Genomic DNA, 65,849 nt, shown 5'->3' with positions numbered 1-65,849 from the left:
GCGGCCAAAGGTCAAGGGGTCACACACCAAGCGAACGGACGCTGATGTGGGTTCGTGGGGATCGTGAACTTGTGTGTGGTAGGTGCGTCTTGCGATGCACGGGTGATACGCCATGGGTCTAAGCCAAATGATTCGGGGGAGAGCTGAAGAAAAATACCTGGTCAACTACGGCGAATAATGGTGCTAAAAAATGGAAAGTATGGGTCAATGCAAGCCTTCATGACTATAAACTTTTCTGAGGGTGCAAAGGCAAGCATTGAATAACGACATCCGGATCGAAATTAGCAATGATTTATAATAGCATGCCGAAGTAATAGCGCTGCAAAACCCGCCTAGTAAATTGTCAAGTCGGATTCATACCGACTTAAATTAAACTATCCTAAATTAACCCTCGCCCGTAAACGGTGTTTTGCCACCTTCGCCCATGCAGGGGGGGGGGGGGGGGGTTGGTGCGACCCCCCTGGCGTTTGAAAACGGAGCGTCGTAGAGCTTAGCGGAAAAGACCAACGGATTGCTCTCAACGAGATCTCGCGATTGGTGGTATATTTTTTGGTCCTAGGTCAACATTTGACCTACTTATGACCAGTCAAAGGTCAAATTTTCGGAAAAATCTAACTTTTTCAGATTTCCGCGCCGATTGCGGCAAAGCGGTAAGAGATATCGACTTGAAACCTTCACTATCGTGATCCTTGATCAATTCTCTATCGTTTGGTGTGTATTTCGATGTCATAACTCTAAAAATGATGCGTTGGGAGCATCGGAAGTCTGCAAGGTCATTTGTGCATTGGGTCACGTCAGGCGTGTGACGTCACTGACCTGACCCTGACCCAAAATGAACTACAAGAAACAACCGGCGATGCCTGAAATGGATAGCAAATTCGAATTCAGGGCATCAAAATACCCCGAAAAGGCATACAAGTGCAAGAAGTCATTACAGGTCAACCGAGGTCACTGACCTTACCTTGACCTTTAGTGACCTTCAAAAGGTCAACGGACATTGTGCCAATGTCAAATCAGCCAGTTATGATTCTAAAACAATCCATCAGTGTGTCAGGTCAGTCGGCATTTATACCAATGTGAAGCAATCTCCAATTTAGCGTAAATCTGGTCGGAGGTTGTTCCCTTTATGACGCCATAACTCCGTGACCTGACATGACCTTGACAAAAAATACCAAAAGTTGCGCAAAGGATGCCCCATAGAGTACTGAAAATTTGAGCAGGCTACCTGAAACGGTTCGGCGTGTAGCTAAGAAAAACCTCAGGGGGGGGTTGCACCCCCCCCCCTACATGGGCGAGGGTTAAATTGTGTATAAGATCTCTATGCTTTGACCAGCTTCGTGACCTGACGGGCTTTGACCTGACCTTGACCCGAGGTTAACACCTTAACTTGATCTCACCCGAAGAAAAAGTATACCATTCGACACGCCTGAGCTAGACAAACACGATGCTGCTAAAATCGCGGATCTGCGATCATGTTTAGCGAAGTTATTTACCAAAAACCGAACCTGTGCCTTGGGCCACTTGACCTAACCTCAGAAGTCATCGGCTGATCCTAGTCCTTAACCCTATTCCTGGCGGGCTCCGCCGGGACAAGAAACTGGCGGGGGGGCCGATTCGGCCCCCCCCTGAGATCTCGAGAACGAAGCAAGATAGCGACAAGCGGTAAACGGCATCGGATACGCATGGACAAGGTCTACAATTTTTACAAAGGTCATTTTCAGGTCAGGTCAAAGATGACGTCACAGGGGTCGAAAAAGTCAAAATGGCGGCGCTAGATATGGAGAGAGTTTTTCTCGAATAACTTTCGAATTAGTCAAGATAGGAACAAACTAAGGGCATCATCGTGATCCTCTCGTCAATCCGCATCGAATGATATATATGTTGACCTCGAAAGGTCAAGGTCAAAGGTTGACCTCAGGTCACGTGACCTCGAGGTCATCTTGTATATCATTCGATGCGTCTTGACGAGCTGAACACAATGAGACCATCCACGCGTCTGTATCTTGTTCCTGTACGGAGTTATTGGCCAAAAACCTTTGGGGTGACCTTTGATGACGTCACATGACCTCACAGCTGCCCAACAGCAAAACAGACCTCAAGGTAGTGAAGGTTGATCGTATATGAAGTCATGTATGGTATATGGGGCCATTCCGACCCGTTTTAGTGGTAAAAACAGGGAGTTGATTTTTCCCCCATTGACTTATAATGGGGAGGTCGCGAAACTGACCTGACCTTAGGTCACCGATATCAAAATTCCGAGATATACAAATTGAACATACTGGTACCCTAACTAAAGCCTGAAGAGAAGAAATTGATCGGTCAAAAACTCTAGCTCTGGCGTGATTGCAAACTTTTCTGAGGTAGGGTCACCAAACCACCTCTGGTGACCTGACCTGAGGTCAGATCAACTCAAAATTTTCAGACATGTTGCGTAGAAGCCTTTTAGGAAAAGTCAGAAAATTTGAGCTTCCTAGCTCAACGCGTTTGGGAGAAATAACCAAAAAACCTCAGGGGGGCTCCTGAGGCCCCCCCCCCCGCCAGGAATAGGGTTAAAATCGGAGACCAATCGCTGCATTTCGTAACGACGCGCACGATCGTTTCTTTCGTGAGGCTCTAGCTCATTAAGGGGCGAATCGGCAAAGGGGGTTGTTCGGGTTGTTCCCTCACTTCTAACCCCCCAACGCCCCCTCGGTATTCAGAAAACCTGAAGGTCCGGTGAGGGTTAAAACGTTACTCCTGAACGAGGAAGAAATGTAAAAGTCAAAGCTCTATAGACGTCCTGTAAAAGTGGCCATAATAAATAAATTGGTTAGAGATAAGATGCTTTTTAAACGACTTCCTCATATAAAATCGGGTGCTGGGACCAATCTTATAAACGCTTTAGAATGGACAGGGTGTCACTGGCTAAAGTTTGGGTGCAGGAAACGGCTATTAAATGCAAAATGGTTTTCATGCATTTCAGTCAATTGCATATTGACGGTCCCAGTGGCCGAGCTAAAAAAGTTTGGTAGTGTTTTGCTTCTTTTACGCCCTAAGAAACTACACCATCTATTGAAGTGGGCGGGCTTATTTGAATGGGAGGGCGCATTATGCGTCAATCGTGTGCTTTCGTTTGTTTTGGGCTGTATTTTACGACATCCACTGCTGGTATCACTATTAATATTATCTAATGCCGTGAATACGACAGCATTCCATTTATAAGATTGGGCCAATGGAGTCGCGCCCTGCGAGCTCGGTTTTCCGCTCGGCCGCTACGGGCCGAGGAAGTCGGTCTTCGCCTGAGGGCAGGACGGAGGTCAGCGAGGGAGCGCGGGGTCAGCCAGGTATCGCCCAGTGCCGAGCGGATGCCGCTCCCTCCCCTCTCTTCCCCTCTTCTCCCCTCCCCACCTCTGTATAGATGGGGAGGGACCGAACTGCCAATGACATGCGAGCGGTCAAGGCCGCTTGCGCGGCAGCGACCCTGGCGGCCGGGTGCCGCAACTGGGATTCAGCCAAGTTACCGATTCGCCTCCTGTGGGAGAGCCAAACCAGGGGACATACTTTTTAGACATACTGTACCAGCTTCACCGTCGTCACGGCCATAATTCCGGTAAGGCCTTAGGCCTTTATACCGAAGGCCGATTGCGAAGGCCAGGACCACGCGTACCTATAACCGCAAAGTTTTGTTATCATTTCTCCTACCCACAAGCAGCTCTGAACGACCTCCGTGGTGTATCAGCCTCGCACAGGGCTGTCCAAAGACAAACACCGCTCCAATTGAGGGACTTCAAGCCACGGCCGCGCGCTGCCTCTGGGAACGAGCCCTCATATTGGGCCGTCATCGAACAATTGACTTGGCGCTTTCGGAGGAGCCGCCATAGCCCCGGGGTTTGGCGTCCAATCAGCCACAGACGCAGAACGGGGCTGGTGTGCGCTGGGGTGTTTGAGATGGGGATCAGTTTTGGATCGTCCGGGACGGTCGAGGGCAGATGATGGTGCGCAATGATGAGGCCAGTCTCGTATCCTGTATTGTCGATGTGTCGCAATTACATAGCTTACATAACGTCCCATTGTTATCCGTGTCCATGTGTCAGTTATCGATCGTATATACCGATCACACATCGCCCAATTCTAGAGCGGATCATGCCGTCTCGTTTAACATTTCTAAGCTGTGATATGCTGATTGTTGAACCCAGCACTAGCGCATATAAGGCGTCTATTTTTGCCGTTCTGGAGCGTCGAGTTGTGTCATACGTTCCCATAATGCTGGATCGTATGTGTCGCTTATTCCCACAATTGTGAAACGTCTAGGTAGCATGTGGCCGCCATTTCCCACAGTGTTGAGAACCGCCTACGTGCCGTTTATTCCCACAGTTCTGGAGCGTGTACGTGCCGTGCGGTGCCCAGCACTTGGACGCTGTGCCGATTGCGCTGGAGCAGCTGGACACCATACTACGGATGGTGGGACGGTACCCCGATCATACCGAGATGGCCACCACTGCCGACGGTGAGGACGGGACGGAACCGACAGACACGGGGGGGGGGGGGTTATTACTTATTAGGCCAGTGTTTTAGTGGTTGCTGCCAGGATAGCCTTCAACTGTTACGCTAGCTCAAGTACTTTCTTTAAATATTATGTGCGGAAATATTACACACATATGAAATTTTATTTAACTACCCTTTGGTTACATGGGCTCAAATACTCTTAGCCCCAATTAACCCTCGCCCATGTAGGGGGGGGGGGGTGGTGCAACCCCCCCCCCCTGAGGTTTTTCTTAGCTACACGCCGAACCGTTTCAGATAGCCTGCTCAAATTTTCAGTACCCTTTGGGGCATCCTTTGCGCAACTTTTGGTAAAAAAAATTGTCAAGGTCATGTCAGGTCACGGAGTTATGACGTCATAAAGGGAACAACCTCCGGCCAGATTTACGCTAAATTGGAGATTGCTTCACATTGGTATAAATGCCGACTGACCTGACACACTGATGGATTGTTTTAGAATCATAACTGGCTGATTTGACATTGGCACAATGTCCGTTGACCTTTTCAAGGTTACTAAAGGTCAAGGTCAGGTCAGTGACCTCGGTTGACCTGTAATGACTTCTTGCACTTGTATGCCTTTTCGGGGTATTTTGATGCCCTGAATTCGAATTTGCTATCCATTTCAGGCATGGTCGGTTGTTTCTTGTAGTCCATTTTGGGTCAGGGCCAGGTCAGTGACGTCACACGCCTGACGTGACCCAATGCACAAATGACCTTGCAGACTTCCGATGCTCCCAACGCATCATTTTTAGAGTTATGACATCGAAATATACACCAAACGATAGATAATTGATCAAGGATCACGATAGTGAAGGTTTCAAGTCGATATCTCTTACCGTTTTGCCGCAATCGGCGCGGAAATCTGAAAAACTTAGATTTTTCCGAAAATTTGACCTTTGACCGGTCATAAGTAGGTCAAATGTTGACCTAGGACCAAAAAATATACCACCAATCGCGAGATCTCGTTGAGAGCAATCCGTTGGTCTTTTCCGCTAAGCTCTACGACGCTCCATTTTCAAACGCCAGGGGGGGTCGCACCAACCCCCCCCCCCCCCCCCTGCATGGGCGAAGGTGGCAAAACACCGTTTACGGGCGAGGGTTAACTTTCAAGCCTCTCGATGTCTGCCGTGAAATTCGGAGTAAGTCTGGCCGATTCTGTCTCCAATATTCGTAGGTCTGAATTTTAACCGACTCTCTCTCTCTCTCTCTCTCTCTCTCTCTCTCTCTCTCTCTCTCTCTCTCTCTCTCTCTCTCTCTCTCTCTCTCTCTCTCTCTCTCTCTCTCTCTCTCTCTCTCTCTCCAGAGGTGGTGGCGATCCACGCCCGAGGTAGGATGGCCAGCCTTCTGGGTGTGGAGGGAGGCCACGCTATCGGAGACAGCCTGCCGGTGCTTCGGAGTCTCTACTCTCTGGGTGCCCGCTACCTGACCCTCACACACACCTGCAGTACCCCGTGGTCAGTAGTCAGTTCATTGGGCGTCCGGTGCATGTCATCTGAACCCGCGCGGCGACATCAGACCATTGATTTTCCTTTGCTTGGCGAAACATTTTTTTATTGTATCCTTGCTATTTTCATATGCCTGTTGTCGATAGTAACGAATCATTTTATTACTTTCACAGTCAAATGTCATGATGATGAAGAAAGTCCAGTTGTTCGGCAATAAAACAGCAGAACTGTAACTCTTATTTTCCAAGATGTCTGAAACGAGGACCTTTGACAAATGGTCACCATTCTTCAAGTTTTGACAGGTTCGAAGCGTTCTCTTTTGCCGCCTGCTACCACAGTACGTGATGGAAATGTGGATCCACTTTGTGTAGATTGGCGAAGTGTTTTAATCTCTATCCGTCATGTCAGACGGCGCCTTTCCTGTGTAAACTTACTCAAAACTGACTGAACAAATCACCGACCTGATTGACTGACTCACCCAACTGACTTACCCAACTTACGGATCGACATACCCAACTTACGGATAGACCCACCCATTCTGAAAGATTGACTTACCCAACTGACGAATCGACTTACCCAACTTACGGATAGACTCACCCGTTCTGAATGATTGACTTACTCAACTGACGGATTGACCTACCCAACTGAAAGATTGACTTACTCAACTGACGTACTGACTTATGCAGGCCTAAACTGATTGCGCAGCCCTCCAACTAACGGATTAGCCCGACCAAACTGACGAACCGAGTCGCGTAAACAGACGACAGGGTCACAGATACCTCTTCAGCTGTCCCGAACTGATGTAGGCCTAATTTCCTAAACCCAAATATTTTCCCATCCAAAATAAGTCAAACTGACATTTTGACAACAACAACAAAAAACTGATGATCCGAATGACGGACAGACTTGCAGCTCAACTGTAACAGAACAAAGTCATCATAAGATGAATTTCATATGACATTGCCCCCCCCCCCCCTAACGCTGATGAACTCATTGATAGTTGCGGTGTTTTGCAGGTCAGAGCATTCCGAGGTTCCACCGATGGACCAGAAGGGACTTGCAGGCATTGGAAAGGTGAGAGTTCCGTAACAATGCGTCGAATGATGTTAAATGTGCAATGGTATGCATCAATTTCTTAGCAATGATATGCATAGTGCATACTTATTTAGCGCACTCTTGTTCCTTCACCTCTCTCTCTCTCCTCTCTCTCTCTCTCTCTCTCTCTCTCTCTCTCTCTCTCTCTCTCTCTCTCTCTCTCTCTCTCTCTCTCTCTCTCCTCTCTCTCTCTTTCTCTCTCTCTCTCTCTCTCTCTCTCTCTCTCTCTCTCTCTCTCTCTCTCTCTCTCTCTCTCTCTCTCTCTCTCTCTCTCTCTCTCTCTCTCTCTCTCTTATCCTCCCTCAGTCTCTCTACTTTGCTGTGCTTTTTGATTTTTTTTTATAAGACCGGAAATTAACAAAAAAGAGATTTAAGGGACTCATGAGCTGAATTAATACATTTATTGTAATTCAGTTTTAAATGTCATGCCTATTTATATGATCCACGTCACTTGTTCAGTTCTGAAGGAGCCGATCCACATTGTTTGGTAGTTTCTGTTATTTCTGAAAGTGCCAATCAATTATCCTTATGAGGAGGATCCGTGCAGATTTCACATGAAATCCAACAATGATGGAAAATTATGAAAAATGTAGAACAGTCTGGGTGAATGATGGATGATGTGAAAACGAGGTGAATTTGTATCGACACTTGGCTAATAGTTTTACGAATTTCGAATACAGTCATTTAAAGTAACTGGCCCCTTTTACGATACCCGGCAAGAACAATCGTTAAAATGTTATTGACGTAACATTATGGTCCTCCGGGCCGGATAGAGTACCGTAAAATAACTGTAACCAGTTAAGAAATTGATTGACTGCGATTTGATAGGTAACGTAACTATGAGTGTACGATCGGCTTGCGGTGATAGGTCTGCATCTGCAAGTCTCAAAACCCGAAGTGAGGCTGAAATGAGCTCTACGTCCACCACTCGCAGTTCGGTAAGGAGGCGAGCGCTCGTATCACAGCTCAAAGCCGAACAGGCGAAGCGAGTGGCAGACGAGAAGATTAAGGCAGCTGAGGTTCGTGCGAGGCTAGCAAGAGATGAGGCTTTAGCTGAAGCACGACAGGCAGCTGACCAAGCGGAGGTAGACGCGCTGGAGCTTCAAATAATGGAAGAAGAGGTTGGATTGCGAAATTCGGTCGGCACCGCAGATGAAGATGGAATGCGACCGGTGTCCATGCACCACCAGCCGCCGCCCATGGACCGCGCTGTTGACAAGTTGAGCCCTGTGCCGCCGACCCCGATGGCTCGCGCTCAGAACGAGCAGTCTGATCAGCGGGTCCAGTGTCAACTGCTTGGTGACACGCCAGCTGCAGCGTGTCAAAGTATTGCCGGAGCGCAGTCTGGAAATGCGGGAGGGAGTAACCCGACTCGTCCACCCGATCAAGAGAACAACCCGGCAAACAGATCGCCCGATCGAAGCCATCGCACAAGACGATGGGTTGAAGCCAACACAAACTTCGCTCCAGTTCATGCCTCGCTGCCCAAGATACAGCTTGGGATGTTTGATGGGTCTCCGTTAGAGTGGCCCCGGTGGATCTCGCTCTTTCGAGCCCTGGTTCATGATAATGCGTCACTGACTGACACAGAGCGCATGATTCACCTCCAGTCTTTCCTGACGGGAGACGCTCGTGAAGCCGTGCGTGGTCTGCTCTGTGACATGTCACTCTATGAAGTGGCGCTGAGCGAGCTGGAGACTCAATTTGGAAACCCGACTGCTGTCGTCCAGAGCACACTCAGCAGCATTCTTCAGCACCCGGTAGTGAAGCACAACGATATCGCTGGCCTGACAAGTCTGTCGCGAGCCCTGCACACGGCCGTGTGCGTACTAAAGAGCATGGGCTACCAAGCGGATTTGGCCGCGACCTCTTCAATGCAGCAGGTGATAGCCAAGCTACCAAGCACGCTGGCCTGGCAGTGGGGCCAGTTAGAAGTGGAAATGATGCCACACGTACCCACTCTGGAGGACATTGATTCTTGGCTTGGGAAAGTAGTGCTGGCGGGCCGCCGCGTTCAGCCTGCGCTCTGCTCAAGGGTACAGGACAGTGTCGCCAGATCAGCGCATACACCGGCACCGCTGAACAGGCGCCGTGGCGACACAAGAGGGAACACAAGTTCAGCTCAGCGCACAACTTTAGCGACTGCTTCAGGAGCGGCTGTCAGTGCTGAATGTGTTGTGTGCCAAAGGGGCGCCCACGCACTCGCCGAATGCCCATCTTTTCTGGAGAAAACACCGGAGGAGCGCGGTCACATCGTGCGCAGTGGCCGTCGCTGTTTCCGATGTCTCAGTACTGGCCACTGGCTGAGCAAATGTTCGAGCAGGACAGTCTGTGGAGAGCGGGGCTGCAAGGGGAGACACCATCGCCTTCTCCATATACCGTCGGCGCAATCTCCTCATCCCGCACAAACAAGACCGACGGCGACAACAGACGCCCGTGACGTAATGGCAATGACGCAGACGGAGACGCATACAAGTCAGCGCACCTTGCTACAAATTGTTCCAATCCGGATTCATGGAACTGAAGGACGCTGCAAGGATACCCTCGCACTGTTGGACTCCGGTGCCGATACGAGTCTGTGCGAGGAGCACGTGCTAAAGGAACTGGGGATTGACGGAGACAGGAGGGAGCTACAACTGGCCAATGTTGAAGGAAGCGGAGACAACAGACTCGCGATCAGAACGAGTCTACAAGTGTCCTCCTTGTCCCCAGGAAGTAACGCCAAGACGGTCACAGTACCAGAGGTGTTCTCCGTCGTCCGACTCAATGTGCGTCCTCAAAGCGTGGACTGGAAGCAAAGGAAGGCCTGGAAGCATCTGGATGACATAGTGATTCCAGACAACAATGGAAAGGCCGTTGAACTGCTGCTGGGGGCCAATGTTCTGGAGGCCATGCTGCAGCAGGAGGTCAGAGTCGGCAAGCCAGGACAACCAGTGGCAGTACGAACCCACTTTGGCTGGTGTCTGACCGGAAATGTGGCTCAGCTGGTGACCCATGGCCAGCGAGAAGTGATGCACATTTCCAAGCACCGCTCAGCTGATGACGAGCTGGTGACTATGCTGAAGGACTGGTGGTCAACGGAGGCATTTGGTACTGCGTACAACATGAAAGAGCCGACATCGCAGGAAGACCGGCGAGCTGAAGACATCATGGCAAGGACTACCACGTGGCGCGGCGATCGCTACGAGACAGGGCTGCTGTGGTGTGATGAAAACGTCAAGCTGCCTGACAACTACCCCATGGCCATGCGCCGGCTGGAAAACACAGAGAGGACTCTGCGCCGAGCTCCTGAGAAGGCGACAGCGTACCAACAGAGTATGGAGGAAAATGTGAAGAAAGGATATGCGCGGAAGCTTGATGATGAGGAACTGCTGGTACAACATGACCGCACCTGGTATTTGCCTCATCACGCAGTCACCAGCAAGCCAGGCAAATTCCGCGTGGTCTTCGACGCAGCGAGCAGCTATGGAGGTAGCTCCCTTAATGGGCATCTGCTGTCTGGACCGGACCTCCTAAGATCACTCCCAGGGGTGCTGCTACGTTTCCGTCTAGGGTCTGTTGGTCTCTGCGCCGACATAGAGAAGATGTTCATGCAGGTGGCTGTGAGAGCTGAGGACCAGGCCTCACTCCGCTATCTCTGGCGTGATCTGGATAGCACCCGTCCGCCAGATATATACCAAATGGACAGGGTAATATTCGGCGCTCGGAGCTCTCCAGCATCAGCCAGCTATGTACTACGCCGAACAGCCCAGGAGAAAAGTGATGACACTGTAGCTGGACGCAGAGCACGGGAAATTGTCGAAAGAGACTTCTATATGGACGATTTGGCCACCTCTGAACCAGACAACGATACAGCACAAGAGACGGCGGCAGAGGTGATGGCACTGCTCTCCTGGGCCCAATCTTATAAACGCCGTGAAATGGATATGGCAGCACTCTAAGGCTGGATATATAGTACGCAATCTTATAAAGCTCTGTGAAATCGAAAACACGGCACGCTCTTTACGGTTTTGGTAACCGCCAGTTTTGGATGTGCCGTAGAATGATTACAGCCGTGAGCAGCTGTGCACATATCAAAACACAAACAATAATCAGCTGATTGCGGCATCGTCGGCACCTATTTCACGCCAGAATTTGTGGCGTACTTTGACGAGCTTCTCAGACAGTTTAATTCATTTAAGATAAATTCAATGTTTTTATGATATAAGTATGCAATATTTTACGTTATGATATTTTTAAGATTAAAACATCCTCCACATATTAACTCAGGTTCATTATAATGATGCTTATTATACAGACAACGATCAATTTCAAAACACGTATTTTCAGGAACTAAATGCACACTAAAACACATAAAAACGAGTGTTCATCGTTATATGGATTTATTTTTCAAATTAAAAGGGGATTTTTAAGAGGATTTTAGCACCAGTAACCATCATATATTTTCGGATTTATAGAATCGGTATGGGTCTTTAGCCTATTCTCACGTCTCACGTATGACACAAATAACGGGCACTTCATGGCTTCTGATTAGATATTTAAATTAATGATGATATACCTTAGTTTGTCAAAAAATTGTTAATTCCTACTCACTATTCGTATCTCCTCACTTTTTGTCTGGCACAGTTACAGATCAATGTGTTGTTTCTTCTCTTCCTGCATCTCGATCTGACTTCTGAGCCGAGTATTTTTCTTGATATCAGGGCTGCGGAGTCGGAGTCGGAGTCGGAGTCGGTCGGAGTCGGTCGGAGTCGACAGTTGTGACCGGAGTCGGAGTCGGAGTCGGAGTCGATTTTAGAAACTCGAGCCGGAGTCGGAGTCGGAGTCACCGAAAATCTGTCGACTCCGCAGCCCTGCTAGTTCTGCGGAGTCGGAGTCGGGAGTTGGAGTCGGTCGGAGTCGACAATTCTGCCCGGAGTCGGAGTCGGAGTCGGAGCTGGTATTTGAAGGCCGGAGTCGGAGTCGGAGTCGGAGTCGCCGAAAATCCATCGACTCCGCAGCCCTGCAGTTGATATGCTTTGATATGTAGACTGGGTTCTTCAATCTTTTGAGAAATTGCTTTTTAGCTTTAGGTTAGGTAACAGGTACCTAATGCTTGAATAAGAAGGAAAATAAGCTGTAACTTGACCTAATTCAGTTCATGTACATAGTCTTCGAATCTTAGTAGTTTATCTTCAAGAAGGAAAATGTCAAGAGCTTATGACAAGAAGGAAAATAAGCTATATCTTGAATTGATCCAGTTAATGTAGGTACGTATCCTGATGCTCAAACTGGAGGAGCTTCATTGTCAACGGCATTACTTAAATTACTGAAACAGTAGCCGAGCTATAATTAAATGACTATTTAAATAATTCTTTAACAAATTTATTGCAATGCCTTAACAGCAAATAAATGCAAATGATAAGTAGAAGAAACACTTTATTCACTCGAATTTCTGAGCGCGAGAATGCCCTCGCTGAGATTTATTTGGTCGGCAATCCACTTTTCAGGAGAATTCTTCAAGCATGTTTGTGTTTTCCATAGTTTGCTATCACGTTTTCCATAAATAACTTATTCATTACACATATGTGTGTCTCTAAAAGAAATAAATGCCCCATAAAAATTAAAACACATAACTTTTGCTGTTCGCAAACAGTACGCATAATTTCCAATAGCGACGGCGACAAGACATTGACCAATCACGTTGGGTGTTTCCTGCTGGCGTTGATTTGTACTGTGGGCAAAATGGCGTGAATAGAATTACCATACTATTCTCTTTATAAGATTGCGTGAATAGGGTGCCGTAAATAGAGTGGGGTGGAATGATAGTACGCCATTTGGTAGCACAACCTTTATAAGATTGGGCCCAGGGGAGGCTTCAGACTCTGCAAATGGAACAGCAACTCCAGGGAGGTGCTTGCGAGAATTCCGATGGAAGACAGAATAGTTGGTGCCGCAGATCTAAGCGCGTCACTCCCGACACAGAAGGTCCTGGGTGTGCAGTGGGATGCAGAGCTAGATGAGCTGAGTCCCAGTGCTCCGTCAGTCACGAATGTCGGGCCGACAACACCAACTACAAGGCGCGAGATCCTACGGGTTATCGCTGGAATTTTTGATCCACTGGGGCTGGCGAGCCCTTTCCTGGTCATGGGGAAGATGATACTGCAGACACTCTGGTCGACTGAACACACCTGGGACAGCCCTCTCTCTGACGAGGAGTGCAGCGAAGTGGCAGCTTGGATCTCAGATTTGCAGTCAATAGAGAAGATTCGAGTCCCAAGATGCTATGCGTATCAGCAACACGCCAAGAAAGCAGTCACGAAGACGTTACACGTCTTCTGTGACGCCTCTGAGCGAGCCTTTGGGGCAGTCGCTTACCTCAGGCACGAATATGCAGACGGTGCTATCCACTGCTCCTTGATTATGAGCCGATGTAGGGTGGCGCCGCTAAAAAGGTTGACGATCGTCCGCCTAGAGATGCAAGCGGCGGTGCTGGCTGTGCGCTTGGCGGCCCAAGTAGCTCAGGAGCTGAACTTGAATGAAAGTGACACGGTCTTTTGGAGCGACAGCAAGGTCGTCCTCAGCTACATCGAGAACAACAGCAGGCGCTTCCACACGTTCGTTGCTAATCGTGTGGCCGAGATCCGTGACGTGTCTGAGCCCAGACAGTGGCGTCATGTGCCGTCCGAGCTCAACCCAGCAGACGACTGCTCGCGGGGATCGAAAGCCTCCGACCTGAAGAGAGACAGCCGATGGATAAGGGGACCCGACTTCTTGTGGCAGTCAGAAGGTGCCTGGCCACCAGACCAGCAGCTGTCACTGGAAGATGAGGATCCAGAGCTTAAGACCGTGATGGTCACACAACACAGCGCCCGGCAGACCATCCTTACCCTGCCTGACCCACAACGGTTCTCTAAATGGGTCCGCTACCAAAGAACTGTCGCCTGGATTCTGCGATTCACGAGGAACATGTTGAGAGTGCTGAAGTCTCAGGTCGCACAGCCAAACGCCCTCGAGCGGGAGCCACTATCTGCCGAGGAGCTACATGAAGCAGAAAACATGGCGGTGCGATGTGCCCAACGGCAGGCATTCGCCCAAGAGATTGAGGCACTGAACGAAGGTAAGGAGCTCCCTTCGTCAAGCAGTCTTCTGCAGCTGACTCCAATGCTAGACTCAGAGGGGCTGTTACGAGTCGGCGGACGGCTATCTAATGCTCCTGTGCCAGAAGAGACCCGCCACCCTGTGATCCTCCCGAGAAGTAGCTGCATCTCGAGGCTCATCATCGACGCAGTTCATCGACGACTGATGCACGCGGGAACCGAACATGTCCTAAATGAGCTCCGTCAGGCCTACTGGGTGCCGCGCGCCCGGCAAGAAGTCAAGAAGGTAGTGGCTGACTGCCCTCTTTGCCGACGACGCCGAGCTAAGCCGTGTCAGCCCCGCATGGCCGACTTGCCGACCGCACGTTTCGACACGAAGTACGCCTTCAGTTCAATTGGGCTCGACTTCTTCGGTCCTCTAAAGATCAAGGTGCATGGAGGACGAATCGAGAAGAAGTGGTGTATGCTGGTCACGTGCCTCTCCACGCGCGGGGTCCATCTGGAGCTGACATCCTCCCTGAGTACCGACAGCTTCCTGATGGCCTTCCGCAGGTATATCGCACGACGTGGACCGCCATCAGACGTCTTCTGTGACAACGGATCGTGTCTGCGGGCTGGAGAGAAAGAGCTACGCCAGCTGCTGCGACAATGGAACCAGCACACTATCAGCGATGAGCTCACTCAACGCGATATCCGGTGGCATTTTAACCCACCGGCTGCCTGTGATATGGGCGGAGCCTGGGAACGGATGGTGGGGACTGTCAAACGCGCGCTGAGAGCTGTCCTCGGGCGGCTGCTTGTCTCCGAGGAAGTACTGCACACTGTTCTGACTGAAGTGGAAGCAGTCGTCAACAGCCGCCCACTCACGCACGTGTCGACAGACCCGAACAGTTTGGAGGCACTGACGCCCAATCATCTGCTGTTGGGGCGTCCGGTCAGGCGTCTGCCTCCAGGATTGTTCCGAGACGAAGAGAGCTGCTCTACACGAGTTTGGCGGCAGAGCCAGGCGCTAACAGACCAGTTCTGGCGGAGATGGCTTCGAGAGTATCTACCAGGACTGGCATGCCGACCGAAGTGGAGATCGGAAAGTCGCAGCCTGGCAGTGGGGGATCTCGTCCTCATCGTGGAGAACGGCAGCCCGCGCGGCCAGTGGCCCCTGGGACGCGTGACCGAGACAGTTCCTGGGCCTGATGGCCGCGTCCGGTCGGCGCGCGTACTGGTCCGTGGAGGAGAAGTGCACCGCCCCGCCCGGCGGCTCTGCCTGCTGGAGGAGGCACTCGGGTCATGAGCTGGTGTGCGCCTGGTCCGCTCCGTTGGCGGGGGGAGGGTGTTATTTCTGAAAGTGCCAATCAATTATCCTTATGAGGAGGATCCGTGCAGATTTCACATGAAATCCAACAATGATGGAAAATTATGAAAAATGTAGAACAGTCTGGGTGAATGATGGATGATGTGAAAACGAGGTGAATTTGTATCGACACTTGGCTAATAGTTTTACGAATTTCGAATACAGTCATTTAAAGTAACTGGCCCCTTTTACGATACCCGGCAAGAACAATCGTTAAAATGTTATTGACGTAACAGTTTCCGCGCAGTGGGTCCCTATTCCCGGCATGCTTTTAGAGCCGAAGAGCACTCATCGCTGTCCGCTTTGGTTAAATGGCAATAATTTGGGTTAAGTGCTGCAGCCATGTTGAACTGAGAATCAGGGCTATCAACCAACTCCAATAGTTATATGCAACAGACTGGTGTGTTTTGCTTCCTGAATTCACCCATTGATATCCAATTTTTAAAGAAATCGTTATAATGATCTTGGAATGTTGGTGATGTGATGTGTTGCACTGATCACCCGCAACCTGATCAATTGATCATCATGTTGCAAATGATCAGGAAGAAACATGCAGTCACTCAAGGGCAAATCGGTCATGATGACTGGGAAGATCCTATATAATTTCAGTAACGCTTCAATGTGCGTACAACAGCGCATTTAATGTCTAACTTGCGAGGCATCTTCGGCAGCTGACTCTGAGACGTTGGGCCCAGTGTCGACTCAGTCCGACAGCTGATAAATTACTGCAATCAAAGTCTAATTAGGAGCCGCGTCTCTATGCGCCGTTGTGCGCGCCTGCGCCACTCCTCGCTCCTCTACCACCGGAAACCCCTCCGAAACGCAGGGGGAACAGACCACTGACGGTCTCTGAACTATCTTCTCGACACGTCACTACAAATGAACCATCCCCACAAGTCACCGCCCCTCCTCAAGAAACACAAATCAGCACATATTAGTCCTCCTCTTCATATACATAAGCCATGCACCGCCCTAACACTCCTCACTAGTCAATACAAACAACTAGCCCTAGCCCCTAACCCTCCACTCCACCGACAATTCATCTCTCATCCCTTTCTGCTCTTCTACAGCAGGTGGTTCGCGAGATGAACCGTCTGGGGATGATGGTGGACCTCAGCCACACCAGTCTGCAGACTATGCGGGACGTACTGGCGGTGAGCAGGGCACCAGTGATATTCTCTCATTCGGCCGCCCAGTCGCTCTGCAACATCTCGCGAAACGTGCCCGATGTCATCTTACGACAACTGGTGAGAGGATGGATGGTGCAGGGAGAGGCTGTATGTGAGATTTAACTTAGATGGGATTTGTGGGATGTGGTGGCCGGTGGGACGTTTTAGAACGCAGATGTTGGTGAGATGCGTCGGGACATACTGGGATGAAACATCGTGAAATGCTGTAAGGGTTGGTGAGACCTGATGGAACGTAACTGGGACGTGGGATAATGAATATTATGCGGCGAGGTGGTCTGGACTGGCACGTAGGTACTGGCACGTCGTGGTATGCTGGGATTTGATGGACCGTGGAAATGTGTATTGAGGGGAGTGGTGGGGTGAGACTTCGCATGCGCTGGTCATCGATCAATATAGCAAGATATGCATGGGGTCATGCAGATCATTAGCCTAACGTTTGATTTAGACAGGCCACATCTGACAGCGGTATGCTACACTCAAAGTTAATAATCTAGCGGCGAGCTTATTTATCCGATCCTAATGAGCGGTGGGCTCAGATATGATTCGTCGCTATCACTATGCGTGGTTTATTACATCTATGACTAGCCATGGACACCGCGAGTATGCACTTACGTCTGGCTCGAAGACCGGCTAACTTGCGTCACTGCTACGTCCATGACGTCATGTAAATGATAAAACCGACGGCAGCTCACTAAGAGTCATGTATTGCATGCAGCCATGCAACCATGCAACCAGTCACGTAGTCACGATTCGCCCAACGGCCGCTGTGCATGTTTCGACCGCTCCCTTTGCCCTGCCGCTTCCCGTGGGTGTAATCTGACACGCTCGCCGACAGCGCCATGGTGGCTGTGCCGACGGCCTGCCGACTGGCCCGCTAACTGATGCTGATTGTAATGGATGGCCCCCGTGCGCTACTGATCAATGCTGCCGGTCTGACGATACACAGGCCCACCTATTGGCATGGGGTGGCGCCTTGTGTACCAACGTAACAACTCAGTTGTTTACAAGGGTTGGTTGACTTGAGATATAGTGGTGGAGCAGGAACGGTTGGATTTCAATATTTGCACCCTATAAATATGCGATTTTATGTGTCATTATATGAGTTGATCTGCAAAAGGTCTTGACCCTGGTCCCTGGCCTTAAATGCTGTGCTCACTTTTCATATTGAATTGCGAATAAATAAACCAATATACCGACGGCTGTGTGGCCCTGCTGCACCCCGCAGGCGTTGCAGGGCGGCCTGGTGATGGTCAGCTTCTACAGTCGCTTCCTCACGTGCTCCGACACTGCCACCGTGGACGATGTGATCGGTAAGTTTCCATCGACTGATGTTTGGTTTGAAACAACCAATGCATGCACGTTTTATAAGTAATTTATGAATATTAATCTGATTATGAAGCTATGGCCACTAAGACCCGCGCCCAGGTTTATTTTTGCACGCTAAATGACGGCAGCATTGACGTTAGCAATGCTCACTCGGCGTCGATCGAATGTCTCTGTTGCTATGACAATGACTAACCCCCTTTTTCCGTATGCGTCCCGATTCTCTTTATCATTCCTGTCTCCTCTACCTCTGTCCGTTTTGTTTATATCTGCACATCGGTTGTCATATCAAAGTGTATGCCCCCCCCCCCCGTGTGCGCATCGGTTCCACCCAATTTCCATTTCCCGATTTGTATTTACAACCGACTCTGGCTTCCCGTTTTGCCGCCGGACCCGGCGTTCCCGTTCCATTATGTCTGACTCCCTCGCTCCCCGTTTCATTACACCCGACCCTCGTTTTCCCGTTCCATTTCACCCAAACCCCGTTTTTTTTCCGTTCCGTTTCTGTCTACAGCCCACATTGAGCACATCCGGTCGGTGGCCGGACCTCAGCACGTCGGTCTCGGGGCCGGCTACGACGGTATCAACCGGTGGGTGCACTGAAACCATCAAACCAGAACAAACCAGAGCAAACCAGACCGTGGCCATGTGGAACAAGGCTGGCAGGAGGAGAACTGTGTGTAATTGCAGAGCGCCATAAAACATGTGCTCGAACGTGCAAATGTAGGAATCTCAAGCGATCATGTTTGCTGATGATCTTTGCAATCCGTGCGCCGAAACCCCAAATATTTTATAATCATATCTCAAGCAATACATAATAGTCGTTTTCACGACGGCCATCTGGTACACATTTGGTGCACATCTGGTGCAGATTAGGTGCAGATTTGCCATTTGGTCAAATTAGGTGCACTCGCCGGATAGCCCGTCGTAAAAAAGGCTATTGTCGGTGACTGGTCAAGAGTCACTGTCAAGTGTCCTCACTGCCAAGTGAGGACACTTGACAGTCCTCACTTGGCAGTGAGGACTGTCCTCTAAAACGTCCTCTAGAACCTGTCCTCCTCTAAAACGTCTCTGTTTTCTATCAGTGTGACCCGCCAACTAACGGTCCCTCTGTTCGCTGTGACAGGGTACCTCTCGGCCTTCCGGACTCCTCCTCCTATCCGGTGCTAGTGACTCGGCTGTTGGCCAGACCGGGCTGGTCAGAACAGGACGTCAAGGCACTGGTTGGCCTCAACTTCCTCAGGGTCTTCAGGAAGGTGGAAAAGGTGAGCCGGGATCTGAGGGAGGTTCGAATAATCGAACCGGGTCTCAGGAGGCTAGAGCAGATTTGACCCATAGAGGGCCTTAGTATATCAAAATTCGTCGTCAGAAGTGTCTGCAGTCAACCAACAATCGAGATGAGCTTGATCGAGAAGCTCGAGAAAAGCAAATGTAAGCGTTGCAGCTTAATTTCAATATTTATTGGTCCTATCCTATAATTAACTGTATATACGTCTTAAGATGAGGTAAGGTTAAAAGTGGGCCTATGTTTCCACCTAAAATTAAAGGAAACTGCCTTTTCTAGCTTGTTCGTTTAAATCGTTTTGTCATGAGCAGCAGATGTTTTTGCTTTCCCGTGTATTGCTAAATGTCTCGTCCGTTAGACGTCACATCGTGACCGATTATCCGATGATATTAAACTTTTTTAGCAGGCTTTAGTTTTCTTGACCTCGTCTGTCAGTCGGGCATGTTCCTGTTGGTGATTAGCGCAAAAAATAAACATTAATAAACAGGCAACCTCTGTAATCATTTTAATTAACTGCTGTGGTTACTGAAACACGTCCGATACATTACACACACGACGAGACTAAGAAGCGTGCTTCTAACATGAGTTACATCCCGCCCTCTGCAAACATTGTTTTCCGTCATGCTGTCACTTCAGTTATCTTTGCTCGGCCTGTGTAGTGCACAGTGACCCCTTTGCGGGTGTCTCTGTACCAGATCCACCGTGTGTTTGTATGATGCAACTGCCAGTGTAACCGGTTCCTGTCGGCAGGTGCGGGACCGCCTGTCTGCTGAAGAGCCGCTGCCGCTGGACAGGGTGACCCCGGAGATACCGGCCCACCTCACCAGCGCGTGTTCTTATCGAGTGCCGCTTCACACGCACTGAGACGGAGCTGATACGTTTGGAGGTTATGAGGGCGAGAATGTATCCTTTAGAACGCGCTGCTTTGATATAGACTCGAACTTCGAAGTGTGCTGAGAACTGTGAGACCACAGACCACTACATTTACGACATGTATACTTCTAAGTGGTATATGGTGATCTGAATGGGTGCCATTATTTGATATACCTCAAGATAGCGTGATTCTTTATTTATTTTCAACCCACAATAAGTTGAGTGAAAGAGGCAGCGAGCTGGGATGTTTATTTGAGCTGGCCTGCTCTGTTATTTCAAAGCAAACGTATATGGTTTGGATATAGCTTCGTGAGTGATGGCTGATTTATGTCCTTTACAGTGTCTGTATTAGCAGTAGTAACTAGGAGAGGCTGTTTGTCCGTTGTCGACGGATGGTGCTTATCATAAATGACTGGTGATTTATTTGAGAATCTCTATTTGGTCCCAATAAACATTGCTTGGAATGGTTTGGCTGCCCCATGTTTCACTATAAGGTAGGTGAGCATTGATAAACATAACAAGCTACATTGATGGATGGATCTGATCATTGATCGATCGTTGATTATGGTTGCTAATTAGCTTGTCGTTTCCACGGTGGTTGTTGCTTTTTTGCGACTCTAACAATAATGGCCTTTGACTTTTGAGGACACCTCCCCCCTCCCCAGTATACTACCCCCCCCCCCCGCTCGAGGTATGCGCCCTGTCTGTGGCGTCTTTGTGTGGGTTCGCACTTCGCCCAGCTGCCATCGCTGGCAGCTCGCCAACCGGGGGGGGGGGGGGGAGGAGGAGGGGGATGACGTGGCTCGGATCGCCCAGCTGAGGCGCCGCCCGCCTGCTCGCCTATATAGCGGGCGGGCCGCGCGCGCCGATCAGCTCAGTCAGCCGCCGACGGCAGCGACGCATGCGCACGGGTGCCAGCGACGTCAACCGACGACCCATCGTCGCAGTGGATCGCGTCACTTGCATGGGTGAGTACAGGAGCACGACGCCTTTGGGGATTGGTTGCTATGGGCTGGCGTAGCTGTGTGGAATTCGGGGTATTTGTGGGAAAATCTATTGAATCAATTAGTGAATAAAAAGATATCGATATATTTGTTCACACAGTACGTAAAAAACTACGTTTCGTTGTGTGGTTTCAGTTTCTTTGTTCTTTGCTCACATATGCTGTGCAGGGAACGGTGTTGGTGCCTTTTACAATGCGCTGTGTTCGAGTGTTTTTATCGATTGTGTCTTCTGTCGTCTCCGACCCACTTTACTGCATGGTGGTTATTGACATAATGTTTTAGCATTTGGCATTCCAATATGGATTAGTAGGTAAAGCTTTACTCGCGGAAAGTCTATCTCCATAAACACTTACTTTTACACATTTACACTTACGTTACAACGCATATGTAAGACCTCAATGTCAATTTAGCGACTCATTTTTACGTGCGCTTTCATTGCATTTTCATGGCACGCTGCATGAGTAACGTGCCAATGCACAAATCCAACTCTCCACCATCATCTGAAGCGAATTTGCCAAAGTTCGATTGTGCGTCTGGATGCAACAGGTTGGACCAGCCCTCGTACACTAGAACGCAATATTATTCCGTCTGTTGCATGCTCGGTCAGGGACTCAGTGACGACATTGTCCGGAACTGACCTAGATAAGTCTGCCCAGGCCTCTCCGCAGGCCAGGGCCGGGCCGGGCGTGGGCCGCCGAACTGGCAGGGACCGGTCCGTCGCTACACGTCACACTTCTCCGAACCCCGCCCCCCCCCCCCCCCGTGGCGTCGACCGCCCGGTGACCTGGCTTCCTGCCAAATTTCGCTCGGTGGTGCAATCATTGGCCACTGTGATGCAATGTGTGACCGGTTCTCCAGCGAGTAACGTAAGCTGTCATACGGGGAAAACCTGACATACGCGCAAACACGGTGACGGATGAGGTTCCGTGGCCGGTCGGTTTGCTCCGGCTAAATCTGGTTCAGTTCGATCCGGTATTGACCGGTTTTCGCTGGAGTCGACCGGCGCATACCACCTGACCAGGGTCAGCAGGTACACGGTAATGGGACCTGGGTACCCCAAACGCGCGACCTTCCCAGATCGGGGCGCAACAGCCCGTGCTCACGTCTATAATTGGATACGTCTGAGGATTGTCAGGTCTGGTGCGAGCCTGAAATATCTGGTAAACTTTATCTTCGCGGATTTTCCCATATCACACTACTTTGAGTAGGCACTTGAGTATCATCGTATTAAAATCTGAAGCTCGGCATTCATGCCAGGAGGAACTAAGATAGCTGGTATGACAGCTGCATGTGTTCTCACCGATTTAGACGCAAAGTTTGCGAGGTCACAAAGGACAAAATCTAAATATGGGTAAACGGATACGTCATATTTTTTGCCAAGCGATCTAAATTATACTTTCATGCGCTTCGTTTCAAGAAGACGTCGATCCTAATGCAACATTGTATTGTATTCAGCTTTCATTTTTAATGGGATAATGCAAAAGCGAGGCAACGCTTAAAGGGACCCTCCCACCTTCGAAAAAAGTTAATGAATTGGCATGAAAGTGATGTCCCTTGGTTCAGAAAGAGCGAAAACGAATATCTACCAAATTTCACCGAAAAATATTCACCGGTTTTCAAGATATTAGGCTTTTACTTTTGTTTACTTTTTGGGATCTCCCCTGTTACTAGCGACTTTATTTGTAAAGCAATAATTTGGCAGCCTTAAAGTGCGGCAGACGTTGCGCGCAAAGCAGCGTATACCACCACGTGTTAACGATGGTTTTAGTCTAAGATTTAAAAATCGTTAGATCTCCGCTGACGTCACAAATTCTAAGGGGGCATTCCAATGCATTAGCTCCTTAGAATCCGAAAACTGCAAGTTTGGAATTCCATATCTTCGAATTAAAGCATTTTTCGATGTTGTGAGTGCCCAAACCGGTATTTGCAGGCCATGGCCACCAATTTGGCTATCTCAAAGCAAAACTAATGTTAAGGTGGGAGTGTCCCTTTAACATTTGTTGGCATCAAGTGGACTTGTTTCTCGCAACTAGCAACTGTTTTGCTTCATCCCGGCGCTCTCATTCGATCCCCGGCTGTGGATGTGCAGAGGTAAATATCTGATCCGATCGAGATATAGAGGATCCGGTTGCATTGTACCTAATGCAATCGCTTCATAACATTCCTAAACTGTCCGAAATAGACCGCGAATAAAGCATCGAATTTCTGTCATTTACCGAAATAGCTTGATGATGAGCTTATCCGACACACTGCATTAGATAAACATATAACAAAAATAAATATGACCTGATGGAAATCCTGCTGTACTATATGATCAATGTCACACTAGTCCAACTGAATAATTTCGTCTGACCATTCATGCATGCCTGCGTTTCAGAGCGTCAGAAGCCGTCTGACAACACATTATGGGCGAGCGAGACAGGGGTTGGCGGCGCTGGGGCCAGCCCGGAGGGCGGCTGCTGCGAGCAGACAGACGCGCTGGCCTCTGCGCGCCTGCTGGGCCGCTGGGCCAGCACCTGGCCCAGTTGACTCAGCCAGGAGCGGGAGAACCAGCTGGCGGCGGCCACCGCCGCGGACCCGGCCAAACAGTCGGCCTCTGACGAAGAGGACCTTCATTGGCCCGACTCGGACTACTTCTCCGCGTCGTCGTCTGACGATGACGAGAGGTGAGAGGAACCGACTGACCTCACATCCCTCCTCCCCACCCCTCCCTCCTCCATGGGAACGGGCACGTCGGAGGGACGAAACGCGGCGAATCGATTCCGGAATTGACCGGACTGCGACGCAGGCGGAAAGTCCGCTGAGTCAGACGGGTAGGAGCTAACTACCATGGGTTCCTGCAGAATAGCGGTAATTGGTGTCGTTATTGTGCTGCATCGCATTCGCGGAAGCTTCCAGGCTGACTGCTGTGACTGGAAACGAGAGAAGCGACGCAGTTTCTCGATGACTAATGGTGTTTCCGATTTCGGACTTCTAAAATCTGTTGACAAAAGATTGAACACAATAACAAGCACGAGTATTTGTGACCAATTTTCTAGCTGGCAACTCGCAAACTAGAAAAATTACTTGCGTTTCTTGCGTTTCATTCACTTCGTCCGTTCAAAATTCCCGTCCGCATTTAATTCGTCTTAAGCGCGGATAAATATCCCGTCTGTTTCCCACATCTCCTCAGCATTGTGTACTGCCTTGTGTCTCCGTCATTGTCTAAAATAAAAATAGGGCGTCTCTCTCACCCGGTCGGCCTGTGTCGGCAGCGACGGTGACTCCGAGTCCAGCTGCTGTGAGCCGGTCGGCTGCGGCTGGCCGCCGGGCTGGCCGCTGCCGGCGCCGCGCTGGTCGCCCCCGCCGCCGGCCATCACCTTCGGCAGCAGCGCGGCGTTGACGGCCTTCTGCGCCGAGCTGGACCGCCTGCTGGCCCACCATCTGGCGCAGCATGACTACGACTGCGTGGACGTGTTCCTGCGCTTCCACAGCGCGCACCAGCGCTGGCAGCAGGCGGGCGCGCCGGGCTCGTTCGAGCGCTGGCGCCAGCAGTTCGAGGTCAGCCCCGAGCCGAACCATCTGACCTGCGTCGGACTCACTAAGGACATGCTCGCCAGGGTGGCGGCGCGCGGTGGCACGGTGGCCTCGCATTTCTACGTGGCCTCGGCTGAGGAGGTGAGATTAGAAGGACCCTCAGATAAGGACCCACTGTGGCGCAGTCCAACAGGATGTGCGTAGTTGGCTGGCCGGGCAGTGTCACGACCCCCGGAACGTGACCGGGCGTTGCCCGGCCCCGGGGACACGTGTCTGAGCCCGTGCCAGGGCAGTATTGATAAACAATCTGAACTCAATGTGAGCTCTGTGTCGCAGTCGTAGACGTTGAACCGAGTTCATTGGTATATTTAACCCTCTAGCTTTGGTTACATGACCATTAATCGTGCCTCCATGAGGGAATGCTGCGCAGTTTAGGTTACGATCTTACAAATATTTACGGTGATCCTGATGCCCGATGCTATTTAAGTAATGACTTTGCTGACTTCACGGGTGTTTAACGGTTTGCCTGTTCATAGTTTTGTCCTTAAATTCAGCATCATATTCCAAAGTTCTCAGTAGCTAAATAAAGCTTGTGTTTCTATGTAGAACCGATGATTTCCTTAGTGACGATACCCATGGCTCATTTTGCGGCTCTCTCGCTGTTCCTCTTCTTACCTCATACCCTCTGTCCTAATATCTGCATTCCCGTTTTCCATGGACAGCTGACAACTCGTCGTCTCAGACTACCTGACCTCCCTTCCCTCCCTCAGGAGGTAGACGATGTGGAAGAGTACGTCATTAGATGCCGGCCTCCGGAGAGGAACGAGAACGACCACTGCCTGATGGCGTGTCAGGTGCGCGTCAGCGGACGTCGCGGAGTGCTGCTGATCGACTCGGGCTACCACGTGCCGCGCACTGTGTGCGTCATGGCTGACAGACTGCCACCGCACACTGGTGAGTAGAGAGAGATAAAGGGGTCCCACGCTGGTGAGTTGTAGAGGTCGAAAGGAGGGACATGGGTCGTAACTGGTGGGTGGAGGAGGGGGGACACCGGTCCCACAAAGATGGATTTGTAGAGGTGAGGTTACTTTAGGTGCATACTTATTAGTAGATGAAGGAATGCATGCCACATAGATTTTGGAACAAGGCCCATATCGCAATGCAGCATCGACTGATAACAAGGGTACGTTTAACAACAAAAACGCAGCGTATGGAACATTATGACGAACTAGTGGCACTGTATGGCATAAAAAGTCGGTGATTATCCCATCTAACCAGAGGTGCTCCTGTCCTCAGGTGAACTGCCGATGGACTGCCTCTCGGGCCAGCTCACCCACGGCTACGAGCTCTCGCCCAACCACAAGTTCGCCATCTGCTCCATCAACCGCACGACAGCCGCCGGCACCACCAGCACCGACCGCACGTGCATCTTCATCGGCGGCCACTTCGAGAACCCGTACGCGTTCGCCGAGTACCGGAACATCTTCCACACGCTGCGCTCGCGGGTGCGCCGCTCGCCGGAGGGCCGGCTGCTGAGCGGGTTCTACTTCTCTCTGCGGCCGGCCGGTCACGGCGCGCCGGCGCTGACCGTGTTCTGGCACGGCACGGACGGCCAGCGGCGCCGCTGTCGGCTGCCGCTCTCGGAGCTGTCGCAGCCCGAGCTGCTGACGGAGCCGCAGCTGGAGGCCCTGCAGGCGGCCGGCAGACAGCTGCGCCTGTCGCCCGACCAGTGGCAGCAACTGCTGCAGCGGTCGGTGGACGCCCTCAGCGACCGCAAGTTCATCGACCGTGTGCTGCAGGTCAACGAGCGCATTCTGTACGAGCTGGGAACGGATGACCCTCCGTCCGGCTGGCAGCGACCGGACGTCTAGGTGGCGACTGACGACACCGCTCTCCTCGAGTGGCGGAGCTGCTCGCCGAACTGTATGGGCGACGCTAAGGCTCGACCCGACGTCTGGAAGCTGTCGTTGCACGGCCTGGCGTCAGGTGGCGTCGGGACTGAGGCTGCTGCGACCTGCGGCGGGGGGGGGGGGCACCACCGAGACGCCTATTCGTACCTTCCAGACAAGTGGACTGACCAAGACAGCCGACCATTGCCAGAAACTTCATATATCTGACGACTACATCGGACAAATGATCGTGCTTGATGTGGATTGATAAGAGCGAGCGTTCTACAATCTAAGCGTTACGCGATGGAACCGATCTGAGAGAAGCACACCGACACACCACCTAGATCCGTCCTGAAATTCGACTTTCATTTGAAACATATGGTGAATGGGATGCGTGGAATGCTTGAAGTATACTTTAATTCTGCTTGTTACGTCGCAGATTTATACGCATCATGCTCTTTACACATTAAAACACTGATCGCGCCCTATGCATGCATTACTGCTTTTGTTTAGATATCGCTGTTCATATCAGCTTTGGGCAATGAGTCGTATTAAAAATCTCAGTGTCAGAAAAGTATCTCAAATTTGCGAAACTATGCCCGCCCGTTAACGACACAACTACGTATTCGAATGTATTATTGCCAATACAGCGAAGTATATTATAAATGCGAATGTTGATTCTCGCAATATATTTTTCCTACGTAAGATATTTATATACTTTGGTATATTTATAGAACTTTGAGCGCGTGAAGCCTATTTAGATGATTAGTACCTATATGTTTCCGCTTATCCAATAAATACTTTTACGCAAACCATCCTAATGCACGTGATTTTTACGAAATAAATGACGTATTCAGGCAAAGTCTACTGCTGAAGTTTGTTCAACTAAGCTTTCCAACCCAGTATTATCTAGCACGCGCACTGCTGGGGAACATCAGTGAGGGGCGGAGTACCGAGCGCCCTCCAAATGGTTTTGCGAATGCATTGCAAAAAAAAAAAAAATGACAGTGGCGCTAGCTTCTCGTGTTTAGGTACTTCATTTCATGTTAAAGGAAATAGTTCACAGTTTCGTAAATCGTTCAGAGCTGTTGCGAAGAGCATGATGAATGTATGTAGGAAGCATCATTCATTAGAATACCTACCGGGTGGCCCAGAAAAAACGTTCCGAACTTTGGAGGCCTATATATCAAATACGAGTACAAATAACGAGCCAAAATTTTCATCAAGTTTGCGTCATTTCTTTGCGGATTGGAATGCCAAATTATAACATTATACCATCATTTTCAAGCTGGCAATGTTGAGTTGAATTTAGCAAGACGTTTTTGCTTTTTTTGAAACGAAAGTGATGATTGAGTTAGACGTCTCATGTTATAAAAAAGAATAAAAAATAGAGCACGTGAATGAAACCAACACGTATGTTCTCATTTTAAATATTTTTGTCTCACTTATGTGCCAAATATTCAAATACTGAGCCAAAATGGTGCTCATGGATGCCATTCGTTTCAACACCAAATCATGTTTCGAGTGGCACGGTGCATGGATTATTGCTGATTACCCTCCTTTCAGTAGATCAAACAGTAAATCGACCGGATAAGGAAAACAAACTAAAGCAGACTGGTTCCTGTGCCAGAAGACCACAGAATAGCTTATGTAAAACAACACGGCCAGCAGATGACAAAAAAAAAAACTGGTTGAAAAGCTACCTTTTCCCAGGAATGTCAACCAGCAAAGCATTTGAGCCACAAGATGGTTAGAAAACTGGAAACTTCTTCCAATGCCGCTGGCACAGAGCCATCGTGGTTGCCTGAGGGAATGTGTCATCCTGAGACCCGAACCAGGCATCGGTAAAATCCTTTTTGAAAGGATTGCATTCCCAATCCACATTCCTAGTGCCGAAGTGGATTGCATTCCTACCCACAATCCCCTTTTTTCACTTGGATTGTGATCAAATCCGCAATCCTTTTTTGCAATCCTGTTGTATTATTATATGCACTAGTGGATCTGGAGGAGGGAGGGGGCATAGGGCCGTGCCTCCATCCCCATATCACCCATTTCACCTAGTCTTGCGAGTAATTCCTATCTAAGGCACAGGTATTTCATGGGAAATATTTTTGCCTCAAACACCCCCACATTTAAACCTCTACCCAACCAGTGTTTTATATTTTTAAAACTCGCCCTCAACTACGTAATTTTGCCCTTCCTATGTAGTTCATCAGCGTATATTATTTTGAGCGTTTAAATTAAAAGCATTTAAATTATTTCAAGTTTCGATGTAAAGCCCTTGATAGCAAAGTATTAAGCCGATGAAGCCGATCTCATAATTTTCAATCGCAACAAACCATTTTAACCCGCGCCCTGGTGGGGTCTGTTTATAACGCGACCTGGTGGGGGGGGGGCTATTTTTTGCCCCCCCCCCCTCGTATCTCCGAAACTACTGGACGGATCCGCAAAATTCAAACGGAGTTCGAAAGGCCTGTCAAATTTGTCGAAGGAAACCAAATTTCATTGACCTCGGGGTCACCGATGACGTCACAGGTCAGGTCAAAGATGAAATGTTTCACCGTTCACGGGTCTTCTAGGGAATGCGCTATAACACCGAGGAAAACGCATTTTGTCGAGAATCAGCGATAGGGCGTCAGTTGCCTAGTAGATATGTTGCGATTAGAGGTCACTGACAATACCAGGTCACGTCACAGGTCAGGTCACCAAGGGTCACAGGTCAGGTCACATAAGCCCAACTTTACTAAGGTTGTGTGATGCATGTTTTATGGCCAATTTTCATTTCCAACTCAATGGAGTTGGTTATAAGACTATCAGGTAGGGTAAGGTGCCTAATTAGCGACCCCCTTAATTTGAGCCGTCATTGCTCACGCTCTGTGGGTGCCACTGTATTACTGGCTTGATTTTCGCAGAGATCGCTCATTTTTTATTAAAATATAGTCATTTTCTGCCCCAATATTCACTAACGTATTTGTAGTGAGCATTTAAGCAAACCATTGCAAAAAACGCTAATAGGGAACTCTTCCCGGTTAGCGACCGGGGAGGGTCGCTAATAAGTCTATGGTCTATACTATAGACTATAATATAATAAGGTCTAATATAGGTCTATAATATAATAAGTCTATATATTATTATTATAATAATAATTCCCCGTATTAAAAATGACAAAAAAATGCGACGCCTGAAAAGATGAAATATGATCACAAAAAGGTAACCTATACGCAAAGCACTCAATCACTCGAACAGGAACGTTTATCAAACACATTTACGAAAGTAAAAACTGATCACGTGATGCACCGAAGGCGAAAAGAAGGCGGAAACCCAAATTTTACGGGCTATCTCGTATGATATTCGAGGTCCGCGCTGAATTCGGCACCCCTGCAGTCGGTGACGACATTTGACATCCCCTGCCACACATTGCAAGCTTCAGCAACACCTCATTTTCATTTCTCTCTTTTCCCCTTTCTTTCCCTTCTTGAGCTATTTGCGACCATGTCCGGCGCAAATAGGAAATATGAGTTGCGACACATTTTTAACCGCCATGCTGTGCACAGTTGAGCGATTCAGTATGGGAAAACGGCAATCAATTGAAAAAGGAATGTCGATTCAGAATAAAAAAGGTGCATCATCCTAATGTGCATCGCTTTTTATCAGAGAGGGCCCAAACACACACGTTTTGGATAAGAAACTCGTCATTTTTATTTAAACTCACCTGAAACGTCCCACCAGAAACATCGACGACCGGAAAATAATTTAATTTGATAACCAAAGTATGGCTGACCTTTTGACGATATTTTTAACCCGTTTTCTCCTGCCAGTTTTTCTGTAGGGAGGTAGGTCGCAAATCGGAAAGGGTCGCTAATTAGGCACCTTACCCTACGGCTTAGGTCACTTTCTGGTGAAGTTCAGGTCAAGGTCAGGTCAAGGTCAGGCCAAAAAAGGTCAAATTTTGAAGTTGATAGTTTTGCATAAAATGGGTATTGATTCGATGCAGCTCGTCACGGGGAGTCTAATGGTGGTCTTTTTTTGCGCTACGGGGTCTAGAATTGCTAAAAATTGAGTTTGAAAATTTGACGTCATCAATTTTGAACAGTTTTTTCGCTATAATTTCGCCAAAAAAAAGAGGTATCAATCTCAAATTCGGTATGTGGATGGAAGGCGGTAAGGACTATCACATATATTCCGGTTTTTGCGAAATTCAAAAAACTTTTTGGATTTTTCGATCATTATATCAATTTTTTTTTGGGTCAAAATCCAAAAATTTCAAAAATCCGAGATAGCAGTTTTGTAGCCCTGTCAATTCTACAGCTTTTATGTCCTTATCATTTTTCTGTATTTGCAAAGCTATAGGCCTGACAGCTCTTCCCGCGAATCCCTTTTTTGGGTCGAAAACGGCAGAACATGACGTCACTCTGACGTCATTTCCGGCCAACCTATCATAGCCTTTGGAAAAAATTTTGGTCACCATATGTAAAATTGATGTCCGGGAGGGTACTGAAAGTTTGGTGACGATCGGCGCAGCGGTTCTGGAGATATATTGAAAAGTCTGGAGGGGGGGCAAAAAATAGCCCCCCCCCACCAGGTCGCGGGTTAAAGCACTAATCAAACACAATCCGGATTGGATTGCAAAAATTGGAAGTATGATGCAATCCAATCCGCAATCAAATCCTGTTTTTTGGAATGGATTTCAAATCCAGGTGCAATCCACCAAAAAGGAATGCAGTCAGGTTTTGCAATCCTGCAATCACAATCCTATCGATGCCTGACCCGAACCATCAATGAGACAAGCTGCCAGTAGAAGTCGTGGCTCTAGGCCGCGGTGCCGCGGGGTGAAAGTGACCCGTTCATTTACATTTTTTAGTGAACATCGGAGCAAAAAAGTAATTTTTGCATAGCATGCTTGAAACACGAACCGTTTAAAAAGTAATTTACCGAACACCATGAAAATCACACCATTTACTGAAAATGTGTGCCGCATTCACTATTCGAAGTTTCAATGTTGTATCTTGATCACTTTCTGAGAAATATTGATTTAAAGTTGGGAACGTTTTTTCTGGGCCACCCGGTATATGACCTCCTCGAAAAAAATTTGTCTTTTGTCTTGTGCGACTTAACCCTCGCCGGCACAGGCCATTTTGCGTCCTTCGACGGCACAAGTTGGTGCGATCCCCCCCCCTCGCGTTTGGCCCCTGATCGAGCTAGAGCTTCGCGAAAAAAAAACGACTCGTGCTGCCCGTCACGAGAGGAAGCCGATGATATCCAATTTTAGGGCCCTAGGTCATCGAGTGACCTTCCAAGTCAGGTCAATGATTCGAAAATCGGGAAAATCGGAACCTGTTAGAAAGTCGTAAAGTGTGGCTGCTATGGGGTTTTCCGGGGTACTGATCACGAATATCGTGTTAGTTTTGATCAGAGATGATGTCTTTAAAAGGTAGTGTGCCAGCTTTCCTGGACCATATGGAGTTAATGACCCGGATAAGGAGAACCGGATTTTTAGAACTTATCCAAACCTTCAAAACTCATGGAAACGTCTTGAATTCTTCAAATTTTGAGTACCCCAGTGCGAAATTCGCCCCGACGGGTTGTCGGTCGCACCCCAACCACATTTCACACCACTATGAACAATAAATGCACACACTAAAATCGCTATTACCGATAGGCTCATCCAATCAAGTTTCGATAAACCCGTTCATCATCATCTCCTGCGGTTTCGAACACGCCTGTTAGGTGGCTTCTGCTCATACTTTGTGGTGCGGTGGTGGTGCGTCGGGCAGCGCGCTCTGACTTCGGCCAAGAAAAATGCGTCATCTGATCATTGTCATTTCTGCCACTTTCGTGTGGTGATGGGTTCATAACTTAAGAGACGGCTGTTTCATATCAATTATTTTACATAAAATCATTTCAAACCATAAATTAACGTCCGACAGCCAAACTAAAGAAACAATACCAGTAAAACGCCTTTTGGGCGAAGAACGAGCGAGCGAGATAGTGAGCCCTGCACGTGCGGAAGGGCGAGAGGGTACTTCCAACGGGCTTGTGCAAAGCACCCTTCTAACCGGTCGCTAGCGGTGTGCCAAATTTGAACGCAATCGGCCCAGCCGTTCCTGAGATCTGGAAGCGGCATTCTGCACGTGCGCACGTGCCAACGGGGTCCAAAATGACTTTTGCACGGCACCCTACTAACCGGTCCCCAACCGTGTACCAAATTTGAGCGCAATCGGCCCAGCCGTTCTCGAGATCTGGAAACGCCCCCTGCACGTGCGCACGTGCAGTAGCACCCTAACCGCAACACATGGGAATACATTGCCTGGTGGGTGCCTACCTGTATGCCAAGTTTCAGCGAAATCGCCCCAGTAATTACCGAGTTACTGAAACGGGAACAAATTTGGCACCTCTTCTTTTTGTATTTTGCACGTGCAGTGGGGGTCACTCACATGGATCAAGAGTATCCGACCTTTGGTATAAGGGATGCAGCTACCCTATAAAAATTACCGCAAGACAATCGTTCAAGCCGCTGCTGAGATATGGGTCTATCAAAATCACTACTTTTGCAAAACTGCTTGAACACCCTTGACTTTTCACGTGGCACGTGCCACGACGGTCACTGAGATGTATCAAAAGAAGTCAATTACGGGGTAGAAGGGATGGGGCTACCCAGCAAAAAAGACCGCAGGTCAATCGGTCCAGCGGTTGCTGAAATATAAGCCTCTCAAAAGCGTTACAGGCCGGGCCGGGCCGGGCCGCTCATACTGAAATTTTTCCGTTATATTGAAAAGACTTTGCTTCGCTCGCTGCGCTCGCTCGCTCGTAACCAATACAGGCTTACAGTTTAAGTTCGACATTGTCTTGTCTACGATTAGACAGCTGATAACTCATTCCCGTACGTCGTAACTCTATAATGACCTTTGCTTATTGTCACATGTGCGCCGCATTCGCGATTGCTGCCGACGCCTGTTTGCAGGTCAGCCCACTACAGTTGTTATACATATCGAAAAACCGATAAACTTTTAGGCGAAAAAAAGAACTATTCCAGGCCCATTTTGATTTTTTGCGATATTAGGTAAAAACAGAAGCCTCTTATCCTAGGAAAAATAAAATGGGAAATCGTTGGAAGGTGGCACACTCCCTTTAAGCATTTAGACCAGGTCGGGTCAGGTCAGGTCAGGTCAACCGGTAGGGGTCGTGACGGGTATTCGTAATACGTGTCAACCACCTCTGATAGCTTCGTAACATGTTACGAAGGCACCATAACTACTTCGTAAATGTTCAAATGGTTGCTTAATTCGAAATCACCTCCAAAAACTAGCCTAGAAATATGTAATACTCGAAAAAGTGAACCGAGGTCACCAAAGGTCAATGACCTGACCTGACCTTCAGGTGACCTTGACACCCACCCTAATGTATGGGAGCAACATCAAATCATTTAACCGGAACTTCTATTAACCGGCGAGTTGCTGGGGGGGGGGGGGAATTAAACGCCCCCACTTTTTTCGCCGCGTTATAGCATAAAAACGGCGGGCCGCAGGCGCGCCAAAATTTTGGTATCTGTAGAAAATTGATTGAAATCTATTGTGACAAAGTTTCAAAAAAAATCGGTCGGAAATTTTTTTGAGATATCGAGGTTTTAGTGACGTCATGATTTCTGAGTTTTCGACCAAAAATAGCATATGTTCAATAAATCATATAAAATCACGGAATAGACATAGGTACAGAGCGCATGCCGTAAACAGCATTAGACTGCCAATACCATAAGCAATCAAATGGCTATCTTCGATTTTTGATTATCGTTCCGCATTGTCCAAAATCTTGAACTGAATCTTGGCAATTTCTCGTGACTACTTCAAGACCATGATACATGCATTTCTTAAATTGACTTTTTGAACCAAACACGTGTACATATGATACAATTAATGTCACCATCGTGTTCTACGCCCAAAATTACCCATAAAACATGTGTCACAGGCTGCGAATATCAGTTTTGATTTTCGGGGATATGTGCCTACCTGGTTGACCTGACCTTGACCCTGACATATGTTTGACTGACCCCTACATGGATATGACACTCTTGTAGGCCTTATATGAAGGATTGTGCACGTTTTGACAGAGTTGATGACTAGAGGCGCCAATTACGAGGTTCTAAATTACATACTAGTGAAAGCCCGATTTCAGGTGTTTGACCTGACCTTGACCCGACCTGTGACCTCAAAATTCAACTTTAACCCGCGCCCCAGTGACGGTCTCAGCCAACTTCGCCCTAGTGGGGGGGGGGGGGGGGGCATATGTTACCACCCACCTCTAACTCAAAAACTAAGAGGGCTAGAAAGACGCGGTAAAAAGCAGTCGATAGCTCTCAATGCGTACGTTTGAAAGTATTCGGTCATTTTTCATCTTGGAGCAATATTGGGGTCACTGGAGGTCATCAAAGGTCAAAATTTGCCAAATGTCATTATATTTTTCAGAAAATATGCTTATATCTCAGGAACTATGATAGCTAGAAAAACGCATGGAAAGCAATCGATAGATTTTGAACTCTTCTTTCGATAAGGTCATCATCAAAATTGACCTCAGGTCAACGGCTTAGCCTCCAGAGGGCAAAAACTCCAAAAATAGCTGTTTTTTCGTAAAGTGTTTTTCGACACTAACTTTTGACTAGAAATAGCCACGACATTTCTATTGCCAGAATCGTGTTCCTCTCGACGAGACGCGTCGAATGAACTATAATTTGACCTTGAAAGGTCAACTTGAAAATTTGACCTCAGGTCAAGGTCATGACCTGACCGGAAAAGGTCATGTTGCATATCATTCGATGCGTCTCAACAAGAAAAACACAATGAAGCCATCCCCAGCGTTCTATCTCTTTCCAATCGCGAGTTATTGGCAAAAATCTGTTTGTAGCCTCAAATGACCTCGGATGACCTTTGTAGAGGCTATCAGCAAAAATGACACCTTGGTCATCACGGGTGGTCCAAATCATTGTGATTCTGAAATATTTGGACTGTTTCCATGCGTACACACGTATCTAGAGGCATTTTCATTTTTCTCCATTGACTTATAATGGTAAGGTCACGCCACTGACCTGACCTTAGGTCACGGATATAAAAAATCCGAGATATACAAATTGTAGGCGCCCATAACATGCAATCCACCAAGTTTAAAACCTTTCTGACAAACACTGGAGGCTGGACATGATTGCAAACTTTTTTTTAGGCCTGGTCAGTTAACTTGACCTGGTGACCTGACCTGACATGACCTGGGGTCAAAAATTTCACACATTGTCCAAAATTGATGTACAAAAAGCTATGCCAAGCGGCGCGGCGCTACGCGCCGCGGTTTTTTATTTATACGCAAAAAACGCGACAGGGTGGTAACATATGCCCCCCCCCCCACTGGGGCGAAGGCTAAAGTACTCATCTAAAGCGTCTCATCGCGTGCTTTCGTTTGCCGCCTCGTGCGTTTCGCTGCGCCTATTGGTTCTCGAGTTATCGGCTGGGGGCGTTTAACGCCCCCCCCCCCCCGCCAGCAAACGGCGGGTGGCGAAATACCCCAGCAGCAACTGCCGGGTTAATGACGCAAGGCATGTGAATGATATACCTCTTCGGGTTTCTTCTGCCTGATTACCCTATCCTGTCAACTGTTGGCTGTGTTTATCTACAGCTATACGAGCGTGACCGCAGGCAAGACTCACTGGGAGAATATCTGCAGGAGAAAAGTTTATTGGTGATGCGAAATATAATCAAAAGAAAACGTCACCTTTTGACAAGCAATCCAGGTAGTCACAGGCAAAATGGTAAGCACAGTTTATCTGTGAAGGCATGCAGCTAACGCACAGTATGTACCTGTAGCTGCACTTATATGGAGAAATGTTCAGCAATTAAAAGAAGGACGACGAAATCGATGAACGTGACTGTTACATTACTAAAAGGAAAAATAGATAAAATTGTCACGATACCCGTGGCTATAAAGCGACTGGAAAGGACATTTATTTTGACACTAAATAAACTATATTAAGTATACTCGTATGCCTAACCATGGCCAGCACACCACTGAACGTGTCTGATATCTGATAACATATAACTACATCAGACTAAAGGGCGCCGGGCGGTTTGACAGCTGCACACAGAAAAATATTAACACCGTTAGCGGTGTAATTGCACAGTACATATCTGAGCACTTGAGGAAAGTTAATTTAGTCTCTTCCCCGCTTAAATTACTCGCGCTTCTAAATGAACACCAGGAAGAAGGTAATAGAACACTGCTAGGAGGGTTGGGTGTTTTGCTACATGTAGTAAAACACCCAACCCTCCTAACAGTGTTCTATTACCTTCTTCCTGGTGTTCATTTAGAAGCGCGAGTAATTTAAGCGGGGAAGGGACTAAATTAACTTTCCTCAAGTGCTCAGATATGTACTGTGCAATTACACCGCTAACGGTGTCAATATTTTTCTGTGTGTGGTACATAGCTGCAGTCTGCAGTCTGCACTACAATCGGGTACTTGGTTGCCTGACGTCAGAGTTGCATTCTCACTGATACGACTACCTGATTCAATTACAACAGACTGTACTGGTGAACTCAACAGATACGTTCTCTTGCTGTCAGCGAAAATAGAAGAAAAGGCACACTTCAAATAAACTTGCACACGTGATGGCAGAACTTATCCTGCCATCTATAGATTCCAGCTCTGGTCCATTAGGAGAGCAAGTGTCATCAGGGGGTCATACCAGGCCGTCTGTCGTTCAGTTCGCTGCAACAAACGACTTCGCTACCATGACTTTTTCGACGCGAAGTAATGATCCGCTACTGTTATTGGGATACATTACGTTCGTGTGCCTAACTTATTTGTTCTTCTTGGATGCCAGTGTCTTCTTCAGGAACTCCTTGTTGTTCAGATCTAGCTGACCGTCAAAGTACATGTCGTTGACCTGGCTGAGGAACTGGTCCATCTTGCTGGGCAGCTGGTCAATCTGTTTCTGCTGTTTGTCCTTGCGTTGCTGCTCCTCCTGGAACTGTTTCACGTGCTCTCTCAGCGGCTGGACACGATGCTGGCCGAGCCCGATGAAGCGGAACATACGCATCTGGACAAACTCGAGGATCTCAAAGTCGTTGGGCTGATTGAGCACGTCGTCCTTGACCTGCTGGAACGCGCGGATGATGATCGTCAGCAGGACGTTCACGAAGAAGATGGACATGGTGATGGCGAACATGAGGAACAGCACAACGGCCAGCAGACTGGCGGCACGCATGCTTTCAAAGTCGAACTTGTTCAGCATCATTGCAAACGCCGACTCGGTGGCGGACATTATGTTCTTGAAGTCGTCCATGTGCGTGAGCAGCAGCAGATGGAACACCATTGCAAAGGTTCCCAGTGCGATGAAGAAGATCAAGAAGAATCCAGTCAGATCGCCCCAGCATTGTTTTAGAGTCGCAGACAACATTCCTATGCGTCTGTTGAAGCGCAGGAGCTTGCTGAACTTAATTGTGGCAATAAACACTAGCATGCCCAGCAGGTAGCCGAAAACGTCATCCAGGGTCTGAGCGTACTGCATCTTCACGTATCCGTTGCCGTATGTGTCCTTGAAAATCTTCAAAACTGCGTCAGTTTCGATGTATCGTAAGATGTAAACGATAAAAGCGGCCCAGGAAAGCAGTATGATGGCAATCTCGGAATAGACCCAGTAGCTTTTGAAGTAATCCTTCTTCTGCTTGATCATGTCCCGTATCTCTCGAACCATGAAGTAGATAATGAAAAACATGTACGTGATCTCACAGATGAACACGAACGTCTGGAACCCAGCATGATGCCGTATCAGCCGCACGCCGTCGAAGCGCCAGCCTGGTAGGAATCCACCGCCGGGCACAGCCTCCGCAAAGATGGTGGCGATGCCGAACAGGTTCACCTGACTGTTGTAGACTGAAAACTCGACCATAACGGCTCGAGTCATGTGATCAATCCAAGCCTCTTCGCGCAGCTGTTGCATCTTCTTCGCGATGGTCCCCATTCGTCCTGTTAGTGGATAGACGTAACCACCGCCTCCGTATACATCCAAAGAGCCGATGTAAGGAAGGCCATCAAGGTCCGTAGCCGTCATGTAGCGATACTCATTACGGTTGCAGTCTTTTCTGGAACCAGTGAGTGTCCAATTGGTGCAGAAGTGTCTATTCTCTTCGTCAAACAGACCGCTTAGGCCAGCGCAATTCTCAAACGAATCAGCAAATTTCCCGTGTATACGGCAGGTGTTTGGCTTCGAGCGGATCTGCCGTATCATACCATAACCCATGATGCGATTGACTCGATCGTCCAGGAAACCCTTCAGGCCGTATGGTGGTGAGACAAAGTCATACCAGTTTTGAGCACGAAGTTCCTGCATTACCACGTTTTGCGCCCACGTCCAGAAGGTCCCAGCGTCATGAACTCTCGTGAAATCAAGGTCGGGTTTCCCATTAGTCAGGTCTCCCTCTTTTATGAAGGCTGCTTCAAGATTCGCCCTCAGATAGAAAGAGTTAGGATCTCGATTGTCGAAACTCAAAATGATCAAGATGTACAAGAAGAATCCGTAGCTTACGATTTCCCTAATGATGCGCCACATCTGAACTTCATCGAGCCTATTCCTTCTCATTTTACCGAGTGTTTCTTGGTCATATATATCTGGGGCGCCATTGTACTTGGACCTCCTTTTCTTCGGCTTGCTGTGAATCCATTCCTCGTCTGCAGCCAAAGTCGGTTGACGCTCATCCTCGTCGGCATCGTCGCTTTCCAGGTCGACTGACTTGAAGATCGATGAAACAACCATTGCAATCAGGAACACCTTGATTGGCTGGATGAGGAGGATCGAAGAGAAAAATGATGTCAGCAGAGAGGTGAGCCACTTGGTTGTCTTCTCGTTCCCAAACTGCACGCCGTATGCCCAGACGATGAAGGCAGACCCGAACAAGCAAATAATGCATAATATCCAAGCTATGATACGGCACCACCACGGGAGAAGCAGGGGCTTCTTCTTCTTCTTTTTCTTCTTGTCATTGCCCTCATCACTCTTCTCGCCGTGACTGGCCACCGAAGCGGGACGTTCTGACTTGGCAACCTGGTTCCCGAACTTCTGTTTTTCCAGGGCCTCATCAATACGGGATTTTCTGAGCTTCCTTGCCCGTGATTTCTTGAACAGGAACACAATCAAGAACGAAGGTGGGAATATGATGAGGTTGGACATGACGCCGACTGAGATCTGTTCGATTGACAGCGACATCGGGCCGAAGTTGAGAGCGCCAGAGCTTGGTGTAGAGGGTACAACTCCGTACCACATGGCGTTCACCATCATCGACAGGAACAGGAGCGCGAAGCAGCTTGAGACTCGCTGGACACGCGTGAAGCGAGATCGTGGTGGTCGCAGGAACACGGAGAACCATAGGTGACCGTCAGACAGGTTCTGTTGCGATGTGTGCGAGAAGACATGCGAGAACTGTCCCAGCTGCTCCTTTCCGGCGACAGGGATAAGTGCATCGATTTTTCCGTCGTTTTCTTCAACCGCAAGCCATCGGTCGGCAACAAAGTCGTAGTGTTTCCCAGTTTGTACGTCGCGGATATGGATGTACTGCAGATACCAGGAACTGTACCGACCTACTCCTGAATTATCGTGCCACACACGAAGATGCAGCAGATCCCCCAGAGGCCGCGGGCAGGCCATCACGAAAGCATCCTGTCCTCCCTTGCGGAAGAACTTTCTCTTTGGTTTTCCAAAGGTGCGGGGACATGTCTCGTCTTTGTCGCCTACTAGCACCATAGACACCACGGAGTCGGTGGCTGCATCACTCTTGTGGCCGGTGTATACCATGACTTCATAGAGGTATTTGTCACTTTCAACATTGTCTGGCATTGGCCTGGCACCAACCTTCTCGACGTCCTTCTTGTCCTGATACCGGGACCAGATCACCAATATCAAATAGAGACCCAGAGATACAATCATGGTCATATAGATCGTCAGGTTGTCAGTGAACGAGGCGTTTGCAAAGACGTAGGCAAAGTCGATCGTGTTAGGCTCAACAACAAGTCCCGAAGCGAAAGTGGACAAGTGAGTGGTCGCACATGATATCGTCTCTGCGTCTGCACCCACACATGTCAAACCATACGACGTCCATCTGTTCAGATCGTTATCAAAGTAGAAGCAACCGGATGTGAATGTCCGTATCAGATATGGTGTGCTAAAGTTCTTGACCAGCAGGTCTTTGGAGCGGACATCATCGATCGTTTCGTTGGTATCAAGCTTTTGTTTGATGGCTTCCAGATCTAGTTCCTCCTTCAGTTCGCCGACAGCAACAAAAACTCTCCCAGTGCGGTTGTTGACATGTTCTACACCCACGAACCAATCGTACTTGGTAACAGCATCAACTTCAGAAGGAGCTTCGGTGATCTTGGGGAAATCTTCTACCATTTTGAACAGGTCGTGGTTCTTCAAGGTCGGCTGCTTGCCAATGCTGACCATAACAAACAGACGGTGAGGTTCGGTAGTGGGCAGGTACATTTCTACATTGAAAGTGCTGTCAGGTCTCGGTATGTTGAATTGGGAGTAGATTAGGGGCACGATCTTTCCTTTCAGAGCCACAGACGGATCGATACCTGACGGTCCGGGATTGCAGTTCGTGCAGTTTGGCTCACTTGACATGTTCATGGCTGGCTTCTTGATGGTGATTACTAGTGGTTCTGAGAGATTTGCGACCGCCACATTTTCTGAGCCGTCTCCTAATGTAACCTCCATTGAGACCACCTTCGTGTCCTTGCCAAGTGCATCCGCTCCCGCTGCACCGGACTTTGTGTTCTTTGGGTACTCGGCCATGCTGGTACCGACTGGGTCGTCGCAGTTGCCTGTCGGACAGAAATTTTCCCCAGTTTGTACGTTGCTTCCACTGTCGCCAATACCCAGCACAGCAGCTGTCATATTTTTCATAATCTGGTTCTTCATGACAACGCCACTGGCTGATCTGATTTCCTGCGTTTCACCCAGAACCATCTTTTGAAGTGCAAGGAACTTCATTTTCTCCCCCATTCCGTCAAACTTCTTGGCATTTTCCTCAGATGCTCCCATGGAATGATCGCGGACATTGCACGCCTGCTGCTTCAAGATATCCGTATTGTCCACGGGCTTAGAGTAATCGGTGATGCGAGGGTCATATTCCATTTTCGGTGACTTCTTCAAGTCAGCAGGGGGCACTGCTTTGCACTCGGTGTCCTCGGCGATGAGGGCGGAGGCTCCGATGTTCGCTCCGATGACATTGTTGACGGTCGTGAACGAAACGGTCATATCCTCCGGAGTAGACAGATCGGCGTCCTCCGCGCCGTTCAGCATGTCGCCAACCACTCGGATTGAGGCCGAGGATGTGTCCGAGTCCAGGTTCAGAGAGCTCTCCGGCGAGCCGTAGGTAGAGCTGATTATCGAGTCCATCGAGCTGGCAACCATCTCCAGCGCTGCCGGGGTGGTCATCGCTATGTTGCTAATGCCGTTGACAGCTTTGGCGTTCTGTGCCGACACGGCCGCGGCAGTGTCCGTGGGATCCACGCCTTCCTCGACGTAGCCAGGAGCGTTCCACGGAGCGCGCTTGCGGATGGATTCCGCTACCTGCATTATGTTCGCCACTTTTAGTGTCTGCTTCAGCTTCACGGCGTTGGTGAAGGGACCGTCCATGAACTCGTCATACTCTTGTTTTGAAGGCATCTGACTGTTGATGGTGGTTACCTTTTTCATGCTTGTGCTGCCAAGTGTGTCGCTAACTTTGTAGTATACCGTGACGTTACCGTAAGGAAAACGAAGCGTTATCGATGGCTTTGGTACCTTGGCAACTGTCTTCCATACTGGGTTGTCAATGGTGTCGGGGTTGGTGGTTTTTGTCATAAACGAATATTCCCCTATATCGTGGCCTTCCGGGTCTGTTGGCAGCTGACATTCTATGATCATCTCACAAATAAGCGCTTTGTGGCACGTCAGATTAGTTTTGCACATGGCGTCTCTCACATTCGGAGGCTTGTTACGAATCACATAGAACGTCGCTGCACCAGTTTTCTGTGATGGGTGAGAATTGTTAGACTTCAGACTGACATGGAACTTTTGGATGGTAGAGTAGTTGCTGTAAATTGTCTTTGAAAGTGAGAGATATTTTGTGTTTGGCTCTGACATGATGTACTTGTCGACGTCATCTATTGGGATAGGATCTACCGAGTTGTTGCTCACCATTGACACAGTCCATTCGTAGGTTAACGGCGGATAGCAATCGAAAGAGCAATTTCCGATGAGACCAAGCCGGTTTTCCGGGTTGATGAACACACCACCTTCTGTGGGCGAGCACAACTTCGGGGACACACATTTGATGGTCATCATCGGCGGCTTGCCAGATACCATCTCCAGGTCGATGAACGATTCGGCTCTGCGACCGTTCTTCTTGATGACGACCACCAGGTGGAAAGTGATGTCCTCGCCGGCCGGATGGAAGATATTGGTGTCGATGTCCCACTTGCAGCTGTTGAAGTCCAGCCGACCAGGGCCGCTTCCGAAACAGCCACTTCTGCCGGACGGCACCGGGTCGCCGACATTCCGGACCGGCAGCAGGGGCTTGTCCAGCATCACGGTACCGTTCATGGGGAACTCCTCAGGTCAGCTGGCGGCAGTACCACTCGCACTCGAAACTCTTGTCTTCGGGCAGGTCCGGGTCGATGGAGTTGCTGCCGGGGTCGAGGCTGGCTTGCTGGCCCCAGCCGCGCACCAGACGTGACACGGAACCGGGCACCATGATCGCCACGAGCGGTGAACGGATCACGACCACGTATGAGGTGGTCATCACTTCGTAGGGGATGTTGGGAGGCTCATCGCCCTCGTACAGCTGCTTGCTGTAGTCCAATTTGTACAGACCAAAGTCCAGGAAGTTTTTCTTGATGAGGAGTGAGGACTTATTCCAAGACGGCAGGATGTTCTGGATGACAATTGGCTCAATAGTTTCTCCGGTGAGTGGGTCTATTTTTGACACCATCCAACGCTCAATGCTGGTAAATGGAACTTCGCAATTTGGTATGTATGTCTCGGTATCAACCACAATGGGGTTAGATCTGAAATAACCGTTGGCCGTTTCTTTGACAAGAGAAGCACCGTTAACGGTAATTATGGGCTTCTTGCAGCTAAATGGTACAACCAAGAATGTAAGAGATGCCTTTCCAAACGACACAGGATTGAAAAGTATGGCAGTGAGGTTGTACTTGCCATCTGCCCAATATGTGTGCTCCACAATCATAGGCATGGTCAGATCATTGGGCTGGAATTTAGCCTCAGAGAAGTTGGCCATACAGATGCCCTCGTCTCCGTAGGCGGCCAGCGGCGCACCGTCGCCGTAGTCGATAACCAGACACAGGGAATGTGTCGAGGCGCAGTTGAATGTGATGTTGATCGGCTTATCCTCTCCACGAGAGGTGACATCTTCGCCTTCAACAATCATGATACCTTCTATTTCCGTCACTGGGTCCTTGATCCAAATGCTCGCTTCAACTGAATCGGATTCTTCGTAAGTGTTGAAAGCCTTGAAAGTAATGTTGAGCTCCTGATTTTCGGAGAAGTAATAGTAGAATTCACCTACGGTTGGGTGAAGCTTGTTCTCAACTTTAAACGTTTGCAAGAGTTCCTCGACGCCACTGGATGTGTTGTACAGTTCATACCTCGTGACACTGCCCTGCGTCATGAGCATGATGAACGTGATATTCTTGTCATTATGAAACTCGTTCTCGTCGTCTCCGAGACCATCCGATAGAGCGTCATTCAGTTCAAACTTCATTTCAACGGCAAAGTCGATGATTTTCTCTTCGACGTCAACAGGGATTTCAAGTGTCACGTTAGAAATTTCGTTTTTCATGTCGATTGTTACGTTGTATAATCCAGCTTGTGCATAGTGATGCGTGAAGGTGAAGGAGTAGAAGCCAGCTTCAGGCAACGTCTCGCCATCGACTATTCTGTAAAAGAAAAATGTCCTGTTAGACAATTTTCCATTGCATAGAAATGGGAAATTATCATCAGAAAAGGTACAGGCTGTGGCTATAGTACGCTAGCGAAGCGTGTATCCCAAACTTAGAAGAAACTCGAAAAACGATGATGTTCTTCAACTTGATCACGATTCTAGAGGGCATAAGCAACTACAAAACTAGATAATCAAACAACAAAGTCTGCCTCGTAACTCACAACTTAACTCTCGCGGGCCCGGGGGGGGGGCGTTCCCCCCCCCTGGCGAATATTTGCGATAGCTCCCGAACGCCTAGGGATAAAGACAAATTAGGAGCACGGTTGTGTAGCGTTTGACCTAGAGAAAAATAGAAAAATAGTTTTGATGACCTGAGATCAGAGGTCAGGTCAACGACCCCGAAATGTGGTTTTAGTTTTTCGCAAATAACTTCGACAAAAATGGTCCTAGAGCTACGACAGTGGTACCATCGCATTTGCCTTGTCAAGCCGCGTCGAATTATATATATTTTGTTTGGAAAAGGTCAAATTTTATGTTGACATCATGTGACCTCGAATGACCTTTGGTTGACCTTGACACATGAAAGGTCGTTTATGATGAATTTGTACCCGCTGATCACGAATCTGACATCTATTTTCCTCTAAACCTTCATTTAGAGCTTCCGGATGGCAAAATTGTCTTTTTATTATTAATAGCTTGAATCAGTGAAATAACCTCTAGCAAGGATACTCTTCTGTGACCTTGACCTTTGAGCAGCCTTGTATCGTAAGATGAACCTCAAATAGGGAACTGATAAGCCTCAAAATATTTCAAAACATTTTGGAAGTTAGCACGCAAGATGTACGAAAAAATGCAAAGTTTGAGGTCAAATTTGGGCGTGACCTTGACCATGACCTTTAATTTGGAGCACATTTTCGGAATCCTCAGATTCTCTTCTTTTGTTTGACACCCAATTTAGCCGGCTTGATGCATCCTGCCGTCCTCTAGAAGGCTTACTTTGAGATCGCTACACATGTGCCGGTTTTTGCCTTTGACCTTGACCTCTGACCTTGAAAATTGACCTGAGATCAAAAATTTTAGGTGGCTTAGAATTGTCTCGTAAGGACCTTTCGTTTGGTATCACTTTTGTTTCCGTTCCTTCCTCATTTACGGAGTTAGACAGGGGGGCGAAAAACGCCCCCCCCCGGGCTGCGATGGTTGGGATTACCCCCCGGGCCCGGCCGGGTTAAGGATTGTGTCATATATGTCATCGACGTACCCATATTCGCTGAGAGGGTGGAAATCCTCCATGTGGTAGCCGTCGCCGAAATGAGCGTAGATGGAAGCGTCCGTCGGCAGGCGCTCCGTCTCGGGCAGCTTGACGAGGAAGTTGACGTTAGCCTCGATGGCGTTGGTGGGCTCGGTGAGGATCTGCGTGTTGGTGATCTCCACGGCCCAGGCCTCCACCACGGGGTTCTGCAAAATCACCTCCTGCGTGGCCCACGTGGCGCCCAGCGTCTCCGAGTGGGTATTTGTGGCCGAACCGTTGATGATGAAGGTACCAGGCATCGGATAGGTGACAGTCTGATTGTAGAATGTGGCTGGGTCGACCCGCGCCTGCAGGTCCTGCGTGCCGTGGGGAAGGTCCTCAGTGCCGTAGTCCCAGTTCATGAGTGCTGGGGCTCCCTCGAGCATCTGCAGTCGCACAGTGACCGGCAGTGCCGTGTCCAGGTAGATGGGGCCGTCCTTAGTGTCGGGCACCATCTCATGATTGGCCTGCATCAGCGAGATGGACATGTTGCGGATGATGTACTCGCAGCTGGTGGCGTTGGTGACGGAGGCGCCGTCCGGCAGCGCGGCGGTGAAGGTGACCAGCTGGACTGGTGTGACACAGGTGTGCGCCCAGCTGAACTGCTGCAGAGGAGCGGCCACCACCTCCAGGAGGTGGCGCACAGACTGGCCAGTGGAGGTGGTCAACGCGACACCGGTGCTGTCCAGGTCACCGCCGCTCGGCACGGCCATCGCGGCCACCAGCCCGCCGTCTGTACAGGTCACCTGACGGGTACAGGGGTACGGGGTTATCACGTTACCTGATCAGACGCAGAAACGCGTAGTGAGCATCAGGGCCTTTGACGGGACACGAGCTTACGCAGTTATTATATGTCACGTCACCGGACAGACACGAGACATGCAAGGTTATCACCAGGTAACCTGACGAGTCACGGACCTCAGGCCACCAATAATGGACGTCCTAATGTTTTTACCGGTAGCTCAACTGTGTCAGCTTACCTGAATCATATCTCCGGGCTGAGCGAGCACCTCCGTGGTGATCTCCTGGTAGGTGTGCGCTCCGGCGCTCACTGGGATCGAGAACACAGCCCCGCTGGCCGCGAACCCGGCGGGAGCCGACACCGTGCCGCACGTGCCGGCGTCCACAGCACCAGCAGAGCACTGTCGGGAAATGACACGGCAGGTGAGGCCAAGGTTGAATGAGGAGGAATACGCCGGAGGACATTTATGTCGTAAATAACATGTATGGTTTTGCACATTGCACACTCTGTGGTGAAGTGAAATCCAGCGGCACCGGCCACGGCATGCTGTAAGGCAAATGGGTTGTTCGAGGCACGTATGAGTGCAGTTCAGTCCGTCAAGTTCTGCAATTAACATTCGTCGCGGTACTCTGGCAGTCTTTTAATGGCGACGCCTACGAGGCTTCCAGGAAGGCGCCGGCACCAAGGCGCCGGGTTGCTACGGCCTGGTGCCGTCGTATGCGAATACTTCGCGGCTTTATGACGTGGGGCGTTTCGATCAATATTTCACCAGCGACATATGAGGCGGCGTTTTGATATATAATTCAAATGTGCAGACTAGTGGACACAGCTTCAAGCATGCCTATAACGCTTTAAAATATGGTGTACGAGCATGAATAGGAGGAACAGTGAACACCTTTGCAATAAAGTGATTTGTCTTGCATCGAACATCAATGCACTTCATGATTGCAAGTACACAGTGCATCCGCATTTTGATACCATGGTTGATCAAAGGCGTAACACTGGAATCAAAGCTTTACGGTAAGCAACTATACCTACTAGCAAAACGCAAAACGACCCTACACCGATAACTCCGAAGTCCGAAGTAATTTTATGGTATACCTACGGTATCACTAATCGATCCAGATTGGATTTTCATGCTCTAAAAGCTTCAGCTCTCTTTAGCCGTCTATTTAGCGTCCGTGGCATAATGTCGTTGGATCTCACCAGTCTGGTCAGCGGGCAGAAGGTGCTGGCGGTGCACTGATATTCGGCAGTGGTGTCGGGCACCAAACCGCACGAGCTGGTGCACCCGGCGCCCGGACAGAATACGTCTGGGTCCGTGCACGTGGGGGTCACCACCTGGAACAGAGGCACGGAAACAGGCGGTTAGCAACAGTGGGGAGACCAGCCAGGAGCAGTCAGCAAAGCCAGGACCAACAGTCAATAGTCAGCATAGCCAGGAGCAAGACCATCAGCGAACGGTGGACAATGGGGCCGGTCTTATAGCAATCATTTGATGGCGTAGTCATGAGAAGAAATGAGTGCACCTAAACGAAGAGCGAATATTTTTTGTAGACAGCAAATGGGCAATGAAAAACATGAACCGTCGACATGCATCAAAAGATATGAAAACATTGAACACAAAGACATGTCATGACATCAATGACCATGTCATGCTGCACCATACGCCAGAGTCCAGTACACCACCCTGCGGCTACCCCTCCAGACGCACCTCTCCAGTGCAGGTGCCGGCGACGCTGCCGAACGTCCTGACGGACAGTAGGCGGGACGGCGTGTCGAACGGCGCAGCCACCAGGAACGTCGCCGAGCCGGTCGGCCTCTCTGCGTCGCTGGCCATCGCGCTCTAGGGGAAGGGGGAGGTCAAGTTACTTGCGCGGTGGTGCAGCGCTTCTTGCTAGCCGCGGAAGGTAAAATATAGTCAATAGAGTTCTACTTCAAGGCAATCCATACCATGCGGTCCGGGAAGCCTTTTCAGGTGCACACAAAATAAAAGTGATGCAGCGGCCCATTACTTGAATCGTTAACATCATAACGCGGTAAAAAGTAGCAACAAATGTGACCATAAAGAGGTGAAGCTGATGAATATTCTTGGAACAGCAGGGCCACAACGGGTCATTGTCACCCTCGTTTGTAAAGCATCAAGTAGATTACCTCTTTCACATGGCTACATGGTTACTTTTCACATGGTGAATGGTCCGAGTCGAGAAGGCAGTTTGTCTCACCTGGGGTGGGGCCGAGCCACGCAGGACGATAGGCACGGTGGGAAGCTGGGCGGTCAACTCTGCTCCATCGCTGAACGTGGCAGTCACCTGAAACGGACCGAACCGAAAATGTGTTCAGTGCACTAGATGAATACAACTTCTCGCACTTTTCCATAGGTTAGCAAAACGCACACTGTTCACAGGAAATAACTAACACAGACAAGTGATGCATAACAATAGAAAAGATAGCATTTCAGTATGGTGAAGAGTAACTGCCAGATCAGCCCTCCCCCACTGACCGACGTATCCGACCCTGTGACGGCGGCTCCGCAGAAGTAGGGAATGTTGGGCTCCTGAACCGGCGGGCAGTTGGCCTCCAGCAGGCTGGCTGCCTGGGTGACGTTCACCGAGACCTGCTGACTGAGCACAGCTTTGCCAGCTCGCTTCTGCGCCGATACAGAGATGGTGAACGTGCCCGGATAGTAGAACAACACTTCTTGGCTCAGTGTCGCGCCGCTGGCTGCGAGAAACGCAGAAGGCATGTGACATTCACGTGACCGAAACGACGAGGCAACGGTTCGATGTCAGTCGTGAGACGATAACGCATAATTAGAAGTAGGACGGTAATAATTAAGATGTTGATGTTCTATGTATCAGCTATGTGTGTCCTTGTGCTTTCAACAAAGTTCGCCAATGGCTCAAAAAGTGCAGTACATAGGTTTAGATTTGATGTGCTTACATAGGTTTGCCAAGTAAAATTAAACACCATAGAATAGAGTTAATCAATTCAATTTTACATGATGCGTACGGGAAATGTGTGCAAAATAAAACGTAAAAATTGTTTACCATTGCGCTAAGCATTGTATACTGCTTTGAATTGCGATATTTCTTTGCTCATGTAGGTCATGCTACCTCTGGGCCCTCCCCCTCCCAGACAAAGTGACTTACTGCCAGTCGTGTCATCCACGCCACTGATGTTGAACGCCGGTGACCGATCGCCGGCCTGAATGGTGAACTCCACATCATTGACGTCAGCGGTAGCTGCGGAAGAGGTCACATCAGGTCACGTCATGCTGGTAATAATAGTACGACGAAGGTTACATCGGGTCAGGTCTATGGCCTATGGGTCAGGTTATGCTATACCGTAAGCTACGTCATATGGTCACATCGGGTAAGATCATGTTTCCGGTAACCTCAGCAGAGGTCACATCCGATCATGCAATGTAAACATTGGCAATGTTATAAGAGTCACATAGGGTCAGGTCATGTTACCGGTAGCTACGACGGAGGTCACATCAGGTTAGGTCACGGTGCTTACTGCGTCGTATTACCTGACTATACACAAGAGGGTCGATAAACAACAAATAGGTAGGTACGGTGTTCAGGCAATCATGATGTTTACCGTGTGAGCAGATTTGTCCACGATATCGATAAAGGAATATGAGGAGTGACACGCAGAAATAGAATGCCTAGCCTAATGAATCAAGGAAAAGAGTCAGCCGGTAACACCGCTGCCAGTGTCAAGGGTCATCATAAATGGCAATAAGACTGAACAACAACGATAATTTCCCCAGATATTCCTGTTGGCTGTTCCTGGAAGTAGCTGCCCTAAAAAGATACATACATTTGCTGGCCATGGGATGGCAGGCTTGGCTAATAATGGCAGACGGTTCTCACAATATAGCATGTAGGAGCCGCAATAGTTCGGTCTGTACATATTGTTGTTTCATGAAGCACCAAATATTTACGAGTTTTTTTTTTTGTGCGGCCTGCGTGCATATACACCTGTTTGCGTGTTAGTTAATGGCCGAGTGACCTCCCTTTAGGCGAGGAGCTTCTGATAGTGCAACACAAAGCAATAATACAGGCGTCAACACCTTGCGCCACATGTACGATACGGAGGCTTATTGCATGTTACGTTGCGTGTTTGTAGTTAAGCGGCATTACCAAAATACCGAAGTAAAATCAATGCTGTCGCCTTTGTTTTGCAGCGGAAACTGTAATTCCTTGTCAGTAATGTATGCTGTTTCATCCATATGTCTAGATTTTGTAGGCGTTCCTGGGTCCGAACAAAATTGCTTACACAATGACGACACAAGGCGTTCTTACCCGGTAAACTGGGTAATGGCCGGTATGCAGGATCTTTTGTCTGAAAATAGTGAATGTCGACAGGGCAAAATGTGAACAACACATGCCTACCACTAGGCGTTTTCCACTTCCTCCTCCCTACCGATTCTCCCCTCCTCCTCCCAAGAAAGTCACCCAGAAAGTCAAGGAAAGTCACGCCGACCACCAACCTGAGACGGTCGCCGCCGAGCCGGCCACCACGGGCGTGCCGTCGGGCGCCACGGTCACTGTCAGCGCGGCCAGGTCCTCGGCTGCCGGCGACACCATGACGATGCCGTCGACACCGCCGCACGAGCCGTCCGAGCAGGCCGTGCACTCGGTGGAGGAGGCGGTGACCAGTTCGAACTCCTCCGTGGGAGCGCACAGGCACGCCAACGTGCCCAGCTCGAGGTCCATCGTCTCCACTGCCGAGTAGGCCACGCCCAGCTGGCCGCACACCGTGGCACACTCCTGGCGACGCCATACGCGTGGTCAGACTTAGGCCCTGCAGGGACTGTGGCTATAGAAGGTCTCGTTTTTCTCACAGTCAATGACAATCCAAAAACTTTTTTTCGTGCAGGCTGGTCGTCTTCTATATTTTTTATCGATGTAAAGCCTATATCTTGTTTTTCCACTGACGAAGGCACTTTGTTGTCGAAACGTCTGGTCTTATTACATTGTTTTTGGATTGTCATTGACTGTGAGAAAAACGAAATGTCTGACTCTCATAGGTCTCATTTACAACATGGGTTACCTGCAGAGCACTGCGGAGGAAACACCGAACAATTTAACGGTGTGCTGGGGTTACCGAGCAGAGAATCAGGATGAAGAGCATATCAGAGCAGCATGATCAAGGAATGCGTGAACAGTCTTGAGGCTTGGAATCTGAGAGAGGAATGTATATGTGCCGATGAAAAGACAAAAGACTCAAAGGCCAAATTTGCAGTGTGTGCTGGCAAAGAGTTCAGTGAGATTTGTTTGTTTGTTTGTTTGTTTTATTGGGTTAGGCCCTTTCGGTCGACAAGACCATTGCAGAGCCGGAAGGATGATAGGAATTAGGGGGAGACATTGGTCTGGGCAGGCACCCTAGAGAGTCGCCGGGGCTGAGCCCGTCCATAGGACAGGCCGTCCAGCCCCCCAAGCACTCTCTGCACCCGGCTACGGGGTGCAGCTCCCTCGGGAGCAGCGGTGCCACTCCAAGGGAGCAGCCCGCATGAGATAAAGTTGCCTGTCCAGCCCGGAAGGGGATTGTGGCGCGGAGGAGAAGGATTTCAGTATCCTGAGGATAGAAGCACGGATAGGTGAGTTCAGTGAGACCCGTCCCCATTATTATCACTCATGTATAATTGCAGCACACTACGAGTTTCACCGTGACCTCTTTTACACACTATTTTCAATGTCTTCTCTAACAATCATTTGATTTCCCAACAAGTACTCCTTTACTTTCACCTTTCATCATAGTATCGGCATTCTCAGTAGCCTTTGCACCGGCCGAGTGCGTTACGGCCTCAAGCATAGCGGACGCGGCGGCTTGCAACGACTAGGAATATCGACCAAAGAGCATGAAATATGAAAACCTTACGAGCTGGAAAGTGTGGCCGTGTCTGTAGCAATGCGACTGAACGACGAATGGGACACCGAATTCCGGCGGAATATTGCTGACCGTCTATGACGAATAACGTCATTAAATTGACCCATAAAAGCTAGTGCTGGGAAGAAATTTATAAAATTATTACCCGAAAGGAATCTCCAGCATTTCCCGTTCGATGCCTGTCTAATAGACATGAAATGTCGAGCCGGTGGAATGCTTTCAATCATGGCCTGCTGCAGACGAACGATATTTAGTGGCCTGGCACTCGTGACGCTTGCAATAAGTTTCAATGGCCTTTTGCGCTAATTGTATTATAAACTAGGGTTACCCGCGTGCTCCGCAACGCGAAGGGGGGATTTTTTGACCCGTGGGTATTGGGTTGGTCTGTGTCGATTTGGTTGGTAGATATCCATTTCGTTCGATTGCTTTTTGACGGCCAGGCATTTTGTAAGAAAACAACGATACATCGCATCGAGGTGCCCGTGTCGTATTATCATGCGTTCTGCTTTAGAATGATTCGAAAACTGGCGTGAAGTGTTTTGAGGGCCATCGATGAATTTCGCTAAAAATGACAATGTAATGGTTTGGAACATTAACATTTTTAAGAATACTGTTGCTCATCCTGCAAAAGTGAAGACTGAACCTTGGACAGAATTGAATGCTCTTTCCAACGGTGCCATTTTTAACTGCCAAAGATATCAGATTATGGAGTAAAACCATTTTGATAAACAAAGTGGCACAAAATTGACAAACACCATTTTCTCCCGTGATTCGTACCACCTAGAATTGGACCAATCAGCTTTTCACAATTTTTATATGATAGACGGTACATTTCTCTTGCCAACAGGCGTTGTTCCATCTCGCTCTGTTAAACGGTCACCTAATAATAAAATCAATTCCAAAATCCGCCCAAAACCGCAATTTTTCAACAAAAGTGCCCTCCCCGGTGCACGTGGCGCGTGCTATCCTCTATATCGCACACCATTCAATTGCCCATTCAATTATCTACACGATGCTGTTTTCCCCGTGCCGGTCGGACCCCTGGTCACCAAGATATTGCACCGGGACTGGACCCGTGTCGCCCAAATATGGCCGTTTTCGCCCGATTTCGCACGCCGATTTATACATGTAAAGTCTATGACGCGAATTTGCACTTTTTGGACACGCGCCAAACGCTCACTAACGACCCGATCGAGCTGAGACCCCTCAAAGGCACGTCGCGCATCTTTGATCTATAAGTTGTGCAAATTTCACCGGGCTAGGTGCAACGGTCTGGCCTGTAGTCCACGCAAAGCACCACCAAGTCGGGACCTCGGTAACGGACAGACGCACCCTCCTCAAATAGTAATATAGACAAGCGGCTGCGCCACTTGCTTTGCTGCGTGGTAGGAAAAATTGCGGCACCAGCCAATTTGCTTTCGAATGGTGTTTGATTCATGTCGATGTGTCGTCTAGAAGCATAGATATGGACGGAAATGTGAAGAGAATTTAAAAAAGAACTGTTCTGAGGGCGTTGTTGGATGAAATTTGGGTGATACGGGGTCAAGACGGGTCAAAGGGGTCAGCCCCGGTCACTTTGGGTCAGGCCAGGTCACATAGGTCACCTCTCGTCCGCTGGGATCAGCCCGGGCCACTGTTCTGCTTTTGTCTCCACCACTACCCCTCCCCCTACCACTACCACTACAACTACCCCTACCCCTACCCCTACCACTACATCTACCCCTACCCCTACCACTACTACTACCCATACTCCTACCCCTACCACTACCCCTACTACTACCCCTACCCCTACCACTACCCCTACCACTACCACTACCCCTACCCCTACCCCTACCCCTACCCCTACCCCTACCACTACCACTACCCCTACCACTACCCTTACCACTATCCCTACCCATACCACTACCCCTACCCCTACCCCTACCCCTACTCCTACCCATGCTCCTACCCCTACCACTACCCTACCACTATCCCTACTACTACCCCTACTACTAACCCTACCACTACCCCTACCCCTACTACTACTCGTACCACTACCCCTACCCCTATCCCTACCACTACCCTACCCCTACCACTACCCCCTACCCCTACCCCTACCCCTACCAACACCGCTGGGTCATATCAGGTCACAGAATAATTGGATCCAATCAGTACTAAAATATCAGACATAAATTGTTCCCAGCCCCGCCCCTATTCGTGCCATTCCATTACGCTTAATCGTATTTGTCGGAAATGACACATTGTGACAAATGTGGCGCATTGTGGCAAAGGCGGCGCATCTGTATCTGTTGTTTGAGCATGCACCCTTGCACCAAATTGTACCCTTATCGGGTCATATTTGACAAAACTGCGATTTGCGGCAAAAATGGCGCCTTGTCACCAAAGTGGCGCATTGCGGCAAACACGGTGCATTTGTATACTCGTATCACAAACTGTTTCCATTGAACGAAAATCAACACATTTTTTCGCCACTTTTCATTCAAATTAATAACTTGCCGATCCGCCAATGCGAGGCACTCGCCGCCGATCGGCATGCATTTAGTCCACAAAGTTTGTCGACCCCGGCTCTCAATGAAGATCTACGAACCGATCAAAATTTCATTGGCGTTCTTCCAGCGCGCCCCACGCGCGAACCGTGCACCCCAGCGAGTCGGAACCTAGAAAAGGCGCTGACCCGCTCTGTCACCTATAAGGTGTGCAAATTTCAACCCCCTACGATATACCGTCTGCCCTGTAGGCCGGCTAAATTGAACCCACTACACGGCGTGGCGGACAAACAGACAGACAGACAGATGGATCCTGTTCAAATAGTAATATAGATGGCCTTTGATAACTGTCAATATAGCTCTGTCAGCACCAAACTAAAACATGGAAATTGTTGAAGTGGCTGAATTATTTTATCCACTTTTTATTTTAGTTCACTGGCAATGCACATTTAAAACTTGAAAGGATATTTTGCATGTGCATATGAAGTTGTACGGGGACCCGCAGTTGCTACTGTACACGAACCCCAAGTCTAACCGTCTGTCCTGTCCAGTAACAACCGATAACATTGATATCGACTGCTGGTCCCTGTACAAGAGCAGCTGAGGTTTCCTGTGAGTACCCTATATCGTTGTTCCCTGTGAGGGTGCTGGGACAATTTACTCAGGGTCGCTGTACACTTGTACAGTAGCAACTGCGGGTCCCTGTACCTACATATATAGTCCTATAGGTATACGTACATGAAAAACCCTTTATGCACTTATTTACAGATGTATGATAAAAATTCAAATCACATTTTACAAAGATACTCGCAGCCGATATCCACTGTAATGCTGTTTGCTCTGGTTTTTAGGTATTTATTGCTCATGCATTTGTGGAAATTATTTTGCAACACTCCATTGTCTGCTGCACCTTTAGGCTTGCGGCGTGAAGGCTAATTAATTATGCAAAAATCGATAAATAAGTCAGCAGCATATTTCTCCATCAATCAAGCATAAAATTAAACTAAGCGAATGGTTAGCTGAACTGGGCTAACCAGCAATTAACCTTATTCACGAAATTTACCGCACAAATTTGTAATAAAAAGAAATGCGTTCAAAGCATGAACATTGGACAGGCTGAGGGCCAACCATGCAGTGGTGGATCATGGGGATATTTAGGACTTTTAACCTGCCAGACACATCCAAAATGGAGCAACTGTGCCCGTTTGACTGCGTGAAAAAAAACTAAAGTATATTTATCAGAAAATATTTGTTCTAAATTCGACAGCTAGGCGTAAAATAGGAAAATCCGAAGAGTTTTGGAAGCTAGAGAACCTCTCCAGGGAATGCAACACATGCATCGTCAAATCACTGCCACTTATTGGATTCGCTATTGCATACATGAATGTTATATTGTATTTCAATGAAATATCATAACCCTCGCATGTGTAGGGGGGGGGGTCGGATGGACCCCCCCATAGTTTTTCGCGAAAAACTCGCGTAAAAAGCGGCCGATCGCACCGAAACTTTCAGTACCCTCGCATTGATCAATGTTACACCTACCGTAAAAATTTCATGACCCTGACCCAAATGACCTATGACCTGTGACCTCTTTTCCGAGACCATGTTTGGCCGGAATCGCGATTCCGCGTATGTCGGCTCGCATTAGCCGCACGTTTGTAAGCTTTTCGTGGTTTCAAACGTTCAAACATGTGATTTGATGTTGCTCCCATGCATTTAGGTGGGTGTCAAGGTCACCTGAGAGTCAGGTCAGGTCATTGACCTTTGGTGACCTCGGTTCACTTTTTCGAGTTTAACATGTTTCTAGGCTAGTTTTTGGAGCTGAATTCGAATTTAGCAACCATTTGAACATTTACGAAGTAGTTTTGGTGACTTCTTAACCCTCGCCCGTAAACGGTGTTTTGCCACCTTCGCCCATGCAGGGGGGGGGTTGGTGCGACCCCCCCCCTGGCGTTTGAAAACGGAGCGTCGTAGAGCTTAGCGGAAAAGACCAACGGATTGCTCTCAACGAGATCTCGCGATTGGTGGTATATTTTTTGGTCCTAGGTCAACAGTTGACCTACTTATGACCGGTCAAAGGTCAAATTTTCGGAAAAATCTAACTTTTTCAGATTTCCGCGCCGATTGCGGCAAAACGGTAAGAGATATCGACTTGAAACCTTCACTATCGTGATCCTTGATCAATTCTCTATCGTTTGGTGTATATTTCGATGTCATAACTCTAAAAATGATGCGTTGGGAGCATCGGAAGTCTGCAAGGTCATTTGCATTGGGTCACGTCAGGCGTGTGACGTCACTGACCTGACCCTGACCCAAAATGAACTACAAGAAACAACCGACGGTGCCTAAAATAGATAGCAAATTCGAATTCAGGGCATCAAAATACCCCGAAAAGGCATACAAGTGCAAGAAGTCATTACAGGTCAACCGAGGTCACTGACCTTACCTTGACCTTTAGTGACCTTCAAAATGTCAACGGACATTGTGCCAATGTCAAATCAGACAGTTGTGATTCTAAAACAATCCATCAGTGTGTCAGGTCAGTCGGCATTTATACCAATGTGAAGCAATCTCCAATTTATCTTAAATCTGGCCGGAGGTTGTTCCCTTTATGACGTCATAACTCCGTGACCTGACATGACCTTGACAAAAAATACCAAAAGTTGCGCAAAGGATGCCCCATAGGGTACCGAAAATGTGAGCAGGCTATCTGAAACGGTTCGGCGTGTAGCTAAGAAAAACCTCAGGGGGGGGGGGTTGCACCAACCCCCCCCCCCTACATGGGCGAGGGTTAACATGTTACGAAGCTGTCAGAGGCGGTTGACACGTACTACGAATACCCGTCACGACGCCTACCTGTTGACCTGACCTGACCTGACCCGACCTGGTCCAAATGTTATAGGGGAGAGTGGGGCAAAGCGGCCACCCTAACGTTTCTAACGATGCCGACGCTTGATTTTTAAACTTGGAAAGATTCTTTCTATACCAATGTGATCCCTATTAAATTGTCTTTTATTCCAACTGCGTTTCATTTCCAAAGGCGTTCACATATGGGAGATATTGACAAAACTTTAAACCTATAGCATATTGGCCACTTTGCCCCATCCCTGAGGCAAAGCGGCCACTGGCGACTTCTCAAGTCCCGATATGAGAAACAGAATAGTTGCCTCATGCACGACTAGGGTATTTGATGGTGACAAGGTTTAAGGGAAGATGGATGTTTACTTTGTTATCTTCCCACCTATTGCTAAACAAAGAAAGAATTTTCTTGGAAAAACATTTAATTGCATAATTTGGTAACTCATGTAACCGAAAAGTGGCCAAGATGAATGCATGACGACACATTTGAATATAAATAATGTTTTTATCCAGATGGAAACAACTTATGGCCAATTGGGGGCTGGCCACTTTGCCCCGGCCGCTTTGCCCCGCGCATACCGTCCGAGACAAAAATATTCCAGCTCAGCTATTAGTGGGGTAAAAAGCATTAAAATTGGTAGAAGGCATGTACGATAACCACGCAATGCATGGACAAAAACGCTTATAAAAACTCCAAACGGTTATGGAATAAAATAACATTTAAAAATTGTAAACATAATTGGTAACCTGGCAAGAAATGCTTTTCCGTGTTTCACAGAACAATGGCGATGGGCCTGAAACCCCGGTCTGGCTCATTCGAACGACCGCAAAGAGAAGTATAATTGGAAATCATAAATTGGAACTGACGCCAGCTGTGGAGGGCTAAAACGATGGATGGCCGCTTTGCCCCGGGTGGCCGCTTTGCCCCACTCTCCCCTAGACATCATCGATGATCAAAAAATAACACGATATTCGTGATTAGCACCCCGAAAAACTACTTAGCAGCCACAATTTACGACTTTCTAACAGGTCCCGATTTTCCCGACTTTGGGTTATTGACCTGACCTGGAAAGTCAACCAATGACCTAGGACCTTAACCCTCGCACGACCAGGCCATTTCTCATAACACGAACGACCAGGGGGGGGGGTTGTTACGACCCCCCCTGGCGTTTCGAAACGGAAGGTCGTAGAGCTTAGCGGAAAAAACCAACGGATTGCTCTCAACGAGATCTCGCGATTGGTGGTATATTTTTTGGTTCTAGGTCAACATTTGACCTACTTATGACCGGTCAAAGGTCAAATTTTCCGAAAAAATCAAACTTTTTCAACTTTCCGCGGCGATTGCGGCACAACGGTGGGAGATATCGACTTGAAACCTTCACTATCGTATTCCTTGATCAATTCTCTATCGTTTGGTATGTATTTCGTTTCCCTAGCTCTAAAAATGGCGCGTTGGGAGCGCCGGAAGTCGGCAAGGTCACAGTCGGCGGCAGAAATTCGAAAAAATCAAAATTTAAATTTTTGAAATCTGATTGTATTTTTGGATTTGGGAGGTCCATTTGCTCCCTATAGAAGCTAATATTGCTGCATATTCCCATTGAGGTGACAAGAATTAGCAAAATAGTGGTTCGGGCGCTTTTCAAAAATAGTACCGGACGCTGTTCCTCTTGTGACGTCATAGCTCCGTGACCTGACCTGACCCGGTCAATTTTCTTGCACCACACGATAGCCAATGCTTGCCCCAACATGCATGGGAAGTTTCATCATGATCCATCAAACAATGTGGGTATCACCGGCAGAAAACCTAGGGATTCGGCGCACACGTTTGGTTACTGTCGGCCGGAGGCTGTACCTCTTATGACGTCATAACTCCGTGACCTGACATGACCCGATCAATTTTTTTTCGGCAAAAGATGCGCAAAGGTTGCCCCAGAGGGTATTGAAAATTTCAGCCCGCTACGACAAGCCGTTTAGCGTGCACTTCGAAAAAAACTCAGGGGGGGTTGATACAACCCCCCCTAGGCGTTCTAGGGTTAAAATTTGGTATCATCGGCTTCCTCTCGTCACGGGCAACACGCTCGTTTTTCCGCGAAGCTCTAGCTCGATCAGGGGCCAAACGGGAAGGTTGGTCCAACCGACCCCCCCCCCCCCCCTACACATTAGAAGCTGGCAAACGCCGCACACATGCGAGGGATAACGTTGTTTCTGATTGACGACTGACGCAGGACGCTTATACCTTTTTACTTATGTAAATTGCATTTTATTCGGGTGATATATGCAACGGCATTGAGGGAATTAACATTACAATGGCAAAAAACTTATAAACTGGCAGGCACCCATTTCAGCAAATCATTTTTAACATGGAGCATCATTTGGTCAGCCAGGGTCAATAAATCACCCCTTTAAATTTTATTGGATGATGTGTGAAATAAATCACTTCCGAGGGTTTCATTGGGCAATTTCGTATAGAATATTGACATGAAATCAATGACTGCTTATCGGTCAGTGAAATGACCTAGATGCGCATTGGACAGGCAACGTAGTTCGTAGACACTGATGTACAGATAATGCGCACTGCCTGAGGAGAGGAAGATGACGACTACACAAATAACCATTTCATTTCATTTCATTTCATTTATTCACCATATCAGCCACGGGACATGCCCATTTACGGCCAAAGTCACAGCACAATAAAAATACGACAGCATTATTATTACGAGCCACACCATTGAAGGTGTGGCTCGTAAAGTACCGTGACTCAACAGCATTAGCATTACAAAAATAGTGAACATAGGTATATCTCTCTCCCTATTCTGCCTCGCTCTCTTTTTCTTTTTCTCTCTTTTCTCCTCTCTTCCCCCCTCTCTCTCTCTCTCTCTCTCTTTCTCTCTAGTTCTCTGTCTGTCTGTCTGTCTGTCTGTCTGTCTGTCTGTCTGTCTGTCTGTCTGTCTGTCTGTCTGTCTGTCTGTCTGTCTGTCTGTCTGTCTGTCTGTCTGTCTGTCTGTCTGTCTGTCTGTCTGTCTGTCTGTCTGTCTGTCTGTCTGTCTGTCTGTCTGTCTGTCTGTCTGTCTCTCTGTCTCTCTCTGTCTGTCTGTCTGTCTGTCTGTCTGTCTGTCTGTCTGTCTGTCTGTCTGTCTGTCTCTCTCTCTCTCTTTCTCTCTCTCTCTCTCTCTCTCTCTCTCTCTCTCTCTCTCTCTCTCTCTCTCTCTCTCTCTCTCTCTCTCTCTCTCTCTCTCTCTCTCTCTCTCTCCTTTTCTCCCTCTCTTACCTGAGCGGTTGCCTCGTTGGCCGGGTCAAATAGCCCACCGCTACTGGTCATCTCCCCAGCAAAGCCATCTGCCACTGTGAGCTGGTGGCAAGTACCGGGTGCCTGCACCCACGAGCAGCGAGACAGCAGCAGCAGTAGCAGGCACAGCTCCCTCCAGGGGGTCTCGGAGCCCCGCCACGGCCCTGCGCTCGCCATGGCCGCTCTCTGCGAGCAAGCAGACATCGATACGGTGGTAAAATTGAGGAGTGATGCATGGGTCGCAGTCAGGGATGCGGAGCCGTGGAAATTTTTGACGGTTCCGGCTCCGGCTCCGGCTCCGGAGAAAAAATCGGCTCCGGCTCCGGCTCCGGTTGAAATGTCATGGCGGCTCCGGCCCCGGCCCCGGCTCCAAGTAAAATGGTCCGGCTCCGGCAGCTCCGACTCCGGCTCCGGCTACAGTACTCAATACATCCTTTATACAATTAAATACGGGTGGAAGAAAAAGACGAAGGGATTGGTTCACGTTGTTTCTGCATTTGCATAACAAGGCTATTTTGAATACCACATGTTTTACTGCCTTGTACTGTCAAACCGAACTAGGTCAATAAGTTTTTTCCTCTTCAAAAAAAGGAGCCGCAGTCGCTGCCTTTTTTGACGGCTCCGGCTCCGGCTTCGGCCCCGGGCTATATTGTTTCACGGCTCCGCTTCCGGCTCCGGCTCCGGGCAAAATATGCCGGCTCCAGCTCCGGCTCCGGCTCCGCACCCCTGGTCGCAGTTCAGGCAAAGTGATACGATACTTTAATTGCAAGACGGGAAATGAGAGAGGAAAAAGTGGAAAGGAAGTTTAACGGGCAATATAAAAGGTTATGTTATCCTAAAGCAATTTGTACATCATTAGTAGTTCCAAGTAATAAATTTTGAAGTGCAATAAAGACATAATTTGAAATGGGAGCATCTATAATTGAGAAATATTTGCCGTCTTTTCTGAATAAATTGACAAGAACCGTCTAAATACCGTAAAAGGGGGTGACTTTGCCTCGCCGGGTGACTTTCCCATGCTTCTCGAAAAATGCTTCAGGGACATCTCCCATGATATTTTACGAGGAATGTAGTAATGTTTTATGGACAAATGAAAGGTAATTGATTGGCCTCCCAATATAACTAACACTGAGAGGTAACCTCATAACACAAAAAAAAACTGAGAGGTAAGTTACCACTAAATTCCCAACTAGGCTCCATTTTATTGGAGTATATTTTATTGACGGCTCTTTATTGGTCAAATTTGAAGAGTTCCAGACTTTTTATTATCTAACCATGTCTTAGACCACCTGCGATGCTGAAGCTTGGTATGGTTGATCATGACAAGGCTGTTAAGTTAGCATATCCAACAAAACTGGTATTTGTCACTTCATTTAGCTAAAATTTTTGGTGGTGATTTTCCCAAGTGAATTGCAGGCCACATGGGGTGACTTTGCCACCATGTTATTTATGCAAAAATGGAATACTTATCCGATGTAATTCAAAATTTGTTTAAATGTAGCATCATTTTGACCTCCAAACTGGTTTTAAAAAAGTGAAAGTTTATATGTTTAAAATTAACACAGAAATGCACAGTGGGAGTATAGAAAGGCAAAAATTACCAAAGTCAAAAAATGAATGAAGCTGGGTCCAACTTTTCAGTACAGTCATGATCATCTACATACAACTCCTAGTTTGCCAGTAAGACTGGCTGAAGAAATCGGTATCATTTTATAGATCAAAACGCTGATAATAAGGGTGCCGGTAAGTTGCCGCAAGAACGTCTTCTTTCTGTTCCTCTTAATGCCGCTGGAGGAATGTGGCAAGGTCCTAGAGTACCGATACAATCATATTTTTGCTTATTTATCTATTCTCAACCATTTTTCAGTTTCTATTTACTATCAATGCCAATTATTTTCAACAAATATAATGTATTATAAAAAAATGTATCTCTCCCTTTTTGTACATGATTCAAGAGCAAAAAACTTTGAATTACTTCATTTTTTCCTATTAAACAATTAAAAATGGTTGCCCTCCCCCATACAATGGAACAAAAATGCTTGAAAATTATTTGTAAGCGTTAAAAAAAAAACATTTTTTTTGGACATAGTGGCAAAGTCACCCCTTTTTCAGTTTAACTTTGCCACGACTCATTTTCTTTAAAAAATTATACTTTTAGGCGAGATATAAATACGATAATAGCAAAACCAAAAGAGCTAATCTTCATCCGTGTTTTGAACATAGAGTCATCCCTACAAGTTAACAAGTGTAAAGAATACAAGCGTCTAAAGTTGAAAACATGGCAAAGTCACCCCCGTTTACGGTACTTTAAATGTAATATATATATATTTCATATGGAATTATATGTCGGGCGAATCATATTGCGTAGGCTGTAACTTTGTTGCATTAGCATTCCAATGCAAATTGTACCGACCACATACCAACTAAAATGATAGGGTGCGCTTAGCTCTTTGAAGATATGAGTTAATCGTTCCCGTATTTGGATCCGGCCCTATTCTCTCAACAACCTGTCTGCATTTAAAATTGAAATGCTACATCCTCTTCGGACAGCGAACCAGCTATTTCCGTCACTCAAAAGCAGAGAACGAGAGTCATGTAGGCAAAAACCGGGTTCCTGTCACCGGAAAATGCAGCGGTTGAATGTAAATAAACCATCGGAGTGGCATGACAATATGGCAATGTTAGGCCAGGCTTAACTGACTGGTTTGTCACTCTGCTTCTCTAACTCTGCCTTCTAGTCCTCTAAGTCCTAAGTCCTCTAGTCTGCGCTTTGTAGGTCCTTCACCTAACCTGCGAACCGTATTGCAGAAGATGCATAAGAGTGCACATGATTCTGTTTCCAAAGGGCACAATTTCTGCTCACCTGGGGGCGGCGTCTGGGCGGCCGCCGAGCAGACCCGTGTCGCTGCGGCTTCTTGCACCCCTCTGACCGGTACCGCCGGCCCTCGGCGCCACGTAGCGCCGTGTTGGGCCCCGTTGCCGTGGACCACGGGTAAGCAGTAGAGGTGTAGCCGCAATCCGACCATGCTGTCGCCGACTGCTGAGCCGTCATTCCAATGTCCCTCGACACGGAGCCGGTAACGAGTTCTGTTTTAGCTTGGCACCACGCAGTCCCGACCGAAGGAGGCAAGAGACTGCCTGTGTCTATTATGAGTTAGGAATTAATGAGATTGATGTATGCGCGTTCGTGAAGGTCGTCACTGTCCGAGGTTGCAACAAATAGGAACTCAAATTAATGAGCTTAATTTTCATGGTTGCTGTAAAAAGTGTGCTGACAATTTATAATCGGGTTTGGGCGGCATTGTAATCCTTGCGTATGGTTTATGACAAAATAATTCGATGAAAGTTTTATCTTGCGCATTGCGATGAATTAGGTACACACATTTTCCACTAGCATATTTATGTGTCAGACCATACGTGACCCAAAAAGCTCGCATAAGTCCATACCGTTTCACTTTGAAAACAGACTTTGAACTAAGTTGTCAGTTATAGATGGTTAAAGTTTGCATATTTTTGCTATTCGCAGCTATTTTTTTCTAGCATAATCGGCCTTTGGAAAAAAAGAAGTCTTTTTAGGTAATCCAACAGATATATGTCCTATGCTTTCCGCAATGCACCGAACTTAAGAAAATTTCCCGATGTAAAGAAGGCATTAAGCCGCGCCCGTTGGGCTCTACCGAGCAACGCGTCCTGTTGGGGGGGGGGGGTTCCCCCCTAAATTCTCGGGAACCACGCAACCTAGCGACAAGCAGCAAACGGTGTTGGATAGCCCTATCAGGGAACTACCTTGTGACCCAATTTCATTGACCTAGTTCAAACCGATGACGTCACAGGTCAGGTCAAAGGTCGAATTTTCACCGTTTACAGGCATTTCAAGAAATGCGTTGTAAAATCGAGTAAAATGCATTTCATTGAAAATCATCGATGGGGAAATGTTCTTCAAACACATATTTTGCTATTTGAGGTCACTGATACCAGGTCAGGTCACAGAGGTCAGGTCACTGGGGGATCACAATATGAAAGTGTCGTGTGGTACATGTTTGTCCATTTTACATGACAAATGCGATTATGTGGGTCAGGCAGCCTTTGGGGCCAGCTTAGGTCGCGTTTTGGTCAAGGTCAGGTCAAGGTCAGGTCAAAGTCAGGTCAAATTAGGTCAAATTTCAAAGTTGATATTTTGCATAAAATGGATATCGAATCGATGCAGCTCGTCACGGGGAGTTCAATGGTGGTCTTTGTTTTGCCGTACGCAGTCTAGAATCGCTAAAAATTGAGTTCAAAAATTTGACGTCATCATTTCTGAACAGGTTTTTCGCTATAACTGGCCAAAAAACGAGATATCGATCTGAAATTTGGTATGTATATAGAACAGCGCAGGGACTATCACATTCATTCCGTTTTTCGAAATTCGGAAAAAATTGAAGTGTTTTAGTTTTTCCAAAAAATCAATTTTTTGAATTTTTAGGGGTCAAAAACCCAAAATTTTGAAAATCCGAGATAAAAATGTTATAGCGCCGCTTTTTGTCTACTAGACCATTTGAAGAACTTTGAAATTGCTTGATAACTGTAAATTTGGTGAGCGTTTCAAGATTGCATATTTTTGGCACCTTACTGGATCGGATGAGACTGTAAGATTCATTAGAACGGCGAGGCCCACAGCCATACACACATCGGCGCCGCAAACGCCCGTACGTACTCGGCGGCGGCATCGTGCGAACCCATGACTCATATGAAACACCCAGT

General features: G+C 48.3%; 3 protein-coding genes across 3 annotated transcripts; 2 read left to right on the top strand and 1 right to left on the bottom strand.

Moving 5' to 3' along the window:
* The first annotated feature begins 5,836 nt into the window (after window positions 1-5,836).
* LOC122364441 (dipeptidase 1-like) lies at window positions 5,837-20,628 on the top strand. The gene is made up of 7 exons (XM_043334802.1): window positions 5,837-5,975; window positions 6,983-7,040; window positions 16,559-16,735; window positions 17,904-17,988; window positions 18,516-18,591; window positions 19,128-19,266; window positions 20,037-20,628. The coding sequence occupies exons 1-7, from the start codon at window positions 5,854-5,856 to the stop codon at window positions 20,148-20,150; spliced, it is 771 nt and encodes a 256-aa protein (XP_043190737.1). The 5' UTR covers window positions 5,837-5,853; the 3' UTR covers window positions 20,151-20,628.
* Window positions 20,629-20,989: 361 nt separating this feature from the next.
* On the top strand, window positions 20,990-27,432 carry LOC122364440. Its single transcript, XM_043334801.1, has 5 exons — window positions 20,990-21,127; window positions 23,541-23,829; window positions 24,418-24,820; window positions 25,450-25,633; window positions 25,976-27,432. The coding sequence occupies exons 3-5, from the start codon at window positions 24,752-24,754 to the stop codon at window positions 26,548-26,550; spliced, it is 828 nt and encodes a 275-aa protein (XP_043190736.1). The 5' UTR covers window positions 20,990-21,127; window positions 23,541-23,829; window positions 24,418-24,751; the 3' UTR covers window positions 26,551-27,432.
* Window positions 27,433-43,194: 15,762 nt separating this feature from the next.
* On the bottom strand, window positions 43,195-51,719 carry LOC122364452. The gene is made up of 10 exons (XM_043334823.1): window positions 51,693-51,719; window positions 51,076-51,355; window positions 49,727-49,819; window positions 49,078-49,298; window positions 48,800-48,886; window positions 48,289-48,420; window positions 47,781-47,915; window positions 46,813-46,974; window positions 45,803-46,578; window positions 43,195-44,539 (listed from the first exon to the last, which is right to left on the bottom strand). The coding sequence occupies exons 1-10, from the start codon at window positions 51,717-51,719 to the stop codon at window positions 43,195-43,197; spliced, it is 3,258 nt and encodes a 1,085-aa protein (XP_043190758.1).
* Window positions 51,720-65,849: the final 14,130 nt, after the last annotated feature.

The sequence above is a fragment of the Amphibalanus amphitrite genome, unplaced genomic scaffold (genome assembly GCF_019059575.1).
Source record: "Amphibalanus amphitrite isolate SeventyFive unplaced genomic scaffold, NRLGWU_Aamphi_draft 000677F_arrow, whole genome shotgun sequence".
In the NCBI taxonomy this organism is placed as follows: domain Eukaryota; kingdom Metazoa; phylum Arthropoda; class Thecostraca; order Balanomorpha; family Balanidae; genus Amphibalanus; species Amphibalanus amphitrite.
Note: the sequence above shows the minus strand (reverse complement) of the source record. Positions and strands in the feature narration are given on the sequence as shown.

Coding starts and splice junctions, on each gene's coding strand:
- LOC122364441 (XM_043334802.1), top strand. CDS start 5,854: ATGGCCAGCCTTCTGGGTGTGGAGGGAGGCCACGCTATCGGAGACAGC. Junction 5,976..6,982: donor CACACCTGCAGTACCCCGTG/GTCAGTAGTCAG, acceptor GGTGTTTTGCAG/GTCAGAGCATTCCGAGGTTC. Junction 18,592..19,127: donor GGCTACGACGGTATCAACCG/GTGGGTGCACTG, acceptor TCGCTGTGACAG/GGTACCTCTCGGCCTTCCGG.
- LOC122364440 (XM_043334801.1), top strand. CDS start 24,752: ATGCTCGCCAGGGTGGCGGCGCGCGGTGGCACGGTGGCCTCGCATTTC. Junction 24,821..25,449: donor ACGTGGCCTCGGCTGAGGAG/GTGAGATTAGAA, acceptor TCCCTCCCTCAG/GAGGTAGACGATGTGGAAGA. Junction 25,634..25,975: donor CAGACTGCCACCGCACACTG/GTGAGTAGAGAG, acceptor TCCTGTCCTCAG/GTGAACTGCCGATGGACTGC.
- LOC122364452 (XM_043334823.1), bottom strand. CDS start 51,719: ATGCTCTTCATCCTGATTCTCTGCTCG. Junction 46,975..47,780: donor TCTGCCCGCTGACCAGACTG/GTGAGATCCAAC, acceptor ATTTCCCGACAG/TGCTCTGCTGGTGCTGTGGA. Junction 46,579..46,812: donor AGCCCGGAGATATGATTCAG/GTAAGCTGACAC, acceptor TGTACCCGTCAG/GTGACCTGTACAGACGGCGG.